General features: G+C 35.8%; 2 pseudogenes; both read right to left on the bottom strand.

Annotated features, from left to right (window-relative positions):
- Positions 1 to 4679: 4679 nt before the first annotated feature.
- Positions 4680 to 4798, bottom strand: LOC118608278 (annotated as a pseudogene).
- Positions 4799 to 38863: 34065 nt separating this feature from the next.
- On the bottom strand, positions 38864 to 38982 carry LOC118608194 (annotated as a pseudogene).
- Between the last annotated feature and the right edge of the window lie 33107 nt (positions 38983 to 72089).

Consider the following 72089-nt stretch of genomic DNA (forward strand, 5'->3'; position numbering starts at 1 on the left):
GACTAATTGACATAAACAAGAGTTAAGTTCTTATGACATATTTTTAGTCTCACACACACACACACAAACATTACCAAACTTCTAAATAAACACCGAAAACACTTTTAGTATTAAGCATTGAAAGAAATGTTAGCTATACATACACTTTAGAAAAATGAATAAGAACAAGTAAGATCATTATTTTCCAACTGGCTTATTCCAGTTTAGGGTCTTGGGTAGTCTGAGTCCATCCCATCAGTTCAGGGCATAAGGCAGAATACACAATGGACAGGATGCCCTTCCATCATAGCAGGGCCTCTCTCTCTCTCTCTCTCTCTCTCTCTCTCTCTCTCTCTCTCTCTCTCTCTCTCTCACACACACACACACACACACACACACACACACACACACACACACTGGGACATTGTAGACATGCCAATTCACCTCAAGTGCACATCTTTGGGATGTAGGAGGAAACTGGGGTCCCCAGAGAAAACCCACAGAGACATGGGGAGAAAGTGCCAACTCCACACAGACAATGGTCCTGATTGGGCATCGATTTTTTTTCTCATCATTGTAATGAAACAATGTTGAACAAAATGATACTCGAAGACCTGTTATATATTCACATCTTATTAGTTCTGTTTCTCTGGAAAACCCTGACTAATATAATGATTCTTTGGTATGTAGCACGTATTTCAGGTTTGTGTGTAATAGTAACATATGAGAATAGAATCCAGTAACTACTCTGTTTCTTATCATATGTGGCCCTCACTAAAACACCAGTTAAACAGAAATATTTCTTTAATTAAGCACAATCAGGTTCTAACTGGAAGAAGTTCAGTCCCCAGAGAGCTCAGCAGCTGTTAGCACTTTCACCTGCGATGAACTTTTGGCATGAGACAAACTTGAGTTCATTTGATAGTTCAACTATTTATTAGCTGTGTATATTTAGGCAGGATTCTCCAAGGCTAAATATCCACATCTGTAATATGAGACTATTAATATCTATATCACATAAGAAAATGTCTATGAAGTATTTCGTGTTTGAAAGGCATGTCCTAATTTTTTAAATTGCCCGTATACCCACCACCTACATTCTATGATTTACGTTACATTGTTTTATCATATACCTTTCCATATATCTATCTAACTTTTACTAGTTATAATCCAGGGGAAATAACTATGAAACTCTTGCTGTCCCCAAATGTTAGGGAAAGTTTCCTAATGGAGCTGTTAACCCAGTTTCCTAAAATGTGAGAGATAACTTGAGCTCCAAGTCAGCCACATTTGTCTTCTGTCCCTCTTCCTGCCCAAACATTCATCATCTCTCACTTTATGTATAGGCATAGGACTTCCTTTGCAGAGAGTAATGTCAGAGATCTCATCTATCCTTGAAATTTTCCAAGAAGGGTGGATATCATATAATGGCATATAGGTCCACATTTCAAAAAGAAAAATGCTTCTTTACGAGACCATGCATTTCCCGTTGCTTTGTCCTAGATATGTGAAAGAAATAGATGATAGATGCAATAAGTAAATTCACTAAACTGAGATATTCTGTGGCTTACATTCATTTTGCAGACATCAGAGAGAATTTATATATTGAGTACAGAGGATAACAAGACTTGAAGGAGCCATATGTAGTAAGGGTGATGTGGCTGTGACTCTACAGCTATATATCTGCAAGTAGCATTGCCTCATTTCAGAGTTGTCTTTGGTTTCCTCCTACTACCTCATTTCCCTGAATGGCAAAAAGTCCCTCTCTTTCCCTCAGGTGCCTACTCTGCATTCTACTTTTTGAACAATATTTCTTCAAGTGTGGTATATAGGTATGTACCTCAGCCTCTCCTGGGCAACAAGTTTCCAGGGTTCAAACTCAGATCTACTACAACTGAAGCTCAAAGGGTAGGCTTTCCAATCTACGTTTCTAAGGAATTAATCTCATGCTTCTAATGTACTCTAAAGTTGGATAATCCACTAATATAGACCAGAGATGGATTTACCATGAAATTAATGAAGCCTTGGGGCCTCCAATTTGCCTGGATCCCTCCCAAGACCCTTTACTTAATTTTATTAGTAAATGTTTATTCTTTTTTCTTAAACAGCTCTCCTCTAAACTATATGAGTTTCAGGTCCCATGATGCATACCTGTTCTGGATGGTACTTGCAAAGAAAGTCAAACACAAATCAATTAAATTATCACAGGAAAGAAACCTTATTGTTACCATTTCCAGGGTACTACGAACACTGAGAAGGCGCAGTCCTTTCTACAGCGGGATTTAAGAAAAGTACGATTTATTAAAGTATGTTTCAAGAGAGAAACAGGCTATGCCACAGATGGCTATAGCCCTGTGGATTCCGGAAAGTATAACTTATATTATGGCCATGGTGGGTGGTTACAGGGGCGGTGCTAGATAATTGATTGACATTATGCTGTTATATAACCTCTCATTTACTACACATGCTGTTACCCAGAATTCATTCTATTATAATTAGATTCATGAACTTCTGGGCATACATATGATATTATAATGCTGGTATAATGAGGCTCTGGTCAGGAAAGGGCAGTATGTGTACTAACTGCACACGCGCTTATGGCTGGACTAAACCAGTGGTTGTTTTTATAATTCTTACTTTCTCATAGTCCAGGAAGTAAGGTGATTTTTAACCATAAAAATGGGTGTTTCAGGGAGGTCCTAAGGGAGGTCTCTAGGTTGGGCCTTCATTCCGCTCCCCTCCCTCGCCCCCCCCACCCCCGCACCTCCCTGCCATTGCGTTGCTTGTGTCTACTTAACTGCCTGACATTTTCATACTCCTCCCCTTGGGATATTTGCATTTTAATAAAGACCTTTTGAAAGACTGAGATCCTCAAGATCTAAAGGAGGATTCCCCATTACAGGAAATGCTGGTACATTACCAAGCATTGGAAAGAATAGAGGCCCTTATCAATATGTCTCACATCAAACTGAGTTTGCAGATCTTCTGCCATCTTGTGAGTCTGAACATCAATCCTCCCACCCCCAGAATACAGAACCTGTTCAAGGAAGTTCATTAACACTGAGTTATTTGTACATGCTATCTCTTCTTCCACCCTGCAAAATGCTAAGGAAACAATGTGAAGATGGACTCAATGAAATGATATGCTCAACTGGTAAGTTCGCCTGCAGCCAACTATGACTTCCTTGAAAGGAAAAGTAGAAGCCCTGTCTAGCAGTCTAAATTAACTAGCTGAGAGGATGACCCATGCTCTGAACAGATGTCTCAGCATACTAAGGCACATTGACATTAATTCAGGCTACTGAAACATAGCACCTCACAAAGTTAAACTCTTAATTAAGAGGAATTTTGTCCTTGAAAAGTGACTAGAGAGAGGTGAAGAAGATTGTGACGTTTATGAATTCTCATAGGGAAAAGTACCTCCAGGCCTATTGGTATGAGTGATGTAAATAAGACTTTTAAGTGTGTATTTTGATGTAAACAGATGGTTTTTACTTTGTGTTAAAAAAAAAAAGGAATCAATGGAAGAGAACTGAGTATAAAGAGAACATTTTGGAATTTAAAATAATGTTTTGTAGAACTTCAAGGAAAGGAATTAAACTGAGTTTAAGAAGTGAATTGTATGTATACTCACTGCTATTACTTAGGCTTTGTTTAAAATTAGATTTGGGTTCCCATTTACGCTGATACAGAGCACGCCAGAGTGGCCAAAATGTGTTTTCTTTTTCTCTCTGGCCAGCATCGTAGCATCTTATTATCTGAAATTTGCTGAAATGGTGCAAATCCAACCATCTCAGTTTTAGTATGTTATATTGATATGCTGTATCACCTCACAGAGACCTTAACAAATTAAATTACATTATTTTTGCTCTGCACATTCTAAAACAAAGCTACTTCTCCACATTCAAAAATAACCTACCTGCGCAACTAGCAGAGCTTATGTTTTAAATTTCATTTCTATTAAGGCAGCATTCTCCAAACTGTGTTCCATGGAACACTAGTGTCCAGCAAGATCTTACCCAACCACACACATGAATATTCAGAGTTAGTAATCAGATAAGTTTGGAAAAGAGGGCATAACCTAACCCCATCTAGGAGAGCCACATTTCACATTATCATATGAAATACTATGATCGATTATACAGCAAAGAAATCTATTTAATTTCACTGGACATGGGCCTTCTTGCTCTAATGTCCCATTTACATTCACTTCTCTAGGTTTGCCCCCTCGACATTCAGAGGGTTTAGCATTTGTTCATTGGCACAACATCTCACAGCTCTTGTAGAGAGATGCTCATAACTTCTACTCCAAACCCTCACCTGAGCCTTCTTCAGCTTCCACACCAGGAGAGAAGGATCAGAGTAGCGATCACTAATTTACATAGACTCCCCTGATGCCCAACATTACACATCCACATGACAGCTGGATGCTATTGTTTGAACCACCCATAGATAGAAAACAGCTTATTTTTCTGTGGGAAGAAAACCCATAGGAGAGGGTCTAAAGTAAAGGCTTAATTTATATTGGGAAAACTATACAAAATATAGGTTTCATGAATTATGGATCAGGAGATGGATTTTCCAGTCTAAATACCTGTTATCCTGCTTCCTATGATACAACCAAACCAATGTATGGCTTGTGGTTATGAAAAAGAGAACAAATTAACCTTCCGGCTTCCTTTTTCTTTTCTTTTTTTTTACATCTACAGCATCCAGTCTTTCTTGGTGGTCTCCCATCCAAGTACTAACCAGGCCCGACCCTGCTTAGCTTCAGAGATCAGATGAGATCAGGCGTGTTCAGGGTGGTATTGTCATAGATTCCTTCCAGTTTCTAATAAGAACTGAGACATATACTTTGGGAGACCAAATGGAAAACATGGTATAGTAAGCTAATGAGCCCTTCACCATTTATTAAAAACAAACAGCCAAAACTGGATCAGTTTCAAAAGTAGACCAATGAAAAGCACTATCATACTGGCTCCACGTTTTTTATTGCAGTCTTTTCCAAACTCAAACCTTGAATATTTGGCTCAGCAATCCTGATATCGATTCTACCTTTGGACTTGGTCTTTGTTTGTGCTTTCCTCAATGTTTAAATTCCAACTTATTCTCTATAGAATTTTACTCAGCTCTCCAATCTTGTTCTTTTCAATTCATTTTCTTTTGGGCAAGAAAATGCCCTGCTTTAGCTCAACAGTACCCAGTTCTCACCATTTCCCATTAATTGATGACCATCTGGGCCAGATTTCCTACTCCCACCTCCCATAACAAATTTCAAGGAAGAAACAGAAGGAAGGTGACAATAACATTATTCCATACTACTGCCATTTTGGTAACAGCCTACCTAAAATTATAGGTTCAGATTTGGAGAGGGAGTTCTGTGAACCACTTTGGCAATTAAATCAACAAAAGCAAGGAGGTAACAATTTAGTGGTGTTGAGCTCTAAACCAGAGGTTCCCAGCCTGAGTTCAGTTCTTACAGAGTTTGCTAATCCATGTGTATATTAATCTGATAACTGAATAATAATAATATGTGCTACTGTTTTATTAATATATGCATGAGTGTTTATAGTTATAAATGAAATGAAAATTCATTAAAATAATACTGAATTAATACAAGCTAGATGACATCATAACAGAAAAATAGGAAAGGATAGCTATTTTCATGGAGACAAGGGTGAAGGAGGGATAGTCCCAAGAACTATTTTGATACATACAAGAGACTTTCATCCTTGAAAATTTGGGAACCTCTGCTCTAATCTACTGAGATATTGGCAAAGGGCAACTATTTAACAAATGCATTATCTGACAGACTTGTAAACAACATATTGTGCAAAGTGTGATAAAACGTACTTTAGTCTTAGTAAAATGAAAAAGATATGAAATCGAATGTAATTTTGTTTTGAAGAAACCGAAGACATAAAGCCCCAAGGAAATGCATGGTAAAAATTGTTGAAAGCCTTTTACAATTGCATAACCAAAAATCATTTCAAAAAACAAATGTATTCAAGTTGCTATGACAACTCAAATGCTAAGTTTGCATTTAGGCAAGCATAAGCAATAGATTTTGTAATCAATACTTTCTAAATATTATTTGTCCCTATAAACATCATTCATATATAACTACTCAATTTCCACTGTTAGTTTTTGAGAACTCCACTATATTTTCTGATTATTTCCAAAGACTTTCTTATTAATCTATTCTCTTATGATTTATTATACATTTTTTCTTGATAAGAGACCAACTATAATTGAAGCAATGGGCTCTTAATTATAACCTTATAAACCCGTGAGTCTAAATTTCTGTTTCAAACCCTGTCTTTCTTTTATGAACCTGGCTTCTTTTAATGAAAAACTAAAAGGAAAAGGAGGGAAAAAACCCACCATGAATCTACAAGGTGAACAAACAAAGAAAAAAAAAAGCACAGAAGAGAGAGAAAATGTAAAAGAATAGAGAAATAGAAGAATAAATTATGGTAAAATGGAAGATCCTTTGACTCTACAGTCACACACATACACAATTCAATAATGACAAGGGAGGAGAGGCAAAAAAAACCCCTGAAAGAACATTTTATATGAGTAGGGATTTTTATTGTTCAATTACATTTGGCATGCAATATTATATTGGTTTCAGGTGTACAATATGGTGATTAGACATTTATATAACTTGTGAAGTGATCGCCCCAATAAATCTTGTACTCATCTGAATCATATACATAGTTAGGAATAGGGATTCTTAAAGTATGCATATTAAGCATGTATATATTATAGTTACCATTGTAATTCATAGCATACATGAAAGTTAAACAGTGGAGCATAACTTTCTAGAACTTATACTTATATTAATTTATTTGTTAGAAAACAAATCTCTAAATGTATTTCATCACAACACACTCAGACTCATGAAAATCCTAGCTCTATAAAAATGCAATACATAACTGGTACTCCACTAGAAAGCAGTACAGTTATTTTTCTCCTAGCTGCGTGTTTTCCTTTCTGCTAAACCTTTGTTATGAAAGAGAATTTAGGCTGAAAATATAGTTTATGAAGAAAGGAAGCCAATTGGTTTTGTAAGCTATAAAGGTTAAAATACTTTTATGAAACATTTTCCCTAGAAGCTTTGTAAGCAACACTTTTCTCCAAAATTTTATGACAGCTGGTACAGCATGAAACCATATGCCTTTTTATAGCTCCTAAATAAAAATGACTAATTTGACTTATTAGCACTGATTCTCTGGAGATAGAGCTTAGAGAGCTCCTGTAGATTTATCTGGTTCTTATTATATTTTAACAATGTCTGCTTTTACACTGAAAACAATTATGCTAGCCATCTGTCTGCAAATATTTGTGAAGAAAATTACAAACTATACCTTTATGTACTTCAGATATCCTTTGAAAATTGAGAATTTTGGGTGACTCACATCACAAAACCCTTCAGAGTTATATAGTATTATCTATTAGAGAGAGGACATGACATCCCCATAGTAGATTTCAAGTAATAGAATCACCAAATGTTAGAGCTAGAGGGACTCATAGAGACCTCTTTTATCCAACTGCTTCATTTTAAACCTGAGGCCCAAAGAGGTTAAATAACTCGATCATGGTCACAAAACTATTTTCCAATAGAGATAAAACTAAAAACTGAGTTTTCTGATACCATGTCCAGTATTATTTGCATTAACCACACCCTCCCACTGGGAGGCTCAACTCTGGAACTACACCTGATAAGGTTCATAAGTTTAAATCAGGACTGAAGATTTATTAAGAAAATCAGGATCCTATCTCATATAGCACTGGTATGAAAAGAAACTGCTCTATCCTCTTTATCAGGGTAACTGCTCACTAGATATTCCAAACACAAGGTAGGCCATTGAATGGGCTCTGTCTACCTTGAGAGTCTGGTGTCAATATTATTCAGTCAACAACCACAAATAATTCATTTGTAGTTAAACGAATTAGGTTCGTTACTTGTTACAGTGAGGGAGAACATTCATAAAAGGGAACATTTCAGGAAGAAGGGTGTTCAAAAGAACTTATTATAGTATTTGAGATTATATTGAATAATTTTGGGGAGAGTCTAAGGAAGCAGAAATTCACGCTAGATTGGGAGCTATCGGAAAGCAGGGGTGATTCTATGATTGGGTATCACAATGATTCTTATTTACAGTGAGAAAAGGCTAGATGGGGTTAAAGCTATAATCGATACACAAGTAACAATTATTCATTTTAGCTGAGACAGAGGGAGGTGATTGGTGTTGTGTGGGTATACAGTGACTCTGTTTAGTTCTCACTCAATCATCGTCTCAGAGCAACCTTATCTGGCATTGATGTTCTGTGATGTTCTCCAACAGAAAAACAAGGCCCATTTGTTAGTATCAGTCCAGCTTGAAGTTGCATAAGTAAGATCTAGTTGTGAGCATCAAGTCAGTTCTTGGATATCAGGGGTTACTTTTCTCTTCTCTACCGTGAATTTAGTGGATGGGGCAAATGAATAGATCTATGATTCCCAGATGTCAATCTTGCCTAGCCCTCAAATGGAATGCCTGAGTCATTATAAAGAAAACTTGGAAATTATTTTACAAAATCAATCAAATCAAAACATTTACTATCTACTAGTGCCATAGTAACTCTAAATTGGAAAGCAAGATGAATTTATACCTGAAAGAATTAGGTTTGATCCTGGCATTGCTTCTTGGTAGCTATGTGACTGATATATATATGTGAATCTGACATTCTTGAAGCCACAAGGATAGAATAAGATAATATAATTTGTCTCAAGAGACTGACAATTGGGACATCCCAAACTTTTATCTCTTTCTCAGGTTTTCAGTTTTAATGAACATTTCCCTCTGCAAGCCTCCCTGACTATAACCAGGGAGCATTCACTGCCAAAAACATTTCAGGGGCCTTAATCGCTTTTTATATCCCATCTACTCAAAACATGGAATAGGTAGATTAACCCCTTAAGCCATGCTAAAACCTTAGCTTTACTTCAGGTTCACACTGAAAGGCTTCTGTCAAAAATAAAAGATTGATTGATAAGGAAAAAATTACCTTGTGAAGAGAATGACATGAACAAAGATAATACTGAAATAACAATTATGTATAAGAAAGTCAAAAGATAAAAGGTTCAAATTTATTGAGCTAATTCTGAAATACCGAGCCTAGAAATAAAATGAATTTTAATAGCAATGACAGATTAAATAATTGAAACATATTATTAAAGTCGATGCTTTGAAATGCTTATAACCTATAAAACTTTTTTGACTAGGCATAAATTAGTTCTCTGACCTGATAAAACTAGCCAAAAAAAAAAAGTAATGATCACTGAAGTGGATAACATAAAGATAAAGAGTATGTTTCAAGTTCTAAGAATTCTAAAACCTTTTTACAGAAGGTTATGAAGAAGCTTCCAGCCAGAAAGCAGGAAGGAAAAGGCATTTCTGGCAACAATGACTTAAAACAAAGGAACAGTCATTAACCTCTGGAATTGCCTTTGGTCATTTGGCTACCTTGAGGCTCAGGGGAAATTTGAAAGCTCCACAAATACCTCTTGACATTTTCACTGAATGGAGTCTTGTTTACCTTTCTAATGTGATTACAAGGTTCTTACTAAATAGCGCTGGGAATTATTCTCCAGTTGCTAACCATTAATATTCTCAAACCTCGGTAATCCATCAATGCATCGACATATTTGAGGGATGGGCTCATATGCCTAATACAAAATGTTGATCTTCTGCAGGAAATTCTTTGTTAGCAGTACAACTCCAAGTTCCTGAGAGTCATACATCAATATGATGAAAAGAATTGTCATGGAACAGAATTTGTGAGAAATTCTACAAAATGAGAGCATTGCAGTTGCCCCGTAAGGACTATTCTGGCTCTCACATTGTTTGACTTATCAACTACTTCAATGAAATATAAAGTAGAAGAAGAAATAAATGTCAAGAAAAAAAATAATGTCAAAAGCCTCATTAGCTCAGATGTCTAGAAGTCCTTGTTAATTACCCCTGGGTTAATTGTTCTCTGGGCTAGCTGGCTGCAATGTACCTTCCCTAAGACTTTCTAGCCCTCTCTCAGGTTCTTGCCATTGTTCATGGGGGGAAAAGCATAGATGAATCAGTAAAATATATCCCCACTGGAAGAAATAGGGTAGAAATTTATATTATCCAGCTCATTATCAGAAATTTTACTAAAGAACTGTCCTTTAGGTGAAATGATCTGAAATACAGTACTTACCTAAATCATCTCTATGCTCATGGCCTGTTGGATGTACATAGCCAGGAGACACTCTTGGTTGTGGATGCCTGGGCCATTCTGCTCCTTAGTTCAGTTATTTGTTGACCAAGAGCCATTTGTGATTATTCACAAGTTTGCTGATGTCAGTTCTACTTTGTGTGTGATATAAAACGATAATGGTAAAGTATAAGTACAAAGAAAAAATAGATTCATATTCATGAAAATTAAATTTGAACTGAATAAAGACAAGTTACTAAAAAATACAAACAAATATAAAAAGATGTGAAATTAGATATTGTTGAAACAGCCATAAAAGATGGGTTTGGAGCAGTAGTCAAACATCCAGAAGGATATTCCATGCTCAAATTTCATAACAACTGTTTTAAAATTGGTCTTTAAATTCAAAGAAATCAAAACTGGAAATCATGGAAGATGCATTATGTTATGGTTTCAGAGAAAGACATAACCAGTAATGTGCTGTACCAGTTTGTACTGGCTCGCAAGATCCAATTATCAAGTTTTCAGGAACTTTGTGAGCCATTTGTTAAACACCGCCATTATTGAAAATGAAATGGTATAAACTTACAATTAGATAAGTTATATTTAAAAAGAAAGTTATTAAATACTGAAGACTTGTTCCTTGCTAAATCTTTTACATTTTATAATTATATGTCTGAAATTATTTACGTTTATTCCATCTGTATAGTAGAAATATAGTACAATGGTATGCTGCTATACATTTCTTTCCAATTCCTCATTCTGTGCCATGTTGTTAGCTTAAAAGCAGCCATGGTGGGAGTATTTCCACTATGGAAATTATCAAATGCAACAATTGAGGTTATTTTTTCCAGATAATTTGTTGTTAAAGATTTATCAGCATACCACTAAAAAGAAGCAAAATTGAGAAAGTAGGACCATACTTAAAGAAAAACACTTGACCGTATGATGGAAAGCTGGCAAATGAGCACACATGTGTTTATAAGTTTTAAATTAAAATAAAAATGTTAATTATGTATAATTTATTCTTCTCTACTTCAATTTTTCAACTAATATACAACTATCGATCCTGATTCAGATAAGGGCTTCTCTCAGAGAGTAAAAAAGTCAAACAAATTTTTTATAAACTTCTAGAAAATAGTTTGATGTTTATTGAAAGACTTGAAAATTCATACCTTTTCACCCAGAAAATTCACTTCTATTACTTTATCTTAAGAAAATCATAAATTATATAGTGAAATATGGACAAAAATCTTCATCATATTGTTTAAAATAGCAACACACATATATAAATAAATAACCTAAATGTTCAGCAGTAGGGAAATTATTAAATAAATCATACTATATCTGCATAATAAAATATGATATGACAAATAAAATTATGTTTTCAAAGAGTACTTAATAACTAAGAAAAACTCTACCAAATATTAATAGTGCTTATCACTGGGCGGTGGAACTTAAATTGGTTCAATGCTTTATACAAGTAATGTACATGCATTATTAAAATGTTAGAAAATAGAGATAAATAAAAATAAGAAAATAATGACTATTCATAATTCCACAAAACAAAAATAATTGTATTCAACCTTTTATTTTTCCTTGCAGACTTTTTTACCGGTATGCATGCATGCACGTGCACACAAACACACACACACACACACACACACACACACACACACACTCACACACTTTTAAGCCAAAATGGTATTATGGGGTGCATATTATTTTGCAATTATTTTTCATAGTAAACCTTAGGACATTTCCGTATAATTTTTATTTTCTTATATACAATTTTTTGTATTTTCCAATTAAAAAAATAATAAGCATAAAGTAGCTTATTTTCAGAGATGATCCCCCAATAAACTATGCCTGTGAATCTCGGCTGGCTTGGTGTGTATCCTTAACCAAAGATGAAACAGTAGTAACAGTGTTTGAGTTACAAAGCTTATAACTTAAGAAAGCCTAGAAACTTCCATTTTTTCTTTTTTTTTTTTGCTTTTGGGAGCCCAAAGCCACAATGTAAGAAGGTCAACTACCCTCATGGAGAAACTAAGTAGAGAAGTCATCTGAAGAGTCTTTGCAGTGTCCTTGCCGAGCCCAGCTTTCCAGCATGCCCATCGTGGCATGTGAATGAAGCCATCTTGGATTTCCTAACCCAGTCAGGCCCTGAGATGACTTCATCCAGCCAACAGCACGTGGAACAGAAGACATTCATTTGAGGCCAAGTCACCCATAAAAAGAGGATAAATAATAACATGTTGCTGTTTAAGACTCTAAGTTCTGGTGATTTGTTAAATGGCAGTAACTAAAACAGAACATGTATTATTCATATAATATGAAAAACAGCATTATTTTTAAAGGCATTATAACTCCCGTGTGTGCACTTTAGCGCGCGCGCGCGCACACACACACGCACACACACACACACACACACACCTTATTCCTGTTCAAATGCCTAACTGCTATTGTCCTGCACATTATTTATTCTATATGATGTGTACCTAATTTCACAGTTCAGATTCAATCTGTGTGGAAGAAAGATAAATTTCTGACATTGTAAATAATTTATTGAATGCCAATCTAAAAACCACATGGACTGATGTAGATATTTCTTTTCACATTAGGAAACTGAGACCCACAGAGAATAAGTGACCAGTCCGAGGCTACCAAAGTCACGTTACTGGTTAGTAGTTGAGTTAGCACTGATTCCCAGGTCAATGCCCCTTTCTCTATACTACATTTTCTCTCTAAAAAAATGTACCACCTTCTTTCAGACAACAGTAGAATTGAAACTACTTATCTACCAGAAGATAGATGCAGTCTCTACTTGACTAAAAACAAGAGGAATCATAAATCTTACAGAATAGCCAGGTCTTCAGGGATTTCTAGTCTGATAGATTTGCGCAGGCCAGAAGAGTTCAGATATGTTGCAAGAATCAATGGATAAGCACTGAAAATATTATTGCTTGGAGTGGAGGCCACATGACAGAGAATCTGCTTGCTTATCCACCCTGAGACTAGTCATTTAAATTTATGAGCCTGCCATTCCTGTGTGCATACAGCTGGAGGTAGCATTAGGAAAGTAAAAAACTGAGAGTGACAGAAGAGAGTGGTGAGAGAGAAAAGGAATAGTAAGAAAATTGAAATTAAAAAACATATTCATAAGATTTATATAAATACAAATATATATAACGACCTAACCTCTTCTTCTTCCTGTCCTGTGAACCATGAAACACCAAAGAAATACTTCTAAGGAAAGGGAATCTGATTCACTGGTAGGTAGCCTATGAACTGTAACGTGCCAAGACAGCTCTTTCATCTTACAGCCTTTTCATGCTAACCTAATACAACATACAGCACTATAGAGCTGGAAGGTACTTAATTTCAACTTTCCCTCTGCTTTTCTTCCCATGGGGAATAGCTAATGTTAATGTGTTAAATAAGCAATATACCCCTTAAGGGACGCAACTAGAGAAAAAAGCCATTCTAATTTAATCAGTTTTTCTGTAGTAAGAAATCTAGCAATTTCAAATGGAGGTCTAAGAAGGTCAAAAGATGCACTGGTTGGTAAGAATTCTTTTCCTCTGTCTTCAAAATGAGATTGTCACCACAAGCACTGATATATATATATATATATATATATATATATATATATATAGCCATGAAGAAGGGGATAAGAAGATCAGAGCATTCACAAAATGTTTAGAACTGAAAAGAGCCTTCTGGCTTCCCAAAGCTGTTAAAGGTAAATGCCAACCTTGATATACACGTGCATGCCTCACTGATACCAAGGTACTGACTGTATTCATAGGTAGGTTTCCTTGCTGCAGTAACTGCCTGGTGCCAGTAACATAGAGTTGGCAGTATTTCCAAAATAAGCTAGGAAAAACACTACATTCTTTAAAATAGATTCAAGTTATTTGCCCTAATTTTCTCATAACAAAGAATCAATTAAATCGCTTCATGCTACCAAAGAAAATCATGTAACACAAATGCCAAGCCCTTATCAAACTGCAAAAGAGAAATTCTAGGCTTCTTTTGGTGGAATTTTGATAGCCAAGCAGCAGGTATGATCTGTAGTTTTCCCGTCTTTCCTGATCTTTTCCTGTGGGCTGAATTTGTTTGGGATCTCCAGCACAAGCTTCCTTAGATAGTACTTATATTGACCACTATTTGTCTTGTGTTCCATGTTTTTCAAACTTGTCAGAACAAAGTTCTCTTAATCTCCCCTGTTTGTACATGGTTCCTAATGGAGAGAAGTTGCACCTAACCTAAGAACTCCATATTTTGGGCACAATGGGGTATTTATTATACAAATACTTAATTAAATTCAGTGACATCTACCTTTCTTCCAGGGAAAAAAAGAAAACAATTATTTTTACAATGTGTACTGCTTCTCCACTTCAGAAAAGTAGTCTTTGTATTATATTTATAGGTTGTTTAATCTGATAGAAATCTTTGAGTTTCTTACTTTTCCCTTTAAAAAAAAACAGGCAAGTTTTTTAGAGCCTTCTGAAAGAGACACAGATGGTTTGCATGTATCAAATCTTCTTTCATAGATACACATAAACTAGCAAAAAATAGGCTTCTTCTCAAGAAAGGAGGCACTGCCCACAAGGCAAAAGTATCCAAGACTCCAAATCTGCTGCATGAACAAACTTTAGTGAGAACATAAAAATTTTAAATTCACATTATTTGTTGATGCTGTAAGAGTAATGATTAGGGAAAGTTGTAATGTCGTAGTCTCATTTCTAGAAAGGCAGTTGAAAGTAATGACTCTGCACTCTCTATGCCAATTCTAGGTGACTCGATTTCTTCCTTCAGAAGAGAAAATTATCCTTTCCCTTTAGCAGAGCAAAAGTTGAATCATAAAATCACAGAATTTAGTGTTAGAAGAGTCATTGGAGTCTCTGAGTACAGATGGAACTGTAGCAACCCTTTCCCTAAATTCTCTTTAAAAAATTTGCTATTTTCATCATTCCTTTGAAAAATTACATGATGATCTGAGGGACCTAGAATGACAACCATAGAGTGGAAAAAATGCTGTTTACACACAAAACAAGTATCACAAGAAGTAAAATAATATAAATATCCTTGGAGTATACTTTAGTGATGACCTGGAGGGCAGTACTTATGAGAAAGGGTGATGATATATGTATTAGAATTGTAAAAATGAGTCCATCATCAAAGGCTTTAGGCTGTGTGTATCTGCAAAACACTAAAGCATAAAAAAAAACTTTTAAAGGAGCACGTAAGGCTTAATTCTAAACCTAAAAAGCACTGGATATACATTTTCAGAGAAACAAAAAAGAAAATCGTTTCCCTGGCTTTTTAGAACCATTCTCAACCATGAGGTTATGACACATCATTGTGACACAGATAGATTTTGCAGTGTGCTACAAGTAATATGTCTTTAATGATGTTTTAAAAAACAAAAGTCTCTAAGTGATTTATTTATTGAGCTAATTCATAGTTATTCTCACTCACTTGCAATCCTATATGCTTTCTTAGTGAAAGAGAAAAATTGGGTGAGGTTACAACTTCTTCCCAGAGAGTCTCCCCTTGTGCACATAAATAATGTCATTTATAAGTTCATTTAACAATGCTTTTTAAGTTTCTAGAATGTTCCAGGCATTATGCCAGGTGCTATAAATACAAAGGTGATTTAAACAAGGCTGTTGCCCTTTGGAGAAGTCATAGGTCTAGTGTGGGAGACATGTATCAAAGTAAGTACAATCGAAGGGATCGATGCTAAAACAGATAAATACAACGTGATGAGGAAATACTGGAAAAAAATATTTTGCTCTGGGTGAGTCAAGGAAGACTCCACACAATTAGGTTAGTTGAGCTAGGTCTAACAGAATTACTGGGAGTTTAGGCAGACAATGAGGCATACCCTGTACCTCTTGATGAGCAGCCCCAAACCCTGCCCTAGTGACAGGCAGACTTGGTTTTGGACTTGACTTCTCGAGGCAGCTGTAAGCCCTGCACAGGTGGCAGCCATATGTGGATTGCTTGGTGACTCTTACCAGGTGGCCCTAGAGGTGCACCAGCTACAGCTAAACTTGACCTGTAGCTGGAGCCCTCTCAGGTCTGTGTCAAGGGGACCTCACAGCACACCCACTACATAAAATCACTCTACTAAGACTAGAAGACTTAGGAGTCCTACCTATTACATAGAAACAGAGAGGCAGCCAAAATGGGGAGACAAAGAAACATGTCTCACTTGAAAGAACAGAACAAAGGTTCAAAAAAGAATCACCAAAATAGAGACAAGCAATCTATAAGATGTGTAGTTCAAAACACTGTTTATAAAGATGGTCAAGGAATTTAAGGGAAGAGTAGATGAACTCAGTGAGAACTTTAACAAAGAGATAAAGAACATAACAATGGAGATGGAAATTATAAAAGAAAACCAGTTAGAAATGAAGAATACAATATCTGAGATGAAGAATATCAGAAAGAATCAACAGAGTAAAGGAAGCAGAATATTGAATCACTGATATGGAGGATGGTGTAGCAGAGGATTCCCAATCAAAACAGCAACAGGAAAAAAAATCCAAAATAATAAAGATAATGGGATAATATCAAACGTAGCGACATTTACATCATAGGAGTACTGGAAGGAGAAGAAGAGCAAGAAGTTGAAAACCTACTTGAGGGAAAACTTCCCTAACTTGGTGAAGGAAATAGATATACGACCCCAGGAAGTGCAGAGAATCCCAAGAAAGGTGAACCCAAAGAGGCCCACAGCAAGACACATCATAATTAAAATGCCAAAGGTTAAACACAAAGAGAGAATCTTAGAAGCAGCAAGAGAGAAGCAGTTAGTTACCTACAAGGGAGCTCCCATAAGACTGTCAGTTGATTTCTCAAAAGGAACTTTGCTGGACAGAAGGCTTGACACAAAATATTCAAAGTGATGAAAATCCAGGATCTACAACCAAGATTACTTTATACAGCAAAGCTATCATTTAGAGTGGAAGGACAGATAAAGAGCTTCCCAGAAAAGAAAAAGCTAAAGGAGTTCATCATCACCAAGTCAGCATTATAGGAAATGTTGCAGGGACTTCTTTAAGAAGAAGAAAAAAATATGTAGCAAAAATATGAATAAAGAATGGCAATAACTACATATCTATTAATGAGTACTTCAAATGAAAAAGAATTAAGTGCTTCAATCAATAGAGAGGGTGGCCGAATGGATAATAAAACAAGACCTTTACATATGCTACCTACAAGAGACTCACTTCAGATTAAAAGACACTTGCAGACTAAAAGTAAGAGTATGGGAAAAGATATTGCAAGATGAACCTAGAGGATAGTGTGCTGAGTGGGTTAAGTCAGATAGAGGAAGACAAATGTGAAATGATTGTTTGGATATGTGGAATCTAAAGAACAAAACAAACAAAAAGAAAAATACTCATAGATACAGAGAATGTTTTGAGGATTACCACTTGGGAGTGTTGAAGTAGTCAGTGAAAAGTGGGGGAAGATTAAGAAGTACAAATTGGTAGTTACTAATAGTCATGGAGATAGAAAGTACAGCATAAGGAATATAGCCCAAAGACCGATAACTACTTCCCTAGATAGTGAATAGAAGGGAAGGAATACATTGGGGCAGGAAAACTTGAGCTTTTTTTTTGGATATAGTTGTATGATACCTTTGAGTTTATAGAGTACTTGCAGTGATCCAATGCTCTAGGCATGTTTTCTCCCTCATTTACTCAATTGACCTCATGATACAAATATAAATGTGTATACATATACGTGTGTGTGTGTGTGTGTGTGTGTGTGTGTGTGTGTCCCATCAGGAATAAGAAACTACTCACTGTGTTTTAAGTTTCATTTTCTCTTTAGAGACAGCATTGGACTGAACAAGCACATTTGTGCTGGTGTTTGTACTGCTTCTGATTGATTATGTGACCTTGAACAAGTCATTTCTTCCTTTTCTCAGAGCTAGTTTTCATGTTTTTAAAAGGAAGACATTCATTAAACTTTGATGGTCACCCTAAAAACGTCATTAATATTGTTCGTGATGGGAGGTAGAGAAATAGGGATGAGGACATAAACTGCCAATAGGAGATAGAGGTGGGAGGAAGTGGGCATGACTACTGAAAATCCAAGTTGGTATATTGTTGTAGAAATGGGCACCCTGCTGAAATTTTAAGTCACTTTTTGTTTGAGAGGTAGGACAATGCAGTGGTTAAGAACACTGACTTAGAAGTCAAACAGACTTGTTTTATTTTTTCAAAACTACTTTTAACCCATTTCCCTTAGGAAAAAAAGTGCAGCTCAGTACCAGAGTTAATTTAATTTTATATAAACATGCTCTTTGAGGCTGAAGCAAATCTGACTGCTTTTCAGTGTGAAAATAAAATACGAAAACTGTTCTTGTAGTTATTTCTAAACAGAACTTGTCTCTAATCCTAATGTAACAGAAATGTATACACAAATCAGATTCATCCAATGAATCTTCGCCTAACAACTGTTCCAAGAACAATGTTAACATCACATGTAGGAATGCTATGTTTTCTAGGATTCGACATTTTCAGTGATGAAGAATTGCTATATTTTGTAAATTGAAATACCACTAAAAACAGAATGCTAGAAGTAGAATGATGTAATTTGTTTCCAAAGACTATCGATATACTAGAGCGATATGAAAATAATAAAAGCAAAATATTTCGTGGCAAACTTTGAAAGTAAGGTTAGGACTGTAATCTGCGAGTTATCTCAGGGTAAACTCTACAGCCACAAGCGCCTCCAGCCAATATTCTCGGGCTGTATGGGAAATGGGTTAAATCCTATGTCTACTACCTCTTGGCTCTGGGATGATATATAAATCATTTAAGCTTTCTGATTTTCAGCTTCCACATCATTAATATCAGTCTACCTCTCTTGTAAAATAGATATTCAAGGTTGCTGGATATGAATCAGTAGGTAAAACAACAGCATTCAGCATTAGAAGCTTTATCTGTTTATTGAAATTACTTTTAAAAGCTATATATACCTCCATGGCCCTATGTGGAAAGATGTTTCAGCCCCTCGTCTGAACAGGGGCCCACAGGCAGATACTATTATTTTTAGGTATTCGATATTCCTTTACCAATGAGGAATATGTCAGAACCATTCTACCCATTGGTGGATTCATTTGGAAAGAACAAAATGTTCCTGGATTTCATCAAATTACTTAAGCTAAAAGCATATATCCTGGTGTATGCTGAGCTAATATATTTGCTTTCCTCACAGTGGTATTTAGAAAAAAGTACTTTAAGGATTTTTTTGTCTTAATTTACTTGGATACACTCCACAGTTGTCAAGGAAAAAAAAAAGCATGGTACATCGGGATCTATACTGAATATAAGAAACTATTTTCATAGACACATGAGTGATAGTTTTTCCATTACGGGGTTCATTTGCATTGAATACTGTGGCACATAGACCAATCTTACCCTGAAGATACTTCATTTCTTAGCATTTTTAGCCAGCAAAAACAGATAGAAAAAATTAAGAGTAAGACCATCTTTCTGTCATAAAGGAGACGATTGTTGAAACTCCCTTACTTTCTATATATTATTCTGCTGTGCTAGCTTATCTCTTGGATTTACAATAGAATTTTGCAAGCACCATTTACATCCTCATGCCAGTCCTTTACCACGAAACAAATGATAATAAAACATGCAGTCCCTGGGTTCAAAAACTTCAGGATAGATTTCTAAACCCCAAAGTAGGATGATAGTTCATCTCCTTAGGTGAATACACATTTGGCTGGATTAACAGGTTCTCCACCCATTCCACACCTACATACCCACTCTCACATGCTAACTTCTCCCTATAATTGAAACATTTAAATAATGCAGCTGATTCTAGGTCCTGAAGGTGCCAGAATATAAAAGTCAGCTTCCTTTAGCAATTGCATTAGCTTTTTTCAGATCACACAGATTATTATTTAAGTATCTGGTTCATCAAATAGAACATGATAAAATAAGGAAAGGAATGCAAGAATAAAGGTAATAGAGACAGTATTTGAACCAATTTTCAAAGACATTTTCTTTGAATGACTAATGTGTTATTCCAAGGTTGAATTTTAGCATTTCTTAAATGTTTTGCTCTAACAACGTATTTACAACCTATACTCAGAATGAAAAATTGAATATATGGAGGATATGAGACAGCAACAAATTTTTATTTTAAAACTTCTCCATGCTTTTAAGAACCAGCTTTTAAGTTAAATGCTAGCTCTTGCATATTCTAGGTGGAATAATAAATAGGTTTTCATGTTCTTTGCTAAAAAAAAAAAAATCTGTGATGTTAGTTATCAAAGAGAAACCCTGTAGTGAGATATTTAACTACTATATAGTGGTTAGAGTGCAGACTTTTGCTTTTCTAGTGTCTATATTCATTGACTGAATAATGTTTCTTTGTTTTTTTAAAGAAAACCTAATCATAGTAAACAATATGCTTTTTTCTCTTGAATGAAAGACACTAATACCTATCCTTTTTTACAAATATTTATAGTTGTCAAAATACTCACTTACATTTCACACATATGTGAGTCTTCTAATATTTCCTGTGTGATAAGCAAAAGAGAATTCTTCCCCTTTTACAGATGATCTGAGCCTCAGAGAGACTATGAATGACTTGCCCAAGGTCATGTAGTATATGTTTGTGTTATTTGATTACAAGTAAAACAAACCCCAATCAAATTGACTTAAGGAATAAACAAGTTGTTCATTGGCTCATATAACTAAAGGTCTTGCATGTAGGGGATGAAGTAGTAAGAGGTTGAACTGCTTTCACCTATGGTTAGATCCAGAGGCTGAATGTTATCACGTCTCTTTCTTTTACCTCTGTTACTTAGCTCTGTTATTTTCTGCATTGGCTTTGCTCTTGGACAGGCTTGATCCTGGTTGCAGAGAGATGTCAGCCAGCCACTTCAGTCTTATATCCTGTCCTCAACGAACAGAGTGTTTCATTTTCCCAATTGAGTCTCATCAGACTGGCTTTAGCTAGAGATATGGAATATGCTGGTTGGCCAGACCTAGGTGCCATGCTTTCCTTTGGAACTGAGGGAAGAGGCTGGGGTGGGGTGGGGAATGTTGTTTGCCTTACTTCAGGCTCCAAAGCTCCATGGATTAATAATGGGAAATTAGTAATTAGTAATAGTAATAACAGAGAAATTAATGACAGGAAAGAAGTAATTCTTTAAAAGGAAAATCAATCTATACCAAAAGAAAAGGGAAGATATGTTAGGCAAGCAACAAAATTACACATATCAGTAGGACAACAAGGATGCAAAGCTGGGCCTACTGGAATTCAAAACATTCTGTCTTTACATTCTATTATGCTACCTCTATATATCAGATGGCAAAATTATGATATTCGTTCAGTATACCTATAACTCAAAAATGATTGTAAGATCTATTTTGTGCTACCATAGAAAATTGTTGCACTGGATATAGATAGTGATAATGAAAATTATTAGCATGTGTAAAAAATTAACATTAAAATTTCAATGATTCCATATTTCACAGAGAATGACGAGACAAAGTTTGTGGTGTCTCTTATCAGCAACAGCTTTCACTGATGCCTCCCCAACTACATCAACCCTTTGCTTTATTCTAATTTTACATCAGTCCGTGTCAAGAACTATTTATGCTAGATTCTGAAGGGGATAAAAAATAAGCAGTATCCAGATCCTGTCACCAAGTAATTTGAAATTTACTGGGGATTAGAAGATGAGATTGGGAATTAAGTGGCTTTACAAATAACTAAAATATAAGGTCCATTATAAATGTGTATGAGTTCTTAAGTACGAAGGAAATAAATAGAAGAGAGAAAATCCCTCTAGTGACAAGGGGCAGGAAAGACTTCATGGAGGAGATGTTGGCATTTAAAATAGGTCTTTAAAAAGGGGGTAAGATTTTGACACAGATCAGAGCGGAGGTGGAGTTAATATTATGAGCAGAGGAATGGAGGTTAGGAAGCACATAGCATAAGAAGGAAATAGTTCTTAATCAAATTGGCAAGAGTATGTGGTATGTATATGCTATAATTGGAAACAAGCCTAGAAATGTTTGGAAACTTAATGTGAATTCCCTTCAGTGCTAGATCGCTGAGTCTATATATTAATTATGTAGGCAGTAGGGAACCACTGAGTATTTTTGAGCAAGAGAGTAACATAATTGTATTTTTACTTTAGAAAGATGAATCTGGAAATGATCACAGACTTGAATTTCCTAGTTTTCATGCCAAATTAGCCTGAAATGCCTAATTTTTTGTTTGAGAGGATGCAGTCCAAAAACAAAGTACTCCTAAACTTCCAGCCTCCTGACACAGGTTTGAGTCCTTTTTTTTTTTTCTTTGATCCTTCTGTTTCCAAATCTCAACAAATTCTTGAATAATCTCCTGCTGATTTTCTACCATATTTCTCCCATATTTCCTGCAGTGGTCAGATCTTCCCGGTTCACCATAAGGTCACTATCCAACCCCCAATATAGAAGATGCCCACGTTTAGTTTGTTGCAAAATCTGCATTTAAATCCCAGGCAAACATGAAGGCCTGGATAATGAATCAGCTCCTCTACAAAGCATTCCCACATCAGCTTAATCTACCAGGCCACTTTCTTCCTTTTAAATCCCACAGCATTTATTAACAGTATCACTCTTTTGGAAATTACTATATACTACACATGTTATTTAGTTGTTCCCAGTTGCAAATTCCTTGAGAACAGAGATATCAAACAACCAGCCTATGTTAACTGATCGCCTACCATGTACAAGATGCCATTAGATACTATGGGGAATATCAAAAACAAAGCAAAACAAATAATGTAACCCAAGTTTCCTTCCCTTAAAGAGGCTTTATTTTATTGAGCTTATATATTTCTTTAGTGTGTGCTGTAAATTTTTAAAATATATATTTTTTTATTTCCCAATTACAATAATATATTAGTTTCAGGTATACAACACAGTGATTAGACATTTATACAACTTACCAAGTGGTCACCTGGATAAACCTAGTACCCATCTGACACCATATATAGTTATTAAAATATTATTGACATTATTACTTATCCTATACTTTACATCCCTGTGACTACTTTGTAACTATCAATTCGTACTTCTTAACCCCTTCCCCTTTTTCAACCACTCCCCCAATCTTCCTTCCATCTGGCAACCACCAAAATGTTCTCTGTATTTATGAGTTTGTTTCTGTTTTGTTTGTTTCTTTTGGTTTTTTTTTAGATTCCATATGTAAGTAAAATTATATGCCATTTGTCTTTTTCTGTCTAACTTACTCCACTCAGCACAATATACTCTAGGTCCATCCATGTCGTTGCAAATAGCAATATTTCATTCTTTTTTAGGTTTGAGTAATATTCCATTCTATACATGTACCACCTCTACTTTATCCATTTATCTATTTATGGACACCAAGGTTGTCTCCATATTTTGGCTATTGTAAATAATGCTGTAATGAACATACGGATGTGTGTATCCCTTCAAAGTACTGTTTGGGGTTTCTTCGGATAAATACCCAGAAATTGGATAACTGGGTCCTTCTTTGCCTCTTGTTATAGCTTTTTTTTTTTACTTTTTTTTTTTTAAATTTACTTTTGTTTTTCATTTTATTGAAATTATTGGGCAACATTGGTTAATAAAATCAAATAGCTTTCAAGTGTATGATTCAATAATATGTCATATGTATATTGCATTGTGTGTTCACCACACAAGGCTAAGTTTCCTTCTGTCACCAAATAGTTGACCCCTTTACCCCTTTCTACCTCCTCCTCCTCTTCTCTCTGGTAACCACTAATCCACTGTCCATGAGTCTTGTTTGTTATGTTTCTTTGTTGCTTTCAGTTTTATACCTCACATGTTAGTAAAATCATATGGTTCTCAAGTTTTTCTGTCTGACATTGCGCTTAGCATAATAATCTCAAGATCCATCCATGTTGTCACAAATAGCAATACTTCATCTTTTCTTATGGCTGGGTAATATTCCATGGTATATATGTACCACATCTTTCTTATCCAATCATCTATCATAGGACACTTTGGTTGTTTCCAAGTCTTGGCCACTGTGAGTAATGCTTCTATGAACATAGGGGTGCATATATCTTTGCAGATAAATGTTTTCAGGTTTTGGGGTATAAATATCTAAATACCCAGAAGAAGGGTTGCTGGGACATACAACAATTCTATTGTTTTTTCGAGGAAACTTCATACTGTTTTCCATAGGGGCTGTACCAATTTACATTCCCACTAGCAGTGTATAAGGGTTCCTTTTCCCCCACGATGACTCCAACACTTCTTATTACTTGTACTGTTGATAAAGCCATTCTAACAGGTGTGAGGTGGTATCTCATTGTAGTTTTGATTTTTATTTCCCTAATAGCTAGTGAAATTGAGCATCTTTACATATGTCTGTTGGCCTTTCGTATGTCTTTTTGAGAGAAGTGTCTGTTTAAGTCCTCTGTCCATTTTTTAATTGGATTGTTTGTTTTTGTTGTTTTTGTTATTGAGTTGGATGAGCCCTTTGTATATTTTGGATGTTAAGCCCTTATTAGAGTCGTATGGATGATTACTGCTTTGTCTTGTCAATGGTTTCTTTTGCTGTGCAAAAGCTTTTTAGTTTGATATAGTCCCATTAATTTATTTTTGCTTTTACTTCTTTTGTCTTTGAGGTCAAATTCATAAAATCCTTTCTAAATCCAAGGTCCATGAATTTAGTACCTATGTTTTCTTCTATGTAATTTATTGTTTCTGTTCTTATATTTAGGTCTTTGATATATTTTGAGTTAATTTTGGTGTATGGTGATAGATAGCAGTCTAATTTCATTCTTTTGCAGGTAGCATTCCAATTTTCCCAGCATTTATTGAAGAGGTTTTTCTTTCTCCATTGTATGTTTTTGGCTTCTTTGTCGAAAATTATTTGCTCATATAAATGAGGGTTTACTTCTGGACTCTCAATTCATTGGTTTGTGTGTCTGTTTTTCTGCCAATACGATGCCATGTTGATTATTGTCACTTCGTAGTATAATTCGAAGTCAGGCAGAGTGATACTTTCAGCCTTGTCTTTTGTTCTCAGGATTGCTTTGGCTATTCAGGGTCTTTGTGATTCCATACAAATTCAATATTTTTTTGTTCTATTTCTTTAAAATATGCCATTGGGATTTTGATGGGGATTGCATTAAACCTGAATATTGTTTTGGGGTAATAAGGTCATTTATCTATGTTGATACTTCCAAACCATGAACACGGAATATCTTTCCATTTCTTTATGTCTTCCTTAATTTCTTTTAATAATGTCTTACAGTTTTCAGTGTATAGGACCTGCACATGCCCTCCTAGCAGTCTCTCGGGTGCTTCTTCTGTATGTCCTTATTTATAGAACTTCTTTTCAGCTAGACTTCAGGGAATTCTCAATGATTATTCAGCAGTTTAGTTGTAATTTTGGTGTGGTCGTGAGAGGAGGCAAGCATAGCATATTCCTATTCTGCCATCTTGACTAGAAATGTTTATGCTGTAAATTTTGATTAATTTAAAAATCAGTGTCAACTGCCATGGACTCCCTAAACTTTCTTCTACTTCACTTAAAAGTTTCTCTCTTGCTTTTTATACTCTTTATCATTTTTTCCCACCTCAGAGGACAGAGACTTCTGCCTTTAAAATTTAACACTAGCACTTGTGATCTTGGCCACATCTCTTTCAATACACTCCAGTGTCTTGGCCTTTAAGTTATCCCCTAGTATTTCAAGCATTTTTCAAACATTTTCAGATACCAACTTTTATCTTTCCCATTGCTCCTCCACTTTTACCCCACATGCAAATCCAAACTCCCACAGGTTTCCACAAGTCTAAAAAGACTTTTTCTTGAACTTGTCACCCATCATTCTACTCCATTTCTCCATCGACTAATACATTTTTAAAAGTGTGGTCTCTATCTACTGCCTATACCTTCATTGGTTTCTATGGACGCTACACTATTAAACCAATTTTCTACTCCCAAATATATAAGATTATTTCCTCAGACTTTATTTCTCCCTATGATCTTCTCGCATTTAATGATGTTGACCAGATTCTCTTTTTTGGAAACACTCTCTACATGGACTTCCTTATTTCTCTGAACAGTTCTTCTTTTCCTATTTGCTGGCTCCTCTCTCTCCTCATATTCTAATGATGAGTATTATCTAAAACTGAGCCCTCAGCTTATATTTGTGTTGATACTCTCTTCTAAGAATGCATCTGTTTTCAGTGCTTTAGTATCTGTATTCAGTAGTTCAAAGGAACCTAAAATGTAAACTAGATCATTTTATTGCCCCCAGTTAAAACTTTTCAATAAATTTCTATTTCAAGAAGAATATAATTTAAAGTTCGTTGCATGGCTTTCAAAGCATTGCATGATTTGACTTCTGCTTTCCTTTCCAGCCATACTGGCCTTCTTTCTATTCCTGCAGCACACCAAGACCTGTTCCACATAAATCCTTCTTGTTCCTTCTTCTTAGACTGTTCTTTTGTCCACTTTTCCTGACTCACCCTGTCTTATCGATCAGTTCTCAGATTAAATAGCACTTCCTTGGAGGCTTTCCTTGACCACCCGATCTAAAGAAGACCATGCTTCACAGCACCTATCATGATTTCTAATTATTTGCAAACATTTTCCTTGTTTATTGTTTGTTTCTCCCTCCTGACCATAAGCATCTTGAGGGTAGGTGTGATATCTGTTTTTTTCCCATTCTCGTCCAACTGTCTAGCATAGTGCCCAGTACAGAGTATGTGTTCAGAAACGTTTGATGAACAGTTAATGAGAATGATTCTCAAATTTCAACTCTTATTCTGATTTTTTCCCAGAGTTTCCATCTCATATCTCCAGTTCCCTATTGATCACTTATATATGGATATCCTTTCTCCAATTTGTTATATTCTCAAAATTATCTTACCTCAAAACACTGCCTTTCTTTCCTCATGATAACTTTATATGTCAGTGTAATAATAACTTAAGCAGACTTGAAATCTAGAAGTCATCTTTAACTCTTTTTTCTCCACTGGCATCACCCCTCACCCTCCCAACAAACAAAAACAAACAAACAAACAACAACAACAAAAAACTTTAATCCTTCTGCTGGGATATCACTTGAAGATATCCTCTTCTTCATATTCCATAGTCACCACCCTGATTCAGAATGTTATTACCTGTAGCCTAGTTCACTAAGTGATCTCCAATTTTTTTGATTCTATACCCCACTTTGATTCTATTCCTCAAACATATCAAGAAAGTTATATCTCTGCACTTTTGCAAGTGTTCTCTGTTTCTGAAAATTCCCACTTCACCTATCCATTCCATTGAGTTCTGTTTAAAATATTACCTTCTCTGTGAAACTTCTGACTTGCTTCTCCCACACACACATCAGTACCACCACCACCACCACTATCTTAACAAAACAAGGAAGTATTAGCCATTCTCTTATCTTTCTTCCTGAAATAATTTGTATAGATATCTATTAGCAAGTAGAATGCTGAATTATAGATATCCACTTACATTTATTTCTTCCTCTAGACCACAAGTGTCCAAGCACACACAACTGCCAGTAAAAATGTTTAAGCAGTCTCTCCCACTCACATATGCATATGTATGTATATTATTATATTACCATATATTCTATTACTATCCATATTATTGTATATATGTTATTATATATTATTGCATCATATATTATGCCATATATTACATTATATGTACATTATGAAATATAAAACAAAAATTGAAAAATGATAAACTAAAACATAAAAATGATTAGAAGTTCTAACATGTTGTTTTCTTTTACCAATATATTATTTTGAACACACCTCTGAGGTATATGAAGTTATTTTTGAAGATCTGTGGTTTACCCTACACTATTGTAGTAGCCTCCAACCTGTGGTAATGTCTCCCACTGATCAACCCCTAGAGCACTCGATTGGGAATTTTAGTACTTCTTGTACAATTATCTAACTTGAAATTAACAACAAAAAAATCTTTGATGACTTTTTTCATACAACAATATTTAGTGAGTGCCCAGTATGAGGTGGAAAAATAACTTCCTTCTCATCTTTCTAAATTCTTCTGGCTGTACTAATAAAATAAAGAGACCGATTAACAGAAGAAAATGCTCAAATGTATTACTACATGTGCACACATGGGAGGCCCATAAGAATATGAAACCCAAGGACAAATCAAACAGTTGAGGCTTATATGTCATCTTGAGCTAAGGAGAAAGGGGGTGGGGATTCTGGTTTGGGAATTCAAAGGGCAGGAAGGCAATTCACATGGAGATAGAAAAGCAAGTGTTTGGTAAATAAATGTTTGCTGGGCCATCTTTAACAATGGAACAAATAGGGAACTTTGATCAAAGAGCCTTGCTAGGTTCCACCCTATCACACATTAATTAATATTAAACTATAATTATCTATGATAACAGCTCCCTTCCTGGAGAAGGTCCTCTATCTAAATTCTTTTAGGCAGTAAAGGGAAAGTTCAAAGCTTTTTCCTTAGTCCTTTTTTTTTTTTTGAAAATAGCCAGCTTAAAATAATTATTATTCCAAAAGGCGTATTTTGGGGTGGAAATCTCTGCTTCCACTCACTGAAATATACCAGACACTTTTCTGGGCCCTGGGCTCACAGCAGTGAACAAGAAAAACAAGGTCCCTATTCTTCTGAAGTTTATGTGCTGGGATCAAGAGAAATATAAATAAACAAGATAATTTTATCATATAATTGTAAGCACTGTAAGGATCTGCAGTCTATTATAATAGTAAGAAAATAAGAGGCTTTAGAATTAGGCAGACCTGTATTCAAATCCAGGGTTGACCACATACAAGGTGTGTGATTTAGGCAAAGAACTTAATCACTCTGAGTTTGTTTCATCGGCTGTAAAATAAGATTACTAATTCTCTTCTCAAAATGGTGCTTGTGAGAATTAATAGTGTATAAAGTTTCTAGCATAAATGCCTGACTGATTATATTTTTAAAATATATTTTGCAAAATCATCATAGTTAAAACAGCATATATGTTACAATATGGCTCTAGTTAAAGAAACTTAACAGTAATTCCAGAAATGGGATATGAGAACTTTTCTCAATTCTCCTTAATTGGATAAATTTGAGGGCAGATTTGAATGTGAGAGGAATATGCTTGGGAAAATGTTAAAGAAGGGGTGTTCAGAACTAATTATCTGCTTAAGAAAAATAATTGCTGTTGACAGTTTACTTACTGACAACTATCCCAAAAGCTGAAGAGTTGGCAGTTGATTTGTATTGAATATTTGGCGCCTTTGAGGCTGCCTTGATCTCCACAGATAAGAATGGAGTGGATGGAAGCAAGAATAAAAGAAGAACAAAAGCAACCCCAAATTGTCTTTCATGTTCAGTCCTTTACCTTCCTATATAAAATGTTCTCAGCCAACAGAGTTAAGATACTCACTATTGGCTTCCCGTGAGTTTTCCATTTGAAAGGTGTACATGGATATAGCAAAGCCTGACAGCCTTTGCTCCCAAACTGTGAAGTGGGTAACCACGAAGATAGATAAAACCTAAATACCAACAGCAGGGACATTAAAAGGTTATAATACCTAAGTTCAATTAAGTAGGTAGTGGTTGACTGATACAGAGGGGTATATGTTTCAATGCGACTTCTGAGAATGTATTAGTACCTGATGCAGAGTAATAACAATTATGAATATGTACACTTAGGTGGCAAAAACAAATTAAAGAGGACATATGCTGCTATTTGCTTAAAATCTTACTCATAGACAATGTTTAATTTGATTACAGTTACGTGACATTTATTAAAATTTTATTTTCTAATAGTAATTGAATCAGAACTGATATACCTATCCTATTACCTTGCCAATTATTGTCTTTGAGATGTATAAAAATGTATATACAACAAATCCGTTATTTCCCCCCTCTCATTTCACTTCCTAATTGTTTTCCAAAAACCCGAGGCTAAATAAATAAAACATTGCAATACCAAGATAACCAGAATTTTTCTAGTTTCTATCTATCTTTTACTGATCATTTATATATTTTAAATTCTAGCTTCCTTTCACTCAGCTGTAAGAAAATAATTGATAAAAATTCACACCTTCCAAAGAGCTCTTTAAAGTTTTAATATTCATAAGCCTTAACCTTTATGGCTAATGTCTTGTCACCTAGGTAACTGTGCATTAAATTTCATAAATATTAGACCAGTTCTTTGAAGTTCAGTCTCTTTGGGTCTATCATCAAAACCAGGAAATAGAAATAAGTAACTAAAAATTGCCCTTTTATACTCCAAGGATGATGACTTATCTGATAACTCATATAACGTTGGAAGAAAATTACCAATACAGTCAGCAATTCATTTCCACTGCTAGGATAACTGGGTTCACCCAAAACATGAAAAACAAATGGAAAGTTTACCTTTATTTTTATTCATGAATGCAAGAGAATCATCTTAAGTTTACATATAACAAAGGAAGACTTTAGTTATGGTAGAGTTGAAAGAGAATGCAATTCACACACAGTCATTTCATTGAAGTCCCCGCTGATGTATTTTGACCATGTTTCAACAGAATACTTTGAATGAACCACGGGTTTAATGTGATAGAAAATGATAATATAGAAAAATAATTAGTTAACCAGAAAGTAAGAAAAATAAACCATTAGCAATTTTATTTTCAGTCTCACTATAGAAATGAGTTTTGACTCTCTGCACTTGCTAATGTTAAACTTTATCAGTCATTTGACTATAAATCATTAAATATTCTTACTTAAATTAATGTTTGGTATGCATTAATTAAGTTTATTAACATGATGCCTTCTTCTTTTTCCTTTCCTCTACCCTACTCCAGTTTCTCACTTTAACTCTCATGGATAATCACAGTGGCCTCCTGATGAATCACCATGCCTTAGTTACTCACAGGTCCAATCCAGAGTTATTATCACCATCAGAGTATTAATAATAATAATTGTTATCACTGAATGAGTACATATGATGTGCCAGCTATATAGTATGGAGTTTTAATTTAATCTTCATAACAGCTCTATAAGGTCAGTACTATTATTATCCATTATGACTCTTTTACACATGAGGTTAAGTAATTTGTTCAAGGTCAAATAATTAGGAAACAATAGACCTTGAACAATTTTACCTGCTCTACCTTTAAAACTATCCTGAGTCCTCCAATTTAATCTACACCCTCTACGAATTCTCTACATATCAGCCAGAGGCAACTTTTTAAAAACTATGGCATATCATATCAAACCCTGCTTAAAATCTTCTCTAATTTGTCTAGAAAAACAAATGTAATCAGACTTCTGCCTCCTTCTAGAACATTATCTCATGCAACTGTCCCCTTCATTTACTTCAATCTAGCCACACTGGCCTTCTGTCTGTCTCTGAAACACATAAAGATCATTCTCGTGTAAGATGTTTTAAATCTGCTCTACCATTTGATTGGACGTTTTTGCCTCAGATGACCTGGGTCATTCCGTCATTTAATTCAAGTCTCAACTCAAATTTCACCTCATCAGTAAGGCTTTCTCTAACCACCAAATTTAAAGTAGCTTCCCTGAGCTTGACCAGTCATTATCATATTGCCCTATTTCATTTCTTTCATTACACTTATCACTACGAAAATTATCTGGAAAATTTCTTTTTGTGTTATTATTTGTCCCTCCAGTGCATAGCTCAGAAGTAAGTCCCATAAGAGTAGAGGCCTTGCCAATACACATCATTGCCATGGCCCCAATTACTAGAATAGTCCCTGAGTTGGAGAAGCTCAGTAAATATTCATCGATTAAATCCAGTTTTGTCTGACTTCAGAACACCAGCTCTTAACCACTATGCTAAATCACTTCTTAAGGGATAGCTTTCTTCAAAAATTATAAATTTCTTCAAAGATCAGTATCGCCATTGTCTGCAAAATAAACTTTCAGCTGCTCAGTTTTGTTTTCAAAGACCTTCATATCTAGCATGTATTTCTGTCTGATCTCCTCCTGAATCTTACCTTATGTGTTATGACTGAAATACAACAGGGGATCTGAATGTATGCTACACTTCCCCCAATATCCTGCACCTCCCACAACCCCACCTTACCCCACCATTTCTATCTGTAAATTATTAGATAAGTCCTTCATAGCCAAGCTCGAATCACATCTCTATACAAAACTTTTCTAATCACTCTGTAACATTGTGGTTTATAAGAAATATGTATTTGATCATTCAGATGATCAAAACATATTTCTCATATATATTTGATCTTTGTCCACAGTGCCTAGCTCATAGCTCCCCAAACCCTTGGGATTTTCTAAACAATAAAAACAATGGATACATCTTTCATCATAATATTTGTTTTTTTGTCTTCAGTTCCTGAAATTGCTTCAGAGCCATACAGGCAAAATGGGTATCTTATTATTTATAACAAGCCCCATTCCACCACAATTTGGTTTATGTTAATGAAGGTGGCTTTGGGAAATAACATAAATATGGGGAGGAGGCTGGTTTCCAGGGGAACGAACCATGAATAGAGGGTTGGAAACTTTAGTTCCACCTCCTAATTTCCCAAGAGAAGGGAAGGGCTGGAGGTAGAACCAATCACCAATGTCAAAGATTTAATCAGTCCTGGCTACATACTAAAGCCTCCATAAAAATTCAGGGGAAGAGAGTTGGGAAAGATTCTGGCTTGGTGAATACCTGGAGATGTGAGGAATGGCACACCGGGAGAGAACAGAGAAGCTCGGTGCCCTTTCCCCATATCTTGTCCTATGATTTTTTTTTATCTGGCTGTTCCTGAGTTATGTCCTTTTTAAATAAACCGGTAATCTTGTAAGTAAGATGTTTCCCTGAGTTCTGTGAGTGGCTCTAGCAAATTAATCAAACCCAAGAAGGGGGCCACTGGAATTTCCAATGTAAAAACAGTTGGTAGAAGCACAGGTGACAACCTGGGCTTAAGACTGGCATTTGAAAGTAGGGGAGAGGGCAATCTTGTAGGACTAAATTTATAACCTTTGGAGTCTGATGCTATCTTTGGATAGATAGTGTCAAAATTGAGTTGAATTGTTGGACACCCAGCTGGTATATGAGCATTGCTTATTAATGTAGGGAGCCTATTCCCACATTAGAATTGGATGCAGAACACTTATCCCCTCACTCATAATTAATTTTCCCTTTACTGTTTCCCCCATGGTACTTTGTAGATCTTAAAACACTCAGCACAGTGTATTTATAAACTCATAATAAAGTTATCTGCGACTAAACAATCTGCTTCCAGATTGTTACTGCTTATTTGCCATTTCGTTTTTGATACACCTACTAGCACATAATGTCTACTCAAATAGTGAACTAAATTAAATATTTGTGGGCTCTCTCAACCATGTCGGCACTCATATATACTGTTTACATTATATTATTTTTAATTGCTCTAATTATATTTAATTAAATTATTTGATTTGGTATATAATTTCCCCCCAGCTAGAATTTAAAGTAGCAAAGGCTTCTGTTTCTTTAAGACTTTTTATTCCTTACCCTTTCTCTTATCAACACTATTTAGCTCCCCCGCAGCCTCCCATGTTGCTGAACATACAGCAAGTATACTCTTTTATAAGCAGTGAGTGAAGACTAAACAAATAAATGAATGAAAAGAAGACTTCCACTGGGTTTCATCTGAGAAGTTAAAAAAAGCATGAAAGTCCAACTAGTTTTTCCCTTTCTCTATTTTAAGGGGGGACAATTGGGGAATTAGGGTTATGGTGGAGCCCTGGGCTGCTGGCCAGAAGCAGGAACAAGGAATTAGAATTCCTTGGGTTCATAGTTTTTGGCAGATAGGCACAGAGATTTAAGAGTAAAGATAGAGTCAAGCAGACATAGCAGGGTCAGTATATAATTTGCCTTCTCTTCCCACCATACTTCCTACATCCCCCAACACAGAGACGTGAATAGCTTCGGTATGAGAAAAAGCACAATTTGATTTTTTCTTTGTATTATTTTTTCAAGTTACTAGGGAAAGCTTACAAATGGCTGCTTTCAAAAGTAACCATTTGTTAGGCAAATAACAAAATAATATTGTGTTTATAAACTTTATGCATACCCCTGGAAGAAAAGATGACTATCAAAATATTAGTGGACTGGTAAATATTTACTGGTTAATTAAGAGGTTGCAGTGGCCATGCTCCTTTGTTTTTTAAACAAAATTTAGTTGAACAGGCATTGATATTTAAGACATTTTCTCTTTTTTGCCCAAGATGGTTTATGACATAGTCAAGATGAGTCAGACCAGACAAATGTCTCCTGTGTTTTTCCAGAGTAAACATTTCCCATAGGCAGAACTCTGACCTCAGCCCTGCCTGTTAAAGCACAGGGCTGCTTGAGCTTTTCTTATAAGAAAGAGGAAGAGACGGAGGAGGGGGAGAAACACAAGGCAAAGTTTCTTAGTGAATAAATTAAACATTGAGCCTCTTGAGGAAAACCAGCAGGTTTGATTGATTGTTTTTGTGTTTGGTAAGTTGTATGTTTGTTTTAGACAAACCTTTCTAGCCATGACAAAAAAACAAACAAACAAAAACCCACAAACAACAGTATTTGGGGAGTGACTCAGCCTCTAATTACTATCTAGAACAACCATAAACTGATTAAGCTCTAGTTACGCGACCCTCTGACAGGTAAGAAAAACAAACAAACAAACAAACAATACAAAAAACATTGCCATCATCAAGACACCCATGCATGTACAATGGGGTGTCCCAGGGGATTTTCATGGATACGGACTGCACAGCAGAGGAATCAAAAGAAAGATGAATAATGAACAATGAAACATGTCAATTCTCTGGTAGCTAAAGAAAAGAATTTCACCCTGGGAATCAAAAAAATCTCTTGACAATTTGGTATAATTATACCACCAGCTAGCAACCATAGAGAATACTTTTGATTGAAACAGGTCTTTAATTTACCAGAAAAGCCTTCATGGGAGAAACCATTTATGGTACAGTAAACAGCAGCATTCAAAAAAGTTTGTCTTTTAGTTTGTAAAAATAAAATTCCACTTAATAACACAATCATTTCATACAAATAGGCTGTGATCTATTCCTTTTACATACAATGGACAAATTGAGATTAAAAAAAAAATTTTAACATATTTTGCTTCAACTCTAGGTATATAATAGTTTAACATAATATACTCCTAGAATCTATAACTGAAGTATCTTTGATTGTCATGCTACAAATTGTGCCTTATTTATGTATTATATCTTTGTATGGTAGAAAAAGTTACTCTTCGCACATAATTTACAAAATATTCTTTAAAGAAAATACATTGAAATTGTGGCTGATCAGAAAATGTTAAGCCCCATGAACTGTAATGAGTCAGAAATGGTATATGCCACTTGAGCGAACTCACGGCAAGGCCATTTGGAGAGAAAAGAGACACACAAACACTGTCTCAGATAGAAATTTTGTAAAAGAAAGGATTACACTTGTATATTACAAAGTAAATGATATTAATAAGAAGACTGAAATTCATCAAACTCAAAAGCTTCCTTAGAACTATGTGAAATAATGTATTTAAAAGATCTGAAGGTTGTACATCTAATACATTTAGTTCTTGACATTTCTGAATCCCAATAACGAAAGTCATTCATTGTCAAATCAAGAAAGTGGAAATCAAGGGCATATGGTTTAGAGCAATATTACTCAGAGCACACCAAGTGACCACGTGCATCAGAATTATCCAGAGTATTTATTATAAAGACAGATTTCAGGTTCCACCACCCCAGACATTTCAAAATATATTTACTTTTGAAAATTGAGGGAATTTGGAACCTCTCTATAATAAATGCCTTAGGTTATTCTATCATCATTAACGTTTGAGAAACACTAATGTAGGCATTTATTCTGGGTTATTAAATACTCAAACAAGTATTTGTAATCTCTCTGTGTGAAAGGTTACTAATATGCTAAATTGTTATGTCTCCCTGTTCCCAAATGCTAGCAACAAACAAGGTCTTTATGGGATTTAAAACATAGCCCCACTTTCTGAAAAGGGACTTTTTATACTTCGCAAACCCCAATATCTATTGCCCGCATTTATTTATGTAAAGGCCAAGTCAAGGTCTTTTGGGAACTTCAATCAAAAATGTTTGTTGAGACATAAAGTGGTAAAATCTTGATACTATTTTAAGCTACAATTTCCTAGAAGGCAGAGAATGTTTAACTGAGCCATGTACATGTGTGAAATTTTTTAAAAAGACAAACAAACTTTTTGATGATGTCTATTAGCAAAAATAGAAAAGTGCAATTTAATATTTACTCAGTAGAATATTAGAAACACTCAGTGAATGCTTATTTATACCACACACATACAAAAGCCAGTTAACAGTTTTTGCTGAGCATATAAAAAAAAAACCTGCTAGATCATCTGATTTAAACATTGCAGTCAAAGAAATCTGCAGAAGTTTCATGGAATAGTGGTTTACAATAAGCTCTAAACTTTCCATGTCTTTCTGGTGAACTTAATTATCACAATATCTTTTAAACCCAATATGGGCAATTTCTATTGATTATAATGCTGCTTGCTGCTGAGAGCAAAACTGATCCATTGCATACTCCAGAGTGGGTAATCCTTGCCAGCAGGTTACTTAGGCCTCCTAAGGTTTCCTTTTAGCACAATTAATGGCGGTAATGATGATGATGATGATGATGATGATGATGATGATAACAACAACAACAACAACAACAACAACAAAAACAACAACAACAATCTTTAATGCTTATCCAATGTATTCTATTAAGATAGCCGGAAAATTAAATAGGGTTAACAGAATGTCATTTTCTTGACAGTAAAAACATGGGGTAGCGTATTCTAAAGGCCCAATTACATTTTTATGGTGATTTGAGATTTTATTCAGAAACTAGGTCCTAAGGCATCCTTGAATTAAAAAGAGACTTAGAACACCTTTAATGAACAGGTATAAGACAACTATAGATTTACTACAGTTATACCCTCTACTATACAAGATTTGGCTTTCTATTTCCCATAATGCATTCCAAAATAATTCCCCAAGGATATATATGTGGCAGGTGGCTTATGCTTAGTAAAGGGGAGAAACAACCTCATACTTCTGAGTTTTATAAAATATAGCTCCTTATTATTCTAACGAATTAAAAGGAGTATACTCTAAAAAATCAACTTCAGCAATTATCAAATTTGCTAGTGCATCATTGTACCCTTAGTAGGTTCAAGAGTAAGTTACTTTAATTTTTTAAAAAATGTTGAGACCAAGCACATTTTCTGAATCTCCAATCATAGGTGGGTCAAAAGGTAAATTAAATTTCTCTATAAGAAGTTAAATATAAAACCTAAATCTATCTAGTATTCTCTCTATACACTTTTTGTTTTCTCTAGCTTTCCTTTACTTTGTAAAGGTCCACTTGCATCACCATTTTTTAAAATGTCATTTGGTAAGTAAGCAAGTTATTCTTTTATTCATCCTTATTTCCTTGGGGAAGAAAAAGAAAGGGGCTAGACAACCTCACCTTTATGATCCCTTCTGTAAGTCTATGATTATGGCATGACCATTGAAGAACTACTTAATTGCCTTCTTTGATTAGAAAGAAAATGCTGAGAAGTGCCTCCTATGTGAATGCAAATATTTCAAATACAGTGGCACCAAAACTATAAAGCTGTTTCTTATGAAACACAATTTATTATAAGTTACTTTTAATTGTTCAGAATCCAATCGAGGGTAGTTATTTCCTGACTAACTATAAGGCAGTATCACTACAGAAGAAGGAACCCACCTAAACCAGTAAAAGCCTTTATACTATCATTATCTCCATTGTTCAATAAAACAAGTATTTCGAACAATCACTGTCATAATCATCTGGGGCTGCCATAACAAAATGCCATAGACTGGGCAGCTTAAACAACAGAAATTTATTTATCACAGGTCTTGAGACTGGAAAGTACAAGATCAATATGATGGCAAGGTAGGTTTCATTCCGAGGCCTCTTCTCTTGGCTTGTAGGTGGGCACCATCTCTCTGTGTCCTCAAATGACATCTTCTTTATGTGTGTGCAGGGAAAAAGAGAGAGCAAGCCTCTGGTGTCTCTTCTTAGAAGGGAACTAATCCCATCATAAAGGTTCTACCCTCGAGACCTCAATTAATCCTAATTACCTCCCAAAGGCCCTTCTCCAAATACCATCATATTGGAGGCTAGGGTCTCAACATATGAATTTTGAAGGGACACAACATTCAATTCATAACAATCATGTTACCTACCACCACAAACTTTTGTCATCTTCACTGAGAGACACAGTTTTAAAGAACAATGGTTCAATACACTGCATGCAGTAAAGTAAGAGTTGAACAGTACAAGTGTCCAATCTGAATAATTCCTTCTTACTGTGGGAAAAAAAAGTACCACCCCACCCACACCCCTGTCAATAACCTTGATTTTTGCCTAGACTGGCTATTTAAATGCCCTAATTTATTTATTCATTAGCATTACAATCATTTCTATGGTGAAATACATGTAACTAAGTATTTTTTCCAAATTGGCTTCAGTGTGTAAAGCCCTCCCTTATAAAGTGGTAATGCAGTATTCAGGAGGCCTCTTTTTTATTGTTTATGCCTACAGCACCTTGTCTTCCTAGGTGGTCTCCCATCCAAGTACTAACCAAGCCCGACCCTGGTTAACTTCCAAGATCAGACGGAATTGGGCTTGTTCAGGGCGGTATGGCTACAGACCATGAACTATGGCTCCACTGGGGCACAAACCTAGGACTTTCTGTGTGTAAAGGAAATGTGCTAACTGCTATGGAACCACATCCAGGAGGCCTCTTTAGTTACTAGATATGGATTACTCTACCCAGCTGATAGCATGACTCCCTCACATTAACTAAAGGTCCAGATTTAGCAGTATATTGTAGAAACAGTAAACTAAGGTATAACTTTTGGAGCATCTGTTTTCCCACTTTTAGAAGTTACTGACTCTCAAGAAGACTGGAAGTATAACTGCTATGGTCTGAAAGTTTGTGTCCCCCCAAAATTCATACGTTAAAATCCTAACGCTCAAGGTGATGGTATTAGTAGATGGGGCTTTCAGGAGGTACTTAAGTCAAAGAGATTGATGTTCTTACACAAGAAGCCCCAGAGAGATTCCTCACCCCTTCAGCCAAGTGAAGATACAAGAAATCTGTGGGAAAGAGCCATCACCCCCCGCCCCCCATGCTGGCATCCTGACCTATAAGAAACAAATTTCTATTGTTTATTAGCTACCGAGTCTGTGGTATTTTGTTATAGCAGCCCAAATGGACTAAAACAGTATTTCATTTAAGAAACATTCCACAAAGCTCAAATTTCATAGAGCAAAAAAAAAAAAAAAAAAAAAAAAAAAAAACTTTAAAGTAGTATTATTAGATATCTGATTTTCTTAATAATTATAACTAAAATTCAACACTTGATTTGAGATTCTGGCCATCTGGCCATCAAAGGATATATTTAGTTTTTGTTTGAGAAACTACTGAACCACTGTTGACTGCAATGTTTTGCATGATTTTGTCTCAAAGTGTTTTTATACATTCTTGAATGGTCAGTTCAATAATCTCTGCCTCTAGTGGTATCCCAGAACTTCTATAATAAAACAGAATGGAATAATTTTTTTTTTGCTTTTCAGTTATTTCAGTCCTTGAAATGATGACCAGTGGTGACTTTCGCTAATCGTACATTATAAATTCACATATATTTGAACACCGGAGCTACTTTGAGATAAGCAGATTTCAAATTAATTCAAGTCTGCTAATTTTGAGATTTGAGTTGATGTTTCTTAGTTCTGTATCACTTCATGAACATGACAATCATAATCAGTTTCTACACACAAAGTATGGGCAATTTTGAGTTCTAAAATTAGTGTGAGCAAATTATTTAAATGAGTGCTGCATAAGAAAGAGATTAATCAGGTCACAAGAATGGCTGGAGTGTCCCAATTCCAAGTTCTCACCTATTTTCTTCTCCATTAACAGTCTAACCAAAAGTAGCACACATTTCACTTTGTGAACCTTGTTTTTTAAAATACATAATATCAACATCCATAGTTAAATTTAAGCATTTTTGTCCATTTTCTGACTGAAGATTTTTTTCAAAGGGAATGTCTGATAAAGGTTAACATACAGTGAAGAATTGATAAATACTATTTATCAACAAGAACATGAACTAGATGACTTTATGTCTCGCTAAGTATATGTTTAATTACTTGGTTTATGGCTTCTGCATACTAATGCTTGTTATATGTACTTTTAGTCAAGCAAAATGGGAAATTTTGAAGCTTACAATTTACTTTCAGCTATTTTTACAAAATAGAAAACTTATGAAAATGTTTCTCTGTCCTGAAAATATAAGGAAAAAATTTAAAGACAACCCCATAAGCATATATGTCATTCATGTATAATTTCTACTTTCACTCTTTTTACTGCCATATTATAAAATAGAATGTCCTTTATTGACAAAGTTGACTAACTTAATTTTGAGTTGGTGTTAGTTTCTGGCTGTTTAATATTCTGCCATAACTTTTAAAAAACATTTTCTTATAATATCATCTGTAATTACATGTAAAAGCATTATAAAATGCATTTTGGAGTTGTAGACCCAATAGCTTCTGGTGGTCATGCTTTGAATACTTATTTGACAAATTAATCAAGGTGTTTTCCTCATCCACATTCCAAGGAAGATTGCCAGTACTTTATGAGAAAATGGTTATAGCTCACATTCTCTGCTGTTACATCAATTTCTAAGTCTATATTAGGTTTTTATCTACATCTCAGGCAAGAAATATAAATCTTTCCATAGTTCTCAAAAGAAAGCCAAGGTCCAATGAGACAGTGGGCAAATTGTATGACAGAAAACTTTAATTGGATTATAAAAGGAGACTGTCAGGGTCAGATTTGGCAGATCATCTAGTAGATGTTGGGGGCTGGGAGGTGCATTGACTTTTAATATTTGCTAGGGTCACAGAATCTGTTCCTAGGTAATAAATATTTCTAAGCCCAACACTGTCACCTTCAGCCTCCCTTAATTTTTTTTCCATGAGTAAAGACATCAAGACACTTAGAGAATCTAAGTATAAATGTTATACTGTTAATGCATTTGACATTATTATACACGTCTAGGAGAAAACAAAAAGTCAGAATTTAATATAAGGTGTTTGCAGAACACAGTTATACCCAACCAAGCATGTTTCTACAACATTCTACAATTAGCTTTCTGGTGGTTGAGGCAGATTTAAGAGCTGTAATGGACCTCTTCTCTGGAAACCCCTTTTCATGATCTTTTATCTTTATCAAGTAGCATTATTTCCATCTCCACAGCATGGCTCATATTAATTCTAGCTAACACACTAACATATAATACTCAAATAGGCTTTAGATATTTGGAATCTAGGCAAATGGGACCTTAATTATTATTTAGAAGGTTTTCATTTTCCTCTACTAATTTTGAGTGAATGAAAAGCATTCAGAACAACTCTCGCCTGTTTCGCTTCTGTGGTTTTCTTGTTTCTCCTATAAATTTCTTGACTCTTAATCTATCATCTATCTATCTATCTATCTATCTATCTATCTATCTATCTATCTATCTATCTATCTATCTACCTATCTATCTATCATCTATCAATATAAAATCAGGCAAGAGAGTCATTTGAAAAGAAAGAAGGGGATAGTAAGAGAAAGACCATTTCTGACCCAGTTTCAACTTCTGGGTTCAGATTTACTACTCTATGACATTAGCATTAATTTAGGCTTTAGCTTCTTAGTGAACAGCGGATTTGTTTCTCCTCCAAAAGACAACCTGCACTATGAAGTTCTTGGCTACTAGTGGTTTAGGAGAGAGACTGCATCTTCCAAAATAGCCTATTGCAAACTTAAAATTAATAGCATACAAATAGCTTATGTTTATTTTCTAATATTTGCAGAATACTTTGATATCCTTCTACCCCATAGAGCCATCTTATCACTAACATTCTTGCCAATCATCTCCAGATCACTGTTTGTTTGTCGCTTTTATATGGCCTAATCCTCTCTCAGCACTTCTGGAAACATCCACTATAGGCAAAAGATGTGCTATGCCCACTTACCCAGCAAACACTTTTAAATATAATAATTACCAGAGAATATGTGTATCAAAGAATGAAACTAGTTTTAACTATGAAGGAGGAAAGACTATGAGCTTACATTCCCTACTTCATATCATGACAAACTCATAGCCAAATGTCATGGAGGTCAAATAGGGAGGCCCAGGACTATCTGGACCAGGACTGAGGAGTTTGCCAGGATATGGGAATTTCAGTATTAGCACAGGGCAAGTACCCAGAAAACTAGTATGGTTAGTCACCTGAAGACCAACTAAATGTAGCGGACAGTGCTACTGGCAAGGAAATCAAAACCTCTGCTGGAATGTTTTTATCATTAAACTTAAAGCCATTGATGAGTTCCATGATTTTTTTAAATTTATTTATTTATTTAATTTTTATTTTTATTATGGTGACTGGTTAACAAAATCCAGTAAGTTTCAAGTGTACATTTCAACGGTAAGGCACACATATATTGCATTGTGTATAGTTAGATTACTTTCTGTCACCACATATTTGACCTCTTTTATCCCATCTACCTCCCGCCTCCTGCCTTCCCTCTCTTAACTACTAGTATATTGTCCATGTACAAGAGTCTCTGTTTGTCCAGTTCATTTGTTGCTTTTAGGTTTATATCTCACATATCAGTAATATTATGTGGTTTCAAATATTTTATGTATGGCTTATTTTGCTTAGCATGATTATCTCAAGGTCCATGATTTGTGGCAAATGGCAGTATTTCATCTCTTCTTATGGCTGAGTAATCTTCCATTGTATATACCTACGACAGCTTCTTTATCCAATCATCTATTGCAGGCTTCTTCAGTTGCTTCCATGTCCTGCTCACCATGAATAATGCTACTATGAACATTGGTGTTTCAATATTTTTTTGGATATATGTTTTGAAGTCTTTGGGGTAAATACCAGGTAGAGAGATCGCTGAATCACGTGGAAGATCAATTCTTAGTTTTTTGAGGAAATTCCATACTGTTTTCCATAGTGGCTGTACCAATCTTCAGTCCCACCAGTAGTGTATGAGGGTTTCTTTTTCTCCACATCCTCTCCAACATTTGTTATTACTTGTCCTGTTGATAACAGCTGTTCGAACATGTGTGAGATGGTATCACATTGTTGTTTCGATTTGCATTTCCCTAATAACTAGCAATGTTGAGCATCTATTCATATGTTTATTGTCCATTTGTATGTTTTCTTGGTAGAAGTGTCTGTTCAGGTTCTTTTCTCATTTTTTTGATTTGTTGTTGTTTTTGTTGTTATTGAGTTGTATGAGTTTTTTGTATATGTTGGATATTAGGCTCTTATTGAAAGTGTTGCTTGCAAATATGTTTTTCTATTTGGATGGCTGTCTCTTTACCTTATTGATGGTTTTTGCTGTACAGAAGCTTTTTAGTTTAATGTAGTCTCATTCATTTATTTTTGCTTTTACTTCCCTCGCTTTGAGGTCTAATTCATAAAATCCTCTTTAAGTACAAAGTCCATGAGTTTAGTTTCTATGTTTTCTTCTATGCAATTTATTGTTTCAGATCTTATATTCAGGTCCTGAATCCATTTTGAGTTAATTTTGGTGTGTGGTGATAGACAACAGTCTAGTTTCATTCTTTTTCAGGTGGTTTTCCAGTTTTCCCAGCACCATCTATTGAAGAGGCTTTCCTTCCTCCACTGTCTGTTTTTGGCTTCTTTGTCAAAAATTATTTGCCCATATCAATGAGTTTACTTCTGGACTCTCAATTCTGTTCCACTGGTCCGTGTGTCTGTTTTGCTGCCAATGCCATGCCATGTTGATTATTGTCACTTTGTAGTATAATTTGAAGTTGGGCAGACTTATGCCTCCAGCCTTGTTCTTTTTTCTCAGGATAGCTTTTGCGATTTGGGGTCTACTGTTCTTCCACACAAATCTGATGAGTTTTTTCTATTTCTTTAAAAAAAATGCCAATAAGATTTTGATGGGGATTGCATTAAATCTGTATAATGTTTTAGGAAACAAGGTCATTCTAACTATGTTAATTCTTCCAATTCAAAAACATGGACTATCCATTTTTTTGTATCTTCTTTAATTTCTTTCAATAGGGTCTTATAGTTCTTATCATATAGGTCCTTCACATGTTTTGTTAGACTTATTTCTAGGTATTTTATTCCTTATTCTTTTTGTCGCAATTACAAAAGGAATTATTTTTTTTCACTTTTCTGATAATTCATTATTAGAGTATAGGAACGCTACGGATTTTTGAACATTGATTTTGTGTCTAGAAACTTTACTGTTTTTGCTTATTGTTTCTAGTAGTGTTCTTATGGCATCTTTAGAGTTTTCTACATAGAGAATCATGTAATCCACAAATAGAGACAGTTTGACTTCTTCATTTCCTAGTTCAATGCCTCTTATATCTTTCTTTTGTCTGATTGCACTCACTAGTAACTTCAATGTTATATTGAATAACAGTGGCAATAGTGGACAGCCTTGTTTTGTTCCTGATCTTAGAGGAAAGATTTTTAGTTTTTCACAGTTAACTATAACTGTGAAAACTGAGGGGTTGTCGTATACAGCCTTTATCACGTTAAGGTACTTTCCATCTATACCAATTTTGTTAAGTGTTTTGATCATAAATGAATGCTGTGTCTTGTCAAAGGCTTTTTCTGCATGTATTGATATGATCATATAATTCTTATTTTTTAATTAGTTTGTGTGAAGTATCACATTAATTGATTTGTGTATGTTGAACTGTCCCTGTGCCTCTGAGAGGAAGCCCATTTCATTGTAGTGTATAATCCTTTCAATAAGTTGTCGTATTCATTTCGCTAGTATCTTATTTAGAATTTTTGCATTTGTGTTCGTGAGAGATATTGGTCTGCAGTTGTCTTATTGTGGTGTTATCTTTACCAGGTTTTGGTATCATGGTAATATTGGTCTCATAAACTGAGTTAGGAAGTATTGCCTCTTCTTTGATTTTTTGGAATACTTTGAGGAGAATAGGTATTAAGTCTTCTTTGAATGTTTGGTAGAATTCACTGGTGCAGCCATCTAGTCCTAGAGTTTTACTTTTTGGTAGGATTTTCATGATTGTTTCAATTTCCACATTGTTGGTCTATTTAGATTTCCCAGTTCTTCTTGATTCAGTCTAGGAAGGTTGTATCTTTCTAAGTAATTGTCTGTTACTTCTAAGTTATTAAATTTGGTGTTATATACTTTTTCATAGTATCCTTATATGATCATTCATATTGCTGCATTGTCTGTCGTAATTTCTCCTCTTTCGTCTCTGATTTTGATTATTTGTGTACTTTCTCTTTTTCCTTTAGTGAGTCTAGACAGTGGTTTGACAATTTTATTAACCTTTTCAAAGAACCAGCTCTTTGTTGCATTTATTTTTTCTATTGCTTGTTTTCAATTTTATCTATTTATACTCTAATTTTTATTATTTCTTTCCTTCTCTTGATTTTAGGTTTCATTTGTTCTTCCTTTTCTAATTTTTTAAAATGAAATATTAAGTTGCTAATTTGGGCTCGCTCCTATATTTTTGAGATAGGCCTTTAATGATAAGAAATTTCCTCTTATGATCACTTTTGCCCTGTCCCAAAATTTTTGATATGTTGTGCTATCATTGTCATTTATTTCTATGTAGCTCTTGCTCTACCTTCTCTGACCCATTTAGTCTTCAGTTACATGTTGTTTAATCTCCATGCATTTGTTCTTCTCTCTTTCTTTTTAGAGTTGATCTCCAGCTTCAAAGCATTATGATTAGAGAGAATATGCTATGATATCAGTCCTCTTATATTTGTTAAGGTTGTCTCTGTGTCCCAGTATGTGATCAATCATTGAAAACGTACCATGAGCACTAGAGAAGAATACATAAGCAGCTGTTTTGGGATGAAGGGCTCTGTAAATTTCAATTATGTCTAGTTGGTCTAATGTGTCATTTAAAGATGTTATTTCTTATTGATTTTCTGTTTGGATGATCTGTCCATATCCGACAGTGTGGCATTTAGGTCCCCTACTATGATAGTGTTTTGGTCTGTTTCTCCCTTTAGTTCTGTTAGTAATTGTTTTACACATTTTGGAGCTCCATGATTGGGAGCATAGATATTAATAAGTGTTATGTCTTCTTGGTGCATGAGTCCTTTTATCATTACTAAGTGTCCCTCAATATCCTCTTTACCTTTTTTTTTTATTATTTTGAAGGCTATTTCATCTGATATTAGCACTGCTACTCCTGCTTTTCTCTGAATGCCATTTGCTTGAAATATCATTTTCCACCCTTTCACTTTGAGTCTATATTTGTCTTGGAACTGAGATGTGTCTCCTGGAGGCAGCATATGGTTGGGTTTTATTTTTTGATCCATTCTGCAACTCCGTGTCTTTTTATTGGTGAGTACAGTCCATTTATATTTAGGGTGATTATGGAAATATGAGGTTTTCCCGTAGCCGTTTTATCTTTTGTTTTCTGGTAGCTCAATGTTTCCATTGCTTCTATGTCCTTGTGTGTCTTTTTTTTTTTTTTTTTTTGGTTGGCTTTTGTAGGTTTTTCCTCTGGTTCTTCTTGTTTCATGCCATATACTTCAGTTCTGAATCTTTGGTGTGTGATTACCATTATGAATATATAAAGGATACACACACACACACACACACACACACACACACTCATCTATTTCCTTCTGTGCGTGCCTTATCTCCATTCCCCTTTGCAAATTTGGATCTTTGAATCCTCACTTTTTCAGTCATTGTTGTCTTAATTTGTCCCTATGTAGGCTGAAGGTTCATTACGATCTTGCTGTAGTAATTCTCTTCTTGTTGTATAAGCTTATAATGACCTGTTCTTAGTAAGGGTTGCACTCTCTACTTCTGTTTGCCTGATAGTCACTTTACTTCTAATTATGTATTTTGTTTTGTTTTGTTTTGTTATTTTGTTTTAGGTGAGCTGACCCCTTTCGGTATTCCCTGTAATGAAGGTCTTGTAGTGGAGAATTCTCTCAATTTTTGTATGTCTGGAAAGGTCTTTATTTCTTTTTCATTTCTAAAGGAGAGCTTTTCCAGATACATTATTCTTGGCTGGTAGTTCTTTTCATTTAGTAGTTTGAATATTTTATTCCACTCCTTTCTTTCTTGTAAGGTTTGTGTTGAGATGTCCAATGATAACTGAATGGGTTTTCCTCTATAGGTTACTGTGTTCTTCTCCCTGGCTGCCCTGAGAATTCTTTATATTCATTTTTGATAATACGATGTGTCTTGGAGAAGCCCTTTTTGGGTTGGAATAATTGACTTTTTGAATTCCAAGCTCCAGCTCATTTCTTAGATTTGGAAAATTCTGGTCTTTTCTTTGTGCACATTTCCATGCACAATTCCAGCACAAAGTGAACAATTAAGCCTTAATGAACTGACTTGCAGAATAGATCCAGCAAATCTTTGTACTTTAAAGTTTCTTCTACATGAGATCTTCCCATTCTAAAGAGAAACATTTCCCCTGCCAGAAACTCTCAACCTTCCCATTGTTATTATAATATTGTTTCTTACCTAGTGCTACCATCTTCTCCTCTACAAAGCCAATATTTTATGTCTTCTAGTTTTCTCATTACTGTGGTTCATGTGTTCACCAAAAAGATACTAATTTCTTTTAAAATTGTCACCTTAAAGATTCTCCCTGAACTATTTAATTATTTCATTTTTCTAAAAAATATATATGTATTCCATGATAATTTCTGGTATCCTGCTACCATTATTCCACTTCCCATTTCTTTATTTCACCAATGGAAATAGCTGGGATTTTGCTATCTCATGACAGTTGCACAGGCATTACATTTAACTTTCCATCACAATAACACTATTGTTCCCATTTTCCTGGTGAGAAAATAGAGGCTAGACAGAGTCAAGTGACTGGCTTCAGTTGTAGAAGTATTCACAGGATGTCACAGGATCAGCCTACTGGCCTTAGCTTTCCATGTTAATAATTACTCTCTACTTTTTAGCCCATCTATCAAATATACCTCACGTCTATGTGCACAGAAGAAATGTGACCTAAAGCTTGTAGATCAAAAGACCTATTGGAAAACATTTTCTCAGCCCTGTCTTGTGTGTGGCTTAGATATAGTTTCATGGTTGACTTTTCTAATTGCTCTCATGAGACCATAAAATCTAACTTTCTGACAGACTGCTATTGAGTTGCTTTCCTTCATCTTTATTTTGGATATGACATTTGTGTTTTAAATGTTCATGGTAAACATTACTCAGAAAATAGATTCTCATAATATTTCAAAAGAAAACCATATTGAAGAGCCTGAAAATTGAGGGTGGGGAGGGAGGGGGGAATGGCAGTCCTGAATTTTTTTTGACTCCAAGTACCCATGATAGAAGACAAAATTTCAGGGCACCAAACAATTTTTCTTCAAAATTGAAGTTAAAATCCTCTTTATTTTCCCCTTATTTACCATGCAATAAATAAAAAGCAAGAAAGCAAGAAAGCAAGAAAGCAAGCAAGCATGCAAGAAAGAAAGAAAGAAAGAAAGAAAGAAAGAAAGAAAGAAAGAAAGAAAGAAAATGTGCCAGTAACCCATCGCTCACTTTAGTGGAAGAAATTTCTTGTGAATTATATTCTAGAAATGGCTATAGTCTAGCAGTTCTAGAATCTATAATAAAGAAGTCATTTCAAAGGAATTTTACAAATAAAACCTTTCTTTTGAAGAGTAGCTCTGCTTTAGTCAAGTATACATAATAATGGGAAAATAAAAGGCTAACATTGATTCTGTAAGAGTATAAGAATATATACAAGCTTTGATACAAATTAATGACATCAAATCAAGTCACAGACTTAAACAGTTTATTGGGCAGAATATCTGCAAAGTCAAAATATACACAGAGGCAGTAGCTATGAATGTAAAGGAAAATATCAGAACAAAGATCACTGAAAGACATAGTTCAGTTTTAACTGCCTACGGGGAAGTTTTTATTTGAATTTAGTTCATCCTAGAAGATTCCAAAATGGAAGTTCACTGAACCTTAACCTGCACAGAGAACTGACAGCAAGTCAGGTACATTTCACTCCAGTCAGTTAGAGCTGATGTTGTCTTCATGGATTTATGGTACTCCCAAAGATGTGTACATCTGTCTCTCTATACATATCTGTCCAACCATAATTCTGGGGACATGAATATTAACAATGCAGACTTCAAATCTACAGATATAATGTATAAATTGTTAACAAACTTAATCCCTAAATTTTATTTTCTATACATGTCTGACTCAGGTTTACATAACAGAACTATCCAACTTTTGTTGTAAGAAATGTGCACATCCATAACAATTCTCATAATGTGCCTCTTTATTTAACACTGTTGCTTTAAGATTTAAAAACTATGTATTTCTCAAACTGGTGTCCTATTAAACTGTAATTTTAAAAGTACAGCAAAACATAACACCATCATTTATAAACCAAAAGTTACCATTGTGTGGACAGTGCTTGGTAAACTGAAAAAGGTAAATAGGTATTTAAACATCTACCTTGACACGGTATACTTTGTAAGCAGCTTAGAGGGGCATGATATCACAATCACCTGTGTAACTGTATCAATCAAATCATTAAAGCCATTAAGTTCTAGCATTCCTAGAAAAATGGCCTTGTTAAAATAGATTGATGACAAACAGCGACTCATGGACATGAACAGTGTACTAGTGGTTACCAGAGGGAAGGGGTAGAGAGGTGAATAGGTATAAAGGTGGTCAAATATGTGGCGACAGAAAGAAATCTAACTATAGGCAGTGAACACACAGTGTAATATATATATGACTTACTATTGAATTGTACACTTGAAACTTATTGGATTTTGTTAATAAATGTCACCCCTCCAAAAAAATTACTTAATTAATAAAAAGTAAAATAAAATAAAATAGATTGGTGAGCTATATAGTATCATGAGTTTGGATAGCCCCATTCTATATTAAATTTAAGACAGCCAAAAACATTATAGGGCTGAAAAGACATTCAAATGAAATAAATATATACTTTCCATTTGAATATTACAGTAATCTATCACATTGAAATCATAATGCAGTGTTTTTTATCAAAGCATGGTTCTGGCTATACTTCAAAGACCAAAGCAGAGATAGTAAAATACTCTTCATGCTTCACATATATTCCCTGTCATCCACTAGGAGCATCTATTTTTATAGGTTTATATTTTGAGGGTAGAAGAGAGCAAAGTGGTATTATTAAAGTTGTAAAATTATAAGAAAAGATTTAACAATTTTAGCACAATATTGAGAACTATTTCTTGGTTCTTTTAAAATTATTTTTATTTCTCTTCAACTGTTAATAATGTATACTAAACTATTTACTAATATGAAAGAATTGCTTTAAAATATTACAAGCCAAAAAAAACCCCAAAAAAGCAGGATAGATGAAACAAAATCAGAAAAGTGTTAATGATTATAAAAATTGGGTGATAGCTACATGGAATTGATTACATTATTCTCTCGTTATTTTTTTCTCTTTTTTATATCCTCCATTTTTGTGTGTATGTAAAAATTTTATGTAACACAATTTAAAAAACCACAATTTATCCTATCTTCATGGGATTAACTCTAGTAAATATGGTTTAGTCATGTATATGAACTTTATATAAAAACACCATGTTTTATTCTTTTCTGAATTCAAACATGAAAGAAAATTGACCTGTAAATAATATTCTACCACAAATACATAGCTGCTGAAAAATAGTGTAAAATCAGCAAGATTTTATGAGACCCGTCTTTGAAGTGATTTAACTGATGGCTTTATGTCTGAAAAGTAGTGGGAGAATCTAAGGACCAAATTTAGGTATCAGCGCCTTAAAATGAATCATTCAACTATTTAGTTAGAAACATACTAGAGGCTGTGAAACATACAATAAAATAAACAGGACATTGGCACAATGGTCAAACAGTTTTTAGATCAGCAGAGGAGACAACATTAGCATATATTAAACAGCAAATAGTTGAAATTTGAAATGCATGGTCCAGGTAGTAATTATAAAGGAATTTATCAAAAGCAGAGTTTTGTGAAAGTCTCACATAAGAAATTAGAATTGAAATGGTCTTTCAAATATGGATAACATTCGGGCAAGCAGGAAAATATCATGTTGCAAGCAAAATATAAAAAGTCAGCATGACATGTAGATATTAAAGAGAACATGAAGTTTAGAGCTGAGGGCACATGTTAAGGATGACAACAGTAATGCTAATAGCAAACACTCCGTGTAAGGTACTATGCTGAGTGTTTTACATATATTTTCCCTTATATAGTTTTATAAGTTATATATTTTTAATAGCCCAGTTTTTCAAATGAGGAAACTGAGGCACAGAGAAATTAAGTAATGTGCCCAAGGTCATAGAATTTATAATGGTAGAGCAAGGCTTTGAACCCAAACAGTCTAGTTTCAGAACACATGTGGAGATTCCCATGTCATACTGCCCAGTGGGAAACAAGACTTGAAAGGTAGTTTAGGAGCAAATAATGAAAGTGAGAGAGAGGACTTTTCAGTTGATGCTGTCAATATTGGTTCCTGACAAATAGCATGGGGAAAGGATTGTGGTGATACCATGCATTCATAAAATTCATTTCCGATACTAAAGCTGACTTCTATCCCAACTTTACTTCAAATACCAGTACTTTTACGGACTGTCCAAAATTTTTTGGCCTAGAAGTTGAGAGCTAACTTTTGCTCTCTTAAGTCAAAGAATCTGAAAATTTTGGCACTAAGTTTAAGCAGCTTGGCTGAAAGCACATAACTTTGTGTTCGATCAAAGAACCAAAAATTCAAAGACTCTTGGTCTCAATTCTATAATTCACACACAAATGTACACTTCTTTGCTCAGAAATATAATTCCATAGACTGAAAATGGCAGTATATTTAATTGGATCCCAGCCATCTATCTCACATCTAAAGACACAGTGGGGTAACTATTACACAATAATTCAGTCTGTTGTATTTCATTACAAACCAAGCAGCTAAATAGTACATTTTAAATAAGCCTTTCCATTATTGTTCTACTCGCTACACAAACCATACTGCTTATTTAACACTTGGAGTGAGTGCTGAGACCCAGAATAAAGTTATAGAATCTAGGCTTATAATTATTAGTAATCTCTTCTTATACACTTCCTGTTACCACTGACCTAGTGTTTAGGCCTGTTCTTGACAGAATTCGATGATTTTCACTACTTTATTATGTACTAGAAGTATTAAGTTATCTTCCCAAATCTCCCCCCTTTAAGTCTAGAATGAACTCTTGTGGAGTATAAAGCTTTTGCATTGCCATATCAGAATGACTTTTCTGTACTCAGTTCACCAACCATCTTGGTTTGCCCAAGACTTTCTTGGTTTTGGCACTAAAGGTCCTGTATTCAAGGAAAAGCCTTTAGTCTCTGACAAACCAGGATATTTGGTCACCCTAGGGTCTGGCACACCTGCTAAAATGTTATAGAAAAATATGTGTTCCTTTCTCAATATAGCTATTTGTGAATCTATGCATTGTTTGATGAAACAGAGTAAATATGTGTGGGTGAAAAAAACAAATAGAATAAAAAGAACAACTCTCTCTCCACCTTCTGGAGAGATACTTCATCTTAGGATGAGAACTCTTTTCTGTTGGAACAGAAGTGAACCTCTCAACCTGATATGATCTGTTGTTAATCACCTACGATGAAGGTAAAAACACTTCCCAGTAACTCCTCAAGTTGTAGTAATGCTGCTAAAATGCTGTGCTGGGGAAGTAGGATACTAATTTACCTGAAAATCTAAGCAGCTCTTAATTAAAACTAATTGTACAATACAGAATTTCTATATTGTAGTGTACATGCCTGTGACCCACTTTTCAGGAACTGTAACAGTTTAGAAATGTTTTATCTTATTGTGGCAGAAAACCCAGTATTATCATTAAATCAAAATGACTCACATTTAATATTAAGATATTCTTTGTGAAAGCTGTAATTTTACTGAAAGCAAAGAAGGGGGAAAAGAGGAAGCTGCTATTTGAGTAAAATACTTTCTCCCCAGATCCTCACTAAAAGTGTGGGCATTATTTCTCAACACATACTCTAACCTCAAAAATACTTAAAAAAAGATATACATGAGTTCCCTTTCTCGACTAATTTTAAAAAGAGCTCTTTAGAAAATTTTAAGGGAACATCTCTCTCATAGACACTATGTTTGAGAGACAGCCAAAGATGAAATTAATCTTATGTTAAAAATATCCAAAATATTTTGACGATACTTCTCTTTTCTTCATATATAAGTTGTTTGGGAGACTTGATAATAAATGGGAAATGTATTTAAAAATCTCACCTAATTTACAAAATATGATATTTCATTACACTCTTATTAATTCTCTAAGAGACCCCCCCCCCCAAAAGTAGCTTGAATGAGCCTAATGAAAACAAAATCATGCCAATCAGGACTTGATTTGAAATTAGAATTAATCATTTATTTTATTTGCTCACTATAGTAAAGGGAAAATGACAAGAGTAGTTAGTATATTTATAAAGAAAATCAAGCTGAGGTAGTACATTTCATTTAGAGAACTTTGTTATAGAGCAAACACATTTGAGATTAAAAACTTAAATTATACATCACACTTTTATAAACAGAACAGAAGGTACAGACAGAAAAAACGATTGCCTTCAGATTTATATGTCAAAATGCAGAATTTATGTTTAATATTGCTGAGGTTCTGTAATAAGGCCTTCGACTTAGAGGACAGGGGTGACAGCTCATTTTCTTAAGAGTATTCAGAAAAACAACTTCTACACATTCCTTTGGCAAAATTTCACTACAGATAAAATGAGAAAAGCAGTTAAAAACAAAACCAAACAACCAGAGAAGCTAGGAAACAGAAAAGGGTGAGGTCAAAAAAATTACTTTGTTTTTGATGTGTTGCTGTCTTCATGTTTTTGACAATGAAAGATATTACTAATAGAACCTAATGGTCTCTTCTTGAACTTTAGTCTGACAAACGTATACTAAATTCTTTAATATAAAGAATTTCCTGCTCCTCTTAGTCATTCTCTAGCTTATCACCTTGTTTTAATTCTTTCATATCAATTATCTAATCTATAAGCATATCGTTTATTTATGAATGTATTTACTTGCCTATCTCCTTTCCCCATAGAATGTAAACTTCATGAGATTTGAGATTTTGTTAACTCTATCTCAAACACCTAAAAGAGTACTAGGAATATAGAAAGCATGCAGCAAATATCAAATTAATAAATAAACCAGAAAGGAGCCATTTTTATCAGACCCAATATTAGTACTCCATCCAGAACGAAACACTCTCTAATTATGATGCCTACCAAACTAATAGAGGCTCAACATTCTTTTCAGAAATGATATCATTTTAGTCCTTAATCCCAGTTATGTGAAGACTCTCAAAGAAAACTCAAGAAAAAAATGTTCCATTATGGCAGTGTTATTTTGTACTGTTTATCTAAACATAAGCAAACTAACTTCTTAGAGTGACCTAAAACAAAAAATATGCAGAATTATGCTAGTTGCACTGTTACTTAAGCCAAGAACAGAATGTTAGAATAAATAGAGCTAGTTCTAGGCACTAAAGAAAACAAAGCTAGTTCACTATGTAAACTGTTCTTTAATAGTAATGCTACTGACAGACTTTGTTGTTAACAAGTATTCAGTCTACATCCACATTCATCAAAGGACAGACAGCCCTGTCTCAATGGGTGAGTTTGTGGAATGCTTCTCATGGTCAAAAACAGTTAGGAAACACTGCATGCTCTAGTTCCCTCTTAAGAGATTTATAATGCATATGGGAATAAAATAAACATTTTGAGAAATTCTATATTCAAAACCTTTGAACTTGTTTCATGCATGTTTCCCAAATTCTGACTGATCCATGTGAGCAAAACATACTGTGAGAAAAGCAACTAGGTTATTGATTTGTTTGCTTTGTTTTGTTTATAGTGATAGCTAAATAGTACACAAGTTCATTAAGACTATGCCAGTTCACTGAAGGAACAATGGGTGGTTCATTTTACAAGATACTTAGCATTATTCAGGTTTCTAGAATAATCTTCTAGCTTTTTAACTCCCCAAAATTGCCTAAGGACTTAATGTGGATGAATTCCTTTGTACCTAGTTTGCCATTTTTCAATAGAAACCATCGGATACAAGAAATTATTTTTAAACTCTCAGATAATTTGGCACAGCTTGAAGAGGGACCTGTGTGAAATAATAAAAAAAAATACAACACTCCACCCATAGGCCAAATCAGCTATGTCATGCCTGAGGTCAATGGGTGACAGATATTGCTTTGAGACCACCCACAAGATCAGATAATTTGGCTGCTCCTCCCCCACTTCCCCACAGGCTTCTAAGGAACCCATTAATGATCAGCGTCACAAAATTTTGTATAGAGAGGAACACAGCTTTCCTTTAAAGAATGCCAAAAGAATTAATCTATTGTCACTTGTGTTTATTTCTCAAGAGGCTTTAGCCCTTGCATGTATGTATGTATGTATGTATGTATGTATGTATGTATGTATGTATGTGTGTGTGTGTGTATGTATTTTTCTAGGGGAATTCAGCCTTCAAAACAGTGACATCCTGGACATTTTCCAGAGAGATTGCACAACTCACACCTGTGGTACAAACGGACATGAATTTCCCTCTGGTGGTAGCTTGCCAATTTAACTCAACAAATGCACAGGGAAGGGAACTCTTAAGCCTTTACGCTACTGGCCAGGGCATTTGCTTTTTTTAAATGATGAGTCAAGAAATGCTAAATAGGACCTTTTATTGGGGCGTAGGGGAGGGGAAGATGACTAAACCCTCAGGCAATTGTAAAGATTACTCTGAGTATTGTTCGCAGTTTGAGTTCTAGGAGTTATAAAAATTCTGCTTGAAGCTCAAAACACTTTATCTGTCAGTGTGGTTACTTTGATGTATCTCTAAGGCTTTGTTTCAGACAGAGTCCCGCATCCTATGGGCTAAATTGACGGTTTGGTCATTTCTTGAAATGTCTGAGGGGACTACATTCTGCTGTGCTCTGCCAACTTTAACTATTGATTTGAAGATTTTACTTAACAAATAATTGTTGCAAACTATTGTTTTCTATTAATAAACCTGATGCTGTTTCCATATATAATAAACATTGTATCTCTGATAATGAATAGCACATCATCTATGTCACCTGGTTCTCCTACTTGATAATAAGTAAGGTTGCTAGGACATTACTTCCCTTAACCAGAAAAGGGTCGATACCTAAATATAATTAAGACAGGAAGATTCAGAGATCCAGTGGTAGAAAATAGAGTTCATTCCCATCATTCCACAAAGGATCATTGGTAATTGGCATGTATAAGGAAGGCTGCGACAGCACTATGGGACTGTAAGGTAGGTTCCTGTAATTATAAATCTATTGCAAGGTAAAATAATAGTGGGGGAAAGTAAGATATAAAAACTGTGATAGGAGAGGTAAGACTGGTAAACATGAAACATTTAAACTGGGCCTCAAAATATAGGTAGAAATGAGGGATTAGATGGTCCCAGTATAGAATATGACAAGAGCGAAAGCAGTGGCAGTGGGAAAGGACAGACAGGAGGTATGTGTGTTTGTGCATATGTGTGTTATGTGTAAGGTGTGTGTTTGCTTGAAATGTAGGTCTGCACAAGAGAGTCGTTAGTGACAGAAAAAAGCTAGAAAGATGAATTGGAGCTGAATCATGGAGGGCCTTGAATGCCAGCTAAAGAGATTCAGCAAACAATGGGGAGATGCTTGAAGGTTTTTTAGGAGAGTAATATCCTTTCAATGAATTCGAAGATATATCTGGTCATGATGTGGAGAGTAACAAAGGTTCATGAAACACTGAGGCAGAAAGACTAGATAGTCACTGCAGGGAAAACTGTAGAAAAAAAATTGAAGTGTAATCTTCCAGCAATTAAAATATAACCTGAATATCTACATGTAACATGTCACAATCACCTCTTCTTGCATAGTGCTCTCTATGTAGATGACTTAGGAAGGCCTAAAGCCAAAACATAATGCTTTGCAAGGTTATTTTTTAGAATATAAAAGTGCCCAATCACCATGATTTTCTTTCATAAGTGTCACTCTTCTGGGAACATTAATAATAGAGGGCATATAAAGAACTAAAATTAAGCATCTTTACTGTACTATGTAAAAGATGTATGTGGTATCTTCCAAACATTAAAAAGAATTAAAGAAGCCATTTTCTTCAGAATTCAAAGCTGTTATTCTTCTGTGACCCAGGTCATGATAAAAACATAAAAATAGTCCTAAGTACTGCTGTCCCACTTTATTTGATGGAGAATTTTAAACTCTAAAGCTTACTCAAGTGAGAGAGAGAGAGAGAGAGAGAGAGAGAGAGAGAGAGAGAGAGAGAGAGAGAGAGAGAGAGAAGCAGGCAGGCAGGCAGGCAATGTGCTCTCATCGTTGTATAGCAAAGCAGCTAAACAGTGCCAAAGAAGAAAATAGGATGACTTTGATATTAAAGTCTTGGATTGTGGCAAGCTTTGGATTATTCATCCTGTTTGGTTTTAAGGATCATAGAGTGAACCACATGTCAGTAGCAGCATGCTGAATGCCATTTTTTCAAGCCTAAACAGAAATCTTCAAAATAATTACTTTGAAGTCTTCTTGTCCCTTTTCCTCTTGGCTCCTCAGTTGTTTTTCCTTTCTTTCTTTTTAGCCAACTGGGTAAATATGAAGTATATCATGAGTCTAGTCAACACAATGTATAGTTAGAATGTAGTTCTTAGAAGTGATAATGAAAAAGGCAACATGGTATAAAAAATAAAGAAGAGGAAAAATAAGCATCATTTTAAATTTCTGACACCTTTGTGTGTTTATTTAACAGCATCCACTTTAAGAATCAAGTGTTATCATTGTTTTTTGCTTTCCTGTTATGGTTTTCAGCTCAATAAATTCCTGCTTCCTGATTTTGTCATACTAGGAATTCTGCAGCACTCACTCATCAGATCTATTTTCGGCATCTGTATCCTGCCTCCATCTCTAAGGACATACTATTATCAAATTCTTCAAACTGACTCAGTGTGTCTGGAGACTTCTCAGATAGTTTGGGCAACTCAATGGGACATTTAACCATTCCAATAAGTATACCATAGGAGAACAAACAAGTCACATCCTTCTTTTTCTGCCTGGAGATTAGCATTACCATGTTACTGTGTCTATATTTTCTTCCAATTTTCAATGTTGGTTAGATCCTTTCTCCCAAATTATTTTAACCTCAGGGGTTAATGTAAACGTAAAAAAAAAGTGACATATCCTTCATAAAGGAACTAGTGCTATTGACCCTGTGACAGCAGGACCTACCCTTTGTGTTGAGTTTCCAAGTTGTGGGAATGAGTTATACTGAGTGGTCCTATATGTCTCTGCATATATATCCAGATGCTAAAACATGAGCTCTCTCACCCAAACAGAACTACAGCTGCACAGCAGACTGATCTACATGCTGTAAAAGGGATACGATGATGACTGGGGCATGGCGCTTGCCCTCAAGAAGCTTCTAGTTCTCAGAGCACGAAGGGGATGGGATGGTAGTATAAGCTAAGTGTACAAAGAACTGTAACACAGGGTAGAATATGATAGGGGTAATAAAGTAAGTGTTCTAGAGGGGAACAAATAATAGATAGTGGCTGGGTCAGGGAAAAATTCAGGAAGAAGTAGCAGTGGGGCTACGGATTTAATAGAGAGAATCTCAACAGGCATTGATAAGAGAGGAAATAAACCAGATAGAGGTAAGAGCATGCACAAAGGTGTGAAGGCAGGAAAGCACATAGCAAGTTTGGAGAAAGGCAAGTGGTCCAGTCTGATAGACTACAAAGCGGACATCCTCGGCGAATGAACAATAAAATCACAAAGGTGGATTGAGTCCTCAGCATGGAGGATGTCATCTCGTCATCTCGTCATCTCGTCATCTCGTCATCTCGTCATCTCGTCATCTCGTCATCTCCTCATCTCCTCATCTCCTCATCTCCTCATCTCCTCATCTCCTCATCTCCTCATCTCGACTGAGAAATTCAGAGTTTATTTTGTGCACAACAGGGAGGCAATGGAAGCCTCTGAGAAAGAGACTGATTTGTCATATTTACTCATGCGTCTGTTTATTTTCACCTTTCCACTTTCGAAAAGAATTTTAAGCAACTAATAATGATAAATACACTGTAATAGTAATGTAGGGAGGGGACAAGAGAATTAAAATGTTAATAAAGCTACATTCGGAAATTGCAATATGCTAATCAGCCCTGCAGCCAGGCCAGAAGGACATCTGAAGAACAAAGGAAGATTTCTGCAGGTTTTGCTAACAACCCATTTCCCACACCTGTGAAGGGCAAACAGGAACCAAGACCCATCCCCTATGGCTAAAATCAAGGGGAACCTATGGATTAAAAGCTAGGAAGAACTGCCAGCAGGCCTTTCATTCTACATATCCTTACCTTTTCATGCTAGTACTCTTTCCCTTCCCCTTCCTCACGGTATGACCATATCAAAGGCAATGACTTAATAAAGTCTTTTAAACTAGGGATTAAATGATATATAAACTGAATTTCCTGAACACTCAGGGTCCCTTCTCAGTGCCTTTTCTCTATCTCTCTCACTGTCTTTCTCACTGTCCTTTTCACTCTGTCTCTGAGAGGAGACCACACTCTGTGGAACATTACCCCTTCTCTAATAAAGTTTCCTTTTGACTCTAACTTTGGAGTATGTTGAATTCTTTCTACACTCTCTACCAAAGGACCCTCTTCTTCTCTCAGTGCAGGGCTTGGTCTCCCCACCGACTTGGGAAAATTTGCCCTGTCCTGCATCAACAGGATAAAAATACGTAAAAAGACTGAGAAGAAGGGCTAAAATAGTAATAAAATTATCAAATGATAGCACTAGTTAGTGCACACAAATGTGTACAAAAGATCCTGCACAATTAACAGTGAAACTCACAGTCAGCCCTGGGTTTCTAACTCACCAAAGCAAGGCAGAGACATAATATGAGGACCAATAACATGAACAAATCTGTACTTCATAAAGGCCAACCTAGCAGTGGCAGAAAGGATGGACTGGAGTGCAAACAATGTAGGGGGAGGGTAGACTGGTTAGGAAGTTATTATAATAGCAAGTACCTCAACAAAGTGATACAAGAGACTTTCATATGGAATTTAGATTCCCTTAATAGAAATCTGGAAAAAAGGATAAACTATTGCTTTGGTATATCTCTATGGGCCAAAACATGTTGCAAATGACAAACCCCAAAGATGTATAAAACTCATTTGGTGCTATTTTCTGTCTGCTAGAGGTGTTTTCCTTAGGGTGTGTGAACAACCAAAGTGACTCCATCTTAGGTATAAAACTCCATCTTAAGCACAGGCCAGTTCCAGGAAAAGCCACAGATAGCGAGACAATCACCCCACCCTAGACTCAGCCAATCAGAGCAACTACGGAAAGTAACTCTCCAAATTCCCCGCCTTGTTCCTTGGCGCCATCACCCAGCCAATCCTGCTAAGCGACAAGCTCGTTGTACCAATCCTGTAACGCCAAGACATCACTCCCCGTGCTTACGATTTTTCCCTTCAAATACCCCTGAAACCCCATGTTCGGGACCGCCTCCTACTCACTGCTGCGTCGGTGTGCGGACCGCGGTCCGGACTCGAGTCTGAAATAAACTCCCTCTTGCTCTTGCATGGGTGTCGGCTTCTTGGTGGTTCGTGGAGATATGAGTTGGGGCATAACATGTGTATGTTGTACAATTAATTTCTTTCAAGAGCTTCTTCCTTAAGTGTCCCCATGCAGTGGGTAGGTTAAAGTCCTCCGTGTCCTCTGTGTGCATCAATGACATCTTTAACTGTTAGTCTCTGTAGTACCTTTCAGAGTGGACTACTCTCTTGCAGTCTGAACACTAGTAAGCCATTTAAGAACAAATGTTCAGTTAATAACTGGTTCTTTCAAAATGAATAGAGACTATGCCTTTTTCCCCTTCGTGTGAGTGTTCACTTTCAATATGGTATGAGACACTAGCAGCAGGGAAAATAGATAGCTTGCAAAAGCAACTGCAGCACCCCCCCCCCAAAAAAGAGTCAAAGTAGTAATGATACAGATTCATTTAATTTTAGAACGTCTGGCCAAGGCGGCAAGATCTATTTGAATAACAGAGTTGTGTCCTGCAGGGAGAGTTTATTCCCTGCTAGGTCTATAAATTCTGAAGCAGAGGTAAGTAGAGAGAGGGAGTAATTATCTCTACCAATGGGGCATATGCTAACCTTTTGGAGCAAGAGACCATTCTAAAGTGTAACATGCGCACGCGCACACGCACACACACGTACATACATAAACCTTAAACCTTAAAGTGTATTTTATATTTTCAAATACTCTCTTATCATAACAAACTACAGAAAGGTTTCTCCCTTATCTTACCTTCACCTCCTTCCTGCACTTCCATTCTTTCCTTTCTTCCTACCATCTGCCCTTCTGAATAAATAACCTGCAAAAAGAATAGCTTTCAAATCGTTCTGATATCCCCCACAGTTCTTTATTTCTGGTTAGTCGCTGTTCAGATGTTTTCATTTCATTTTGTATTATGTAATATGAGAGAGAAAGACTTTATAACATGCTACTTATAAAGCATAACACTAAGCAGTGGTTCTCAAACTTCAGTATACATCAGAATCACCTGGAGAGCTTGTAACAACAAAGATTGTTGGATGCAATGTAGGGAGGAGGCAAGAGAATTAAAATGTTAATAAATCATAATCAGAGACAGCAATATGATGATGAGCCCTGAAGCCAGGCCAGGAGGAAATCTTCAGAACAAAGGAAGATTCCTGCTGGGATTGCTAACAACCCATTCTCCACACCTGTGAAAGGCAAACAGGAACCAAGAGTCATTCCCTATGGCTAAAATCAAGGGGAACCTATGTATTAAAGGCTGGGAACTGCCAGCAGGCCTTTCACTCTACATATTCTTACCTTTTCAGCTGTATACTCTTCCTCTTCCCCACTGTATGTCCATATCAAAGGAAATGGGAACTAAAGAAAGACACATAAACTGAATTCCCTGAACATTCAGAGTCCCTCGCAGTGCCTTTTACTCTGTTTCTCTCACTATCCCTCTCATTCTGTCTCTGAGAGGAGACCACACTCTGTGGAATGTTATGCCTTTTCTAATAAAGTTTCCTTTTGACTCTAACTTTGGCATATGTGTTGAATTCTTTCTACACTCTCTGCCAAAGGGCCATTTTCTCTCAGTGCTACAGGTCTTGGTCTCCCCCCTACTCAGGGAAATTTGCCCTGTCTTGCATCAGATGCACCCCCAAAGTTTCTGATTCAATAGGTCTGGGTAGGACTTGAAAATGTGTATTTCTAACAAGGTGATGGGATGCTGGCAGCTTGAGATCACACTTATAGAATCACTGCAGTAAAATATTACTAATAATGTTAAAGCTGCCTGGGGACTTCTTTCTAATCCTATGCCCCTTTCTCCGCTTAAGAGGTCATTACTAGGCTGATTTTTAAAAACTCACTTTCTTGGTTTTTTTTTAAATACACTAATTTTGTCACACATACATGTACCCCTAAACTACAATGAATAGTGATATATTCGAACATTGGAACATTACACAACAGTGGAAAGAACTGAACTACAGCTACACACAATAATATGATGAATAGTAGAAATATTCCAAATGGGGGAAAAAAGTTATTGAAGATTGCATGCAGTTGTTATGCCCTGAATCGAATCTCCACGAACCACCAAGAAGCCGACACCCATGCAAGAGCAAGAGGGAGTTTATTTCAGACTCGAGTCCGGACCGCGGTCCGCACACCGACGCAGCAGTGAGTAGGAGGCGGTCCCGAACATGGGGTTTCAGGGGTATTTGAAGGGAAAAATCGTAAGCATGGGGAGTGATGTCTTGGCGTTACAGGATTGGTACAACGAACTTGTCGCTTAGCAGGATTGGCTGGGTGATGGCGCCAAGGAACAAGGCGGGGAATTTGGAGAGTTACTTTCCGTAGTTGCTCTGATTGGCTGAGTCTAGGGTGGGGTGATTGTCTCGCTATCTGTGGCTTTTCCTGGAACTGGCCTGTGCTTAAAATGGAGTCTTATACCTAAGACGGAGTTACTTTGATTGTTCACAGTAATTTAGTATTTTTAAATGTTTAAATGTTTTTATTCTCAGTTCTGGTTGATAACACCCCCATAAAAGCCTTTATATTTCCAACAATATGTTAAATGTGCATCACAACTTTCTTCCAAGGATCTCTGATCTCTAAGCATGTTACACATTCTTATTTAATGTAAAATTTGTAAGGTAGATAGAAATATGCATTTTTCTTTTATCTTTTAACAAATAAAAAGTGTGAAGGACAGAAAGGAATCATCTAACTGTGAATGTTCTTAAAAATAAGACCTAGTGGAGAAAAAAATGACATAGATGATAGAGGCTTGTTCATCCCTCTGGTGACAAAATCAAAATTGTGATGAAAACAAAGGGCAAACAGCAAGGAAAATCACCTGGGATCTAGATGAACACATTATACAACTAGGGAGAGAAATAAGAAATCACCCTGCAATGGGAGGAGGTAGGATGGGGCAAGGAAGTGAGGCTGCCCGGTCCCCAGCAGCTGAGTGGCACAGAGGCGGTAGCAGTGGCAGATGCCTCTTAAAGGGGCCCTGTCCGCGAGCGGACTTTCACGGTGACGGACCTGCTCGCTCGGAGCACCAGTGCCAGGGCGGATGCTCAGAGGGCACCAGATACTTACAGGTGGACACTGAGTTGTCGAAACAAGGGCCAAAGATGAGGCTTTCTCCTCAGCAGAAGTGCCAGTGGTATCCATTGTTCCTCCGCTGAGCCCTCCCACCACCGGCGAGCGGATACATCCGTACCATAGCTGAGGGGTCATCAAACTGGATAACGGAGGTCACTCAGCCAGAGGATTCCATGACTCCACTTCCCCCAACTCACCGCCCTACCCAAGCCACATCCCGGTGTGTCCTCACTTAGTCAGGTGCTCCTTGCTTAGCAGAGCCGAGACTCACACTAGTGGCAGCTGGCCTCAATTTCTAGTGTGGCCTCTTGAGGCAACTATAAGTACTGCATCTGTGGGTCGCTTGCTGAATCTTAACAGGTGGCCCTGAAGCAGCACAGGTTGGCCTGCAGCTGAACCTCTCTCAAGACTGCGCCACTGGACACCTACTACTCAGAGCCATGCTAATAAGACCAAGAGACTTAGGAGCTTTGCTTAGTACATAGAAACAGACACAGAAACACAGCCAAAATGGGAAGACGAAGAAGCAGAAACCATATGAGAGAACAGAACAGGGATGTAGGAATAGTGGAGTTAAGCAATCTAACAGATGCAGAGTTCAAAACACTGCTTATAAAGATGCTCGGTGAACTTAGCAGAAAAATAGATGAACTCGCTGAGAATGTTCACAAAGAGATAAAAAAAAAAACTCATAAAAATAGAAATGAAAATTATAAAAGGTAACCAGTCAGAAATGAAGCACACATTATCTGAGATGAAGAATATATTGGATGGGAAAAAAAACAAAAACGAAAACAAAAACAGAGTGAATAAGGAAGAGGATTGGACCACGGATGTAGAGGATGGGGAAGCCAAGGACACTCAATCAGAATGTGAAGAAAAAAGAAGCCAAGACTATGAAAATAATTTAAGGATCCTATGGGACACTATTAAATGTAAAAATATCGGTGTCGTAGGAGTACCTGAAGGAAAACAAGACGTTGAAGAGATAGTTGAAGAAATAATCATGGAAAAATGTCCCTCACCTAGTGAAGGAAGTAGACATACAACCCCAGGAAGCTCCGAGTCCCAAGAAAGAGGAACCCAAAGAGGCCCACACCAAGACACATCATAATGAAAATGCCAAAGGTTAAACACAAAGAGAGAATATTAAAAGCAGCAAGAGAAAAGCAGTTAGTTACCTACAAGGGAGCACCCATAAGACCGCCAGCTGATTTCTCAAAAGACACCATTCGGGACAGAAGGGCTTGGCACAAAATATTCAACATGATGAAAACTCAGGATCTACAACCAAGAACACTTTATCCAGAAAAGCTATCATTTAGAGTCAAAGGACAGATAAAGAGCTTCCCAGACAAAAATAAGCTAAGGGAAACACCAAGCCAGAATTATTGGAAATACATGAGTCAAAACAGGAATAAAGAACGGTAACAGTTACATTCCTATCAATAAGTACCTTAAATAAAAAGAATTAAGTGCTCCAACCAGAAGATGAGTAGCTCAATGGATGAGAAAACAAGACCCCCACATATGCTGCCTATAAGAGACTCACTTCAGATTACAAGATACACATAGACTAAAATGGAGGGGATGGAGAAAGATATTGCCTTGATGGACCTAGAGGGTATTGTGCTGAATGAAATGGGTCCAAAAGAGAAATATTGGATGATTTCACGTATATGTGGAATCTAAAGAAGAAAATAACAATAACGAAAAAATGGAAGTAAACTCACATATACAGAGAATATTTTGAAGGCTACTAGATGGGAGGGGGCGAGGGAGGACTGAAGAAAAGGCAAAGGGATTAAGAGGAACAAATGGATAGTTGCAGAATAACATGGAGGTGTAGAGTGTAGCATGGGGAAGATGGTTAATAATGTCGTAATAATATGTAAAGAGTAAGAAGAGTACTAGATTCAGTAGGGTGATCACTTTGCAAGTTATGTGGATCTCTGATCACTAGGCTATACAGCTGAAACTGGTATACTATTGTATGTCAATTATAATTGAAAAAAACTCATTGAATTGTACAATGTAAATACGAGCAATTAATTGTCTATTATACTTCTTAAAGCTGGGAAAAATAATAAAATAAAACCTAAAATTTTAGAATATTGAAGACTTTTATTGAGGGCAATTGATTTTAAGTCCACAAGCAATGGGAGAGCATAATATAATTTAAAAAAATGTTCTGGCTGGGATTAGGAGAGGTAGATTTTAGTCCTCACTATTCCAGACAAGTCAATTCATAACTCTGGTTTTGTTCCCTCATTTACAAAATGATGCGGTTGACGGTTTTGAAACTGTTCTTAAGGAACCCTAGGGATTCCTCAGAGATGTATCTGGAATTGCATCGGGTGATGAATAGATTGAACAGGTGGGGGGAGTAAGGGTGCCTAACTTTTGTGGCTCAAGGCTTCTCTCCATCTCTTTGATCCAAGCCATTAAACTTCTACCTGATTTGCATATGCTGGACTTCTGCGAAGAGTTCATTTGGAGAAATGGTCCTGCTGATTGAAAACCAAGTTTGAAAACCACAAAACAAAAAGATTTTTAAAGTCCCTTTCAGCTTTAATGGCTACTTCTATTCCAAACCTTTCTCAACGTGATCTATATACTACCACCCCTACCATCAACCAAAACTCTTTTATCTTAGCCTTGCTTTTTTCCTCAAAGAGAATAAAATATCAACTCCCTCAATTTCCCATCTCAATACCCCTAAACCTATTTATTATTCTACCACCTTCACCTCCTTTAATGCAGTCTCTGAAAAAAAAGTCTCACTACTCAGCTTCAAGACAAACTTTCTCCCATATTTTTTTTTATTACTAGTTTGAAGTATACAGTACATTGGTTAGATATCTATATAATTCATAAAACAATTCCCCCAATTGCTCACTCCCTCCTCTGGCCCTCCACCTAACCACTGTACTAATGCTAACTGCATTCCCTCTGCCATGTTCCCTACCCCCATGACCATCTGTCAACCACTAATTTGTACTTCTTTAACCCTTCACCCCATTCTCCTAGCCCCCAAACTCCCTCCCCTCTGTCCATCACCAAATTGTCCACTATATTTATGACTCTGTTTTTGCTTAGTTTGTTCTTTTTGTTCCTTAGATTCTGCATATAAGTAAAATCATATGGTATTTATCTTTCTCTGTCTGACTTATTTAACTCAGCATAATAACCTCTAGGTCCATCCATGTCATTGCAAATGGTAGGATTTCATTTTTTAATGGCTGAGTAATTAATATTCCATTGTATATATGAACTATAACTTCTTTATCCAATCATCTATTGATGGGAATTTAGGTTTCTTCCATATCTTAGCTATTGTACATTGTGCTGCCATGAATATTGGGATGCATAGATCTTTACAAATTATTATTTTGGTTTTCTTTGGATAAATACCGAGAAGTGCGATTGCTGAGCCAAAAGGTAGATCTATTTTTAATTTTTTGAGAAACCTCCAGACTGTTTTCCACAGTGGCTGTGCCAACTTGTAATCCCACCAACAGTGTATGAGGGTTCCTTTTTCTCTGCATCCTCACCAACATTTGTTGTTCTTTGATTTATTGATAATAGCCATTCTGACAGGTGTCAGGTGATATCTCATTGTGGTTTTAATTTGCATTTCTCTGATAATTAGTGACCTTAAACATCTTTTCATATGTCTGTTGGCCATCTGTATTTCCTCTTTGATGAAGTATCTGTTCAGATCTTCTGCCCATTTTTTAATTGGATTGTTTTTGTTGTTGTTGTTGTTGTTGAGTTGTATGAGTTCTTTATATATTTTGGATACTAACCTCTTGTCAGATGTATCATTAGCAAATATTTTCTCCCAATCAGTTGGTTGTCTTTTTGTTTTGTTGATGGTTTCTTTTGCTGTACAAAAAGTTTTTAGTTTGATGCATCCCCATGTGTTCATTTTTCTTTTGTTTCCATTGCCCCAGGAGATATATTCAAAAAGGAATTACTGTTAGTAATATCAGAGAGTTTACTGCCTGTGTTTTCTTCTAGAAGTTTTATGGTTTCTGTTTTTACATGTAAGTCTTTAATCCCTTTTGAGTGTATTCTTGTATACAATGTAAGAAGGTGATCCAGTTTCTTTCTTTTTCTTTTTTCATGTATCTGTCCAATTTTTCCAATGCCATTTATTGAAAAGACCGTCTTCACCCCATTTTATATTCTTGCCTCCTTTGTCATATATTAAGTGAGTGTCTAGACATGGATTTATTCACCATGTTCTTGACTCCATTCCCTACAATTTGTAAGATCTTACCTATTTGTTATTCATTCTCTCTCTCTCTCCACCCCCCTCTCCCTCTTTCTCTCTCTTTCCCATCTCCTCTCCTCTCATTTTCAACATATTTCTCACTGGTTACACATATGCTCAAGAATCTTTCCTCTTAAAAATAAACAAAGCAAAAATACTCCCTAGAGCCTGCATTCTCCTCTAGTTACTAGTCCCATCTCCTCTCTACAGGTAAACTCCTTGAAAGAATAGTGCACAATTATTGTTTCTATTTTTTTTATTTCATTACTTTTCAGTTTATCATAGTTTGCCTTTTGCTCCCACCACTGCAATGAAAATGTCTTGGCAAAATCTTCCACCAATGATCACCTTATTACTCTATCACAGAATCATTTGGTAGTTGTTCTAGGTCAGTTCAGCACATTTAGCAGCTCCCTTTCCACCCTCCACCCTAGCTGTAGATATCCTATGAAAGGTCCTGGTGGCTATGCCCTGACACGGAACCTCCTCATACTCTGTCACCTATGCTATTACACTCTGATCTGCTGCTCATGGTTTGCTATAATCATTAACTCACGCTTACATTCTCTCTTTGCACTTTCAGATTGACCTTTTAGTTGTAATTATCTGAGTCTCTTACTATTTCAGTTTCATCCTTCGACACTGCTTCTCAGATCACTTTGAGCTTCATGCTCTGCAGTCTATGGAATATTTCATCTCAAATTCACACACTCGGTGCAGGCAGCCAAGTACACAACATGCTGGTTCCTGGTTTGTTCACAAGTGATGAAAGAAGTAGATCCAGGGAGCTTGTGTTTCTTCTCATCCTGCAGGTTCTCTCTAGGCAATATTACCCTCTTTCATTGTTTTAACTACCACTTATGTGCTAATTTTTAGTATTCAGATTCAGAACCATGTATCCCAATTACAGTAAGATATTGCCATTTGGGTATCCAATAGGTACCTCAGACTCAATATGTCCAAGCTAAATCATCTTCTTTCTAATACTTGATCCTTCTACTGGTTTTCCTTTTTGAGTGAATGACACCCTTTCTAACCCATTGTCCACATTGGTGTCGAAGTGGTCTTATAATAAATGGAATGAATGAAACACATAGCAGTACATAACTGACATAGATTTGAGATCACAGATATCCCTATGTCCCCTATTTATGCAGTTCATCCCCACAAATCCCCATGAATCAAGCTGGAAGTTAAAGCTAATTAGTCAGTGATGTTATTAAATCCTTTTTGCTTATCTTGTATAATAATAAAGTAATTCCATAGCTACCTTCTAGTGCCTTTTACTCTGAGAAATGCAACCGTCTAGTTACTAAAATTGGAAAATTTCTCCTGGGATCTTTACATATTAAGCTCTAATCTACAAATTACAACCTAAGTGGTTACTAGATTGAGATGACAAGCAAAAGACACTGAATGTCATTCTTTCCAGGGTACCTATCTGAATTTCTCTAAATATAAGCCTTGGACTACTACCCTCTCCACCAGAATAAATTCTGAGACTCTGTATGATAACATCCTGAATCAATGCCATAGTTCCTGCACTCTCAACTCTCTACTACCTTTGATTATTTTATTTAATAAATATTTATTGAATACCAAAGTGTGCTAGGTACTGTTCTGGGCATGAAAGACACTTCAGTGAGCCAAACAACACATCTGTGCTGTTTACCCTTTTTCCCCTCACAGGATTCATTATCCAACTTTCTTTGGCCTCCTCTGTTCCCCAAGAGGCTGACCTCTAAGAACTGCTTTGCCTGGGCTCCTTGCCAGCTGGCTTCTGCTCAGGCTTTAACAATAGGTGCAATGGTAGGAGATGGTATACAGGGAAAGAGAAGTGTTGGTAATTTCTTCTCCTACTCCTCCTGATTTGCAGGGCCATGTTTCTCTGTGTCAGTAGTTGAGTTTCTTCAGGATTACAGCTTCTTTCAGGCAATCCCTCCTTCCCATATCCAGGTCTCACGAGGTTTTATTAACCTCTCTTTCTCTTGCCCTTTCAGGCGTAGTTTCAATATACCTTGTTTATTCCTGTAACCCTGCCCATACTGCTGGAAGTAATCCTTCTTTAAAGTCTTTATTTGTACCAGCTGCAAGGATTTCTGTTACCTGATGAGACCCTGAAGTGATAAAATCCCAGACCTAATGTTCTATAGTGGCAATGGATCAGTGGGTGGAGAGACAAAACATTAAACACATAATGATGTAATAAAATGCCATAATAATATGTGCTATAAAGCAAAAGTGAAGCAGGGTAAGAGTGATTGGGGTGGCGTAGTTGGAGGTAGACTGTTTTAATAGACTGTAGAGGAAAACTTTTTAAAGAAGTAACATTTTAGCATAGACATAAAATGATGGAATTAATCTCATGGGTATCTAGAGCATTCAGCACAGAGGAAATAGCAAGTGCAAAAGCCCCAAGGTGGGAAATGAATTAGCAGGATTGGAGATCATCAGGGCTACTTAATCACATTACTTTCATTTGCATTCATTCCTACTTAAAATATTCATTGATGATCTATTATGTTTTAAGCACCATTCCGGAAAATGGAGATGAAAGCCGTAGTCTCTGCCTTCGTAGGGTAACAAAAACAGCAAAGAAGACGTCTTCTACTTAAAGTAGAATAGAGGAAAAAGTTTACTGTAGCATTTGGATTCTTATAAGGCAGAAGGTCAGTCAAATACTTCCATGAACATTGGTCTAATGTTCACAAGTCAGATTTATGATTCACTCATCCATTAACTTACGCATTACTCTTTCTTACACAGAGTCACAGGCTTTTAAAAGGTTTAAAGACAATTGCCAAGAAGAAAATATAAATATAAATATCTAATGCTATTTTAACATAAAATTGCTGCTTTCTGATAGCAAAGTATGCAGTATGGGTTTGCCAAATTTGGAAAAGGTAAGGAGAAATTGAAGGTTGTGTTTTACAGACCTAATTTTGAAAATTTTAGAATGAAGTACAAACGTAATAAAAAGAAAGAAGTTCCAAAACAAAAAGAATAAGAGAAAATGCTACTGGAAGTAAAGTATTGAGAATGACAAATATTAAAGTGGGCCACGGAAGCCTCGGTCTCCTGACTTCCTTAAGACGATTTTCTGTCTTGGACGAAATAGACACTGATGTGTATGAAAAAAAAAACATAGATTCATCAGGCTATTCATTCATGTAAACATTTATCAAGTACTTAGTATGTACATACCACTCTACACAGCCTACAGGGAATACAGAAGGTAAGGGAGTTATGCTCTCTGTCCTCAAAGTGCTTGTAAGGAAACAAGTACACAGAGTTAACATGCTAGAAAAAATCACTCAAAAGTAACAATTCTAAGTTGTCTAGCTCTTAACAAAATTTTAGTCAGATATTAAGTACATGATATAAGTACATTCCATTAATACTACACTTTAGAAAAGATTAATAAATGTATTGTGGAAAGGGTTATAGTCAGCATCACTCTCCCCACTCATTCCATGTCAAATCCTCATGGGATTATCTTTCCCTTTACTTTGAGTGTATTCCATAAAGGATCCAAAGCAGAGAAGTCACCAACATACACTTTAGGTCTCCTCAATCTATCAGTATTGCTGCATTAATTCTGAAGACCTTTTTTCTACACATTGTTCACTAACTGATGAAATCAATTGAAAATACAGAATGCCTCATGG

Source organism: Rousettus aegyptiacus, unplaced genomic scaffold, assembly GCF_014176215.1.
Source record: "Rousettus aegyptiacus isolate mRouAeg1 unplaced genomic scaffold, mRouAeg1.p scaffold_m13_p_9, whole genome shotgun sequence".
NCBI classification, from domain to species: Eukaryota; Metazoa; Chordata; class Mammalia; order Chiroptera; family Pteropodidae; genus Rousettus; species Rousettus aegyptiacus.